This window comes from Amblyomma maculatum, chromosome 5, assembly GCF_055883805.1.
Source record: "Amblyomma maculatum isolate TAMU_Amacu chromosome 5, ASM5588380v1, whole genome shotgun sequence".
Classification (NCBI taxonomy): Eukaryota; Metazoa; Arthropoda; class Arachnida; order Ixodida; family Ixodidae; genus Amblyomma; species Amblyomma maculatum.
Genome location: NC_139348.1, coordinates 74,705,358 through 74,777,446, shown reverse-complemented (window position 1 = coordinate 74,777,446; position 72,089 = coordinate 74,705,358). Strand labels below are relative to the sequence as shown.

General features: G+C 46.6%; 1 long non-coding RNA gene across 2 annotated transcripts; it reads left to right on the top strand.

The window, feature by feature from the left end:
- Positions 1-20,092: 20,092 nt before the first annotated feature.
- Positions 20,093-21,355, top strand: LOC146188518 (uncharacterized). Of its 2 annotated transcripts, none has more exons than XR_014707220.1 (3): positions 20,093-20,188; positions 20,394-20,438; positions 21,124-21,355. It is a non-coding gene; the product is annotated as an uncharacterized LOC146188518 (long non-coding RNA). The 2 variants fall into 2 exon arrangements; XR_014707219.1 differs by having other exon boundaries at positions 20,366-20,438.
- The last annotated feature ends 50,734 nt before the right edge of the window (positions 21,356-72,089 follow it).

The window sequence follows — 72,089 nt, the reverse complement described above, 5'->3', positions numbered from 1 at the left end:
CCGCTATGAATTCTATATAAGCGGGTTTGACTGTAGCAGTTTTCTATATGATGCTAGAAACAGAACTTGAAACCGAGACTAAGGCAATAGCGGTTACGGTAGAAGCGCAGTCTGTAGACAGCAGACTACTTCTCATATCATAGGTAGACGAAAGTATACAAAAATTCATGAAATAAAAGGAATATTCGTGTGAGGCACTGCGATGTCTTGTCGGTGCGAAAATACGAGAGCCTTTCCTGTGGCTCTACATTCATTTGTCGCTTTTCTCTAAAGGGCTTTCTTATTTCTGTTTTGCTGTTTCTACTTTTTGTTATTCTGACAGTTGTCGTTTACCGTTTTACTTTGTATGATCTACAACTTCTTGCTTTTTTACTCTTGACTGACTGTTTTAGATTTTTTAACGCAATGATCAAGCCTGACATTAAACCCTTGCAATGTTTTTGACATTTTTGGCACATTCTTGATACCAGTCCTACTTTTGACGGATGCGCGATATATGATCGTCCTTAGCTACTTTGGCGACGAATTGACTTTTGCAACAAAACAAGTAATTGCTATACATGGAAAATTTCGGACTCAGACACATTTTTTCACCCTCAACCTAATAAAAAATTATTTTGTTCGTCAATTCATTTCTTTACAGTGACGTTACAGCACCTTCCATGCAGGCACAGATCCTGTCAATGTTCATTAGCCTTTACAGGCTTTCGCATTTACGCGCTTCTCAAAGATTTGGACGCACGAAAGAAAGTTGTCTAAGCAACAATAATCCAATCGTGCAACCAAATAAACGGTATGCTCGGACTCAAAGACATATGGCACGTAACCACCTTATCCACTCTGGAGTACTGCAAATGAACGCATCGGAAAAACGCAAGCCGGTTCATAAAGGCACACCCTCTCCAGGAGTGAAAACTCTTCCAGTTACGGTGACGCAAGTACCTAAGCAGGGCCACACTGCAAATTTTTACAATTTACAAAGAGTTGCGAAAGCCGGAATGAATGTGATAATCATAGCTATGATAAGTGTCACACTTTAGCAGCTGCGCACACACTGAGTACCAGGCACTGACAGGCTAACCAACAAGATATTTAGGATCTTCGACAGTGTCTACATTGACACAATCAAAAAATATTTTGAATAACTGCTGGGAAAAAAGCATAACTTCTTGCTTCCTGGACGCGTGCTAAAGTGATCTACCTCTCAAAGCAGGCAGAAGCCTGTAAGTGTCAAACCTGAGGTCCACTCCCGTCACGTTGAGCCTAGGCGAAAGCTAGGAACTTGTCTGATTTAGACCGTATACATATACACTTTCGCAAACACGAACCGTTCAGCACCATGTTGGGGATTTAGACCATATCTCTTCAAGGCAAAGATTATGTTCTTGCTGTCGGAAGACGTAGTGAACCCAGTGCTTAAAAAAGGATCTACAGAAATGTTCACCCTTTACTAAGCCAAGTCTTTTGAGAATGTTTTACACGAGACCATAATAACAGCGTTTTAAAACTGCATATGGGTGGGCGTACCCATAACATAATCTGTCTTCTTTTTCCCCTGCGACGTCGCTCTGGGGTTACAGGGCTCGACGATTGTACTGAACTCAAGGACGTGGCATCAAATCCTGACTGAGTTTGTCCGGCTTGTTTCAACCGCTTTGAACCTCGCCCAACATCGAAAAAATTTTGTAGGCGCCACGCGGTTTGTAAACGTTGTAGTAATTCGCCATTCATGTCGCAATTTTTAACAAGTCTCTTCATATGCGAGTTAACTAGCTCAAAATGTTCACGAAGCAAACGTAAACCTACCAGGTTAACTTTGAGAACATGAGTTTCTCTAGCTTGGTCTGGTTTGGTTTTAGGGTTTAACGTCCCAAAGCGACTCAGGCATTGAAAGACGCCGTAGTGGAGGATTCCGGAAATTTCCACCACCTGGGGCTCTTTACCGCGCATTGACATCACACAGCACACCGGCGTCTAGCTTTTCGCCTGCCGCGAAAAGCAGCCGCCGAGGCCGGGATTCGATCCTGCGTCCTTTGGCACAGCAGTCGAGCGCGCTAACCACTGCGCCACCCCGGTGGGGTATGAGTTTCTCTAGCAACTATATTCTGGCAATGTTTACAATATCACTGTAGCCACACGACGTATGTATAAAAGTACAAAATACACGAAAGAACAAGAACAGGTGCGATCTATTTCAACTGCCGTTAGGCGCCATCGACTGAAATTGAATAGGAATCGCAGCGCTGTAAATGTAAAAAATTGGTTATGTCCACCCGAAGGTCAGAATCGCTCTCCGTGTAAACGCCACTGTGTCGTCGATAGCTTGGAGGTCGAGAGATGGATCCGCATGATCCCTGAGGCACAACTGTTGAAGATGAAAAAAAAAAACAGGATACTCTTTACGGGGTTCTCGAATAACATCGCGCACTCTTTCCTAATAGATAACAGTGCACGCTAAAAACAAAGCGTGTAACCAAAAGTATTTTTCTAGAACGGAGAAGGCCTAACAAAGCGATTTAGTTTTAGATATCAAGCATGTATTAAATACCCAAGAATGAAAATTCGATATACCTCAGGATTAGGTTTGGCTCCAATAAACGGTTGCAAGTATATTTAGTTTATAAGAAGTATTTCTTTTATTGTCGCTTAGATCTAATTCGCTTCAAAAATCGCTTTTGGGCTTAGCGATTATAAAAAATGCATTACGAGCCCATTCAGAAAGTCCCGCACCTTTGCCCTGATGATAAAATTGTTTACTGATATCAGTCGTTAAAATTTCTCCAACTAATATTTTTCTTACTTTTTGTGTCAGTTTTGTACACTTCCTACAGTGTACTGTATTGATGAAGTTGTTGCCAACCGTAGCGAGTATGTTTACATTTTAAAAAGTTCCAAACGTCTCACATGTGTAGCAACAAAAGAAGGATGACCTGGAAGCACACTTGGAGCCAATGCCGGGAATGTTACGAAGCAAATTTGTTTTCACGCCCTTGGCATATTTTCATTATGTAGTAGGCATAATCATCTTTCGTTACGTAAATTTCTAATAGAAAAGTTAAGCGCAGCTGATAATATTTCACAATTTCTTAAGCTTACTTTTGCCACAAGGATTCCAAAGTAAACAAAAACATTCTACTAATTAGAATTCTAGCTTTCTCGTTGAAACACTCAGTTTAGCAGCTTTCAAGAAATAGCAAACCAAATATGTTTGTGGATTTATAAGCTTAGCTCCCGTAAAAGATATAATAGCATCATGCTTCATTAGAAGTAGACCTAAAATAAATAATGTAGCTGCACTATTGCACTATTAAAAGAGACTTAAGGCAATATTTATTTTTGTTAAATTTAGAAACGTGTATGAAATGCTCTATGGTTTTGTTTCTAAGGTTTGCCTTTCATGACTTTCCAATACGAAAGCGTTTGTCCCTTCATTCCGTCCCGTTAAAAGAAAAACAAAAGCTGCACAATGCGCCCTCCATACGTCGAAAAAGTGCGCTTTTCATAGAAGGTTGCTTTCTGAAAAATAATATTTAAAGCGTGCCAAGCTCGGAGTACCTGTAATGTAGATCAATATCGGGTAATCAAAACGAAAATCTCGGGCATATAACCCTACTTATTTGGGGACATAGTTTTCAGCGCAAAGGCACGCGGCCGAAGGAAAGAACCAAAAGGAAGACTACAGGGACGAACACAGCGCTGAACCTTACTTGTCTCCACAGCTCAGACCTTAAGAGTGTGCAAACGCGTTTCACGTGCCCCCACGACGGCGCAACAGCACCAAACAGGGCACCCACTCCTGCAGGGTTCACACTCTTCTTTACGAAGAATCCCAGGAATCTAGCAAAGTACGTCGTTCTTGCGATGTTGGTCTGGAGCACATTCACATCCTGAAGAGTAGAAACACTAAGGAAAGGAGAGCCCGAGACGTCGCAAGAGCGACGTACTGTGCTAGATTCCTGGGATTCTGCATAAAGAAGAGTATGACCCCTGCAGGAGCGCCCTGTTTGGTGCTGTTCCGCCGCCGTGGGGGCACGTGAAACGCGTTTTCAAACTCTTAAGGTCTGAACTGTGGAGACAAGTAAGGTTCAGCGCAGTGTTCGTCCGTATAGTCTTCCTTCTTCTTCTTTACTTTGGCCGCTTGCCTTTGCGCTGAAAACTATGTCCTTAAATCTAGAATACCAACTAGCCCAACAACTAACTCCACTGAACCCTACTTATACTTGGTTATAATGACTGAAAAAAAAACCGCTGTGGTGAACCACATGCTCGGCTACTGGACCAGAGCTCCCGGATTTGATCCCGACCGGTGGAAATAAACTTTGTTGTTTCTGCGTTAGTGAGGCAGCACCGGTACAAGCAAGAAAGTCGAATAACGTTAGTGGTTAGTGGCTTTTAGCTTATTAGTTCTCTCTAACTGAAACTAGTGTGCCATCGACGTTGCCTGCGTCCTATGTTTTGCTACAACATTACCTGATCACGGACTAAATTCTGCCCCACATTGCAGACTAAAAATACTTTTCAGTGCTCACACGAAATCGTTTCACGGTGTTTATTTGTAGTTAAGCGTAGTAGATTGTATTTGAAGGCCCTTGATAAGACGAGCACATAGGTATCATGCCAGGGTCCAGACTGCACTTCGTCTACCTCTTTGCTGCTTCTCTCAAGCTGCTTTCGGTCGTAGCCGTTACAGGTATGTCCCTACCAAAAAGGAGCCATTCTGTCGACCCATTATGGAGAACATATGGACGTGTCCTAATAAAGCTTTAGGCGGTGGACGTGTACAGTTTCTCGGTCGCGGCGGACAATTGTCCGGAGAGAGGTTGAGGAGCTCCACTATGTAATTCTCGGGAGATTGTTGTTCCAGAACTGAGTAAGGTCCGTGATAACGAAAATGAGTTTTGTTGTGCGACCGCAATTGGAGGAAGCCACCGATAGCCAAATGAGTGCGTCGAAGGGAAACGAAGGGGTTGGGTCATAAAGGTTTTCACTATGCTTTTAGTGGTTCTAGTTCTGCTTCGTGCACGAGCGCGCCAATTGGCGGGATTCTCATTACACGTGCGCGTTTCGAAAAATAGAGCAGCCCCTCAATCATCGGTGCGATAAGGAAGGACATCATTATTTGTGACATATGATTTAAGTTGGACATGGGTGGACGACTGTAAAAAGAAAGTGAAGCCACTCGTGGACTGCGTGGCCGTATTGTACCTATTGTATTTTACATGTTGTATTGTAGAGACATAGCTCGCCCTATTTGATGTGAGCGGAATCCGCGTGCTTGGCTGGCACGTCAATAATCATGCGGTTAAATCGCTCAGTCATGCCGCAGTTAGGGGGTTACAGGCTGTAGTGCCCCAGTGAACGATGTGACACTGATTAAAGAGGGCTTCCACGGTACCGGAGAGAATCACACGTCCATGATCAGAGCACAGTTTTTCGGTGTGCTGGGACGAAGAACTAAACGATGTACGATGAATGAAGCATATTGAAGAATCATCCCGTGTGATGGAAGATTAGCAGTCTGGTATTTAAACATAAGGCGTGATGTGGTCAACTGCTGCGATGTCCCAGTGCTTGTTAGCTGAAGTGTTTGGACCGAGGTATAGTGATCGATGCAACAACAATTAAATGGGTCCCTGGGGCATTGGAATGGCTGCATGCAGAGGAGTGGTTGCGTGGTGTAGTTTATTCTTGCAGCGTTGCCAGGCGGTACATGACTGGATGTAGTGACGAAAGAAGCGGTTCATGGATTGTGAATGGTATTGCAGGCGTAGTCTGGGGGGCATAAGTTTTCAAAACAACTGTGCAGCCGCATTGCCGGACCTGTGTGGAAAGCGGCGGAGATGACAGCACGTAGATGCTGGGGAATCACGAGCAGGCATGTTCGCTTCACGTAATGGCAATTCCGGCAACATAAAGTTCATCAATCATATGCACACTATACACCAAGTGATAGAAAAGTGCTCTGAATATACCCAGCCCCGATACATAGCATTCAGTGACTACAAGAAAGTATTGGATTCGGTCGAAACCTCAGCGGTCATACAGGCATTGCAAGATCAGGGGGGTAGATACTGGAAGATATCTATCATGGCTGAACAGCAACCATAAGTCTGCATAACGAAAGTGATAAAATTTCAATTAAGAAAACTGTTAGGCAAGAAGACATGATCTCTCCAGTGCTCTTTATAGCTTGCTTAGAGAATGTATTCAAATGCATGGAAAGGGAGCAGTTAGTCATCACTGTCGACGGAGAAATACGCAGTAATCAGCGATTCACTGATGACTTTGCCGCTTTAAGCAACAGAGGTGACCAGCTGCAACTATTGATAAATGATCTACGCAGGAGACGCAGAAAGGTATGCCTAAAAATTAATATGCAAAAACTAAATAATGGTGAACTGCTTGGGAAAGCAACACCACATTAAAGTAGGTAGCGAAGCATTGATACTCGTAGGCGAATATGTCTACCTAGGACAGGTAGTGACCGCAGATCGGGGCCACGAAGGGGAAATAACTAGGAAAATAAAATTGAGCTGGATCGCATTTGAAAGCTATTCAAACATTAGAACGAGAAGCTATTACTCAAATGGAACTTATATAACATTTGCATTCTACCGGTACTTACCTATAGGGCTCAAATATAGAGGTTAACGAAAAGGGTCTATGTAGGTTGAGTACAACGCAGAGGGCCACGGAACAAAAAATGTTAGGTGCAACATTAAAAGTTAGGAAGCGTGCAGAGTCGGTCACAGAAATAAATCAAGTTACCGATATTCAAGTCGAAATTAAGAATAAATATGCATGGACATGACAGGTAGTTCGAAGAGAGGATAACCGATGATCTCTAAAAGGAATCAACTGAAATACAAAGGAAAGTAGGCCTACCAGGGAGAGGCAGAAAATTAGGTACGTTGATGAGATTAAGAAATCCGCAGATGTAGAGGACTTCGCCTTTCAGTGGGTACAGTCCGGTTAATGGTGATGATGATGATGAAACTCTATAACGTGTTCATGGCCATCATAGTGTCATTCGCGCTGGCGAATAGGTACAAAACGAGATGTACCTACATGAGAACTCTGCGGAGAAGTTGTCACCACTAACCACAATTTAATTACATGCACACAACTGAACAACTAAGGCAGAAACACTTCCCACTAATTTAAAAAGAACACACCCCACTACACCCAAGCCTACTAATAGGAGAAAAGTCACTAATTGATATTTTCCACATTTTTTTCATTCCTTAAAGAAGCAATGCTTTTAAACCAACTGTAAATATCTTAACTGATTAATTTCAAACCTTGCTCTTCGCGCATCATGTCCTGAGTCGCCTATGAGCCATAAACCTCAACACAACACTCAACAACATGCTGCTGCCGAGGAAGGGTACACCTCACAAATAGTTTTCTAAACATTGCTTGACATATTGGCTATTCCAAATATAAATATGCACAAATGTTATGTTTTGTATCCTATGAGTGTTTTACTCATCTGTTTCAGTTTCATTTGAATGCCTTCATTCTTAAAATAATCCAGGGAAAGTACGAAATGAAAAGTTGCAACGTTGCATGATAGAATAATGATGCAGCGCTGGGAGTAGTCGGTAGGCAGCCAGAAATCCTAAGCCACCATTGCTTTGCTTTAGCTAAGGATTCCAGGCTGTAGACCATAAACAGACTAGGCCCAGTTTTCCTACAGCGATGACTAGGGGCTAGTTGTAAACGTGTCATGAAGTGTACTGGCATGTCACTTATTTGCCAGCCCAAGATGCAGGCGATAATGTTCCGTGTTCACTGATTGTGAAAAACTGTAGTGTGACGTGTACCTATCTATACGAGCTCTTCGTATTGTTTGGATACACTAGAAGCCCATACGTCAAGCTCATCCTGGAGTGAATTCTTATAATCTCAATAAATTAGAAGCAGACACACTAGTCTAGCGGCTCGTAAACACGCAATATATTAATCTAAAAGAGCAATGACAAAACTGCACCTTCTATCTAATTACCTATATTAGAGTCATCTGCGATAGAACACCGCTTGAAACTATAAACCGTCAGATAAAAGGGCAATGGAAGAAAGCGAGTGTATGCGCACGTTAGGACAGTAGGCTACATGCCTTGCAGACCCTAACGGCTTGTTCTCAGTGGCTCGTATATGTATAAAAATATAAGATGACACACAGTTACAAATAACTCGGCATTGAACAGCGATAAGTTTGCAAAGTCTCTATTATTATTGCTTATACTAAGAAAGCTGTTGGACAGTCTTGTCAAAACAGGAAAAATGCTTCTATGACGGTTTATGATCACCCGTACTGTTTGAGATTGATAAAAGAATAGTGGCCATGCCCACTCAGGATTTTTTTTAAATCGTGGTTGTTTTTATTAAGTACGCTTATCCCCTTTTTCAATTGAAACTGACAGTGCTATTTTTTCTTCAATGTCACCAATGCCTAAGTATACATTGAAATGTAATTTTAATGTCTTAGATTAACTGTCGCTAGAGTTTGCGTATTTGAAGAACCCTGGAAGCTTTTGGACCATTTTACAATATCACAGAGCTGCACGTGTATCGAAGACATTTGATACTTTGGCCAAATTTGTTACGTCACGTCATATGACTGTGACGTTATGTGATGTGACATGTATGTGATGTGACTGTACTCACTTCGTTCATTCCTCTCTCACAACTTTTATTATCTCTTCACCCGTTTCCCTCTGTACAGGGTAGCAAACTGTTTCTTTTTAACGGATTAACCTCCCTGCCTTTCGTCCTCCTCTTCATCCTCCTCCTTCTTGGCCAAATGCTGGAGGATCATTTGGGAGTATGTGCCTCTACAAAACTATTAAATTTAAATGTGTGGACCAGTGAGGATTTGCATTACTGACAGTCAATAACTGAATATGTAATAGCCATTCCGACCTCACCTATATGTGCCATTTAGTAACTGAAATAGCATCCTCCTTGCAATGCACACTGCCAGGATGCTGAATGTGTTGCGCATTTTTCTGAGTTATCACTTTTTGGACGCACAATGACAGCTTAGCTCCACTACCATTGAAAGGTTCCAGCTTATGCCTAGCTCGACATTCCTTTAAAAAGTGTTGAAATGGCATGGGTTTAGATCGCCTCAGCAGATTCTTTTTCCTCTGGAGCTGATGCCCTAGGGCGTTTCATTCTGTCATGCGTTAGATGCATGTAGGTTCTATGTAAGTCATAGCATTCCTGATTGTATATTTTGTTTTCTTTCTTTGCCTCTGTTTCTATCTTTCTTTTTAGGTGTATCCAGGTTCAGGCAGAAATTTCTATGAAGCTTTCTCCATGCTTTCCGGTCTGTGCTGTAGTGTATTTCTTCCTCAGGGATTGTGACTTTTGTTTTTGCCAGCTCACGTCATTTATTCTCCAAGTCTTCGGGCTGCATCGAACAACATTGGCCAGCCCTACTGCTTCTTGTGTGCAGCATTTCCTTGCTTTTCATTTCTCGCTTGTACACCTTAAAATTGAAGAGAATCCATAACATACAGTTGCATATCAGGCAGAATGTCTGCTTTAGTGTGTAGTCCCCAGTAGCAGACGGGTGGGGGCCTTTTTAATGTAGTGCAGTGGTAGATAGGCACAAGATTTAATAGTGGGGTCCCTTCTCGTGGAATAACAAGCTATTCTGTTTAATTCTTTAGCAGTGTGCATGACCAAATTGTGTAATTCTTTACTATCACAATTTAAATAAACTGTTAAGTTGGAAAAGCACCGCTCTCGCTTTTTCATTGCAATTGATTTCTTTTTCACGTATCCTGCCTTGTGCTGTAGTCTTATGTCTTCATATTTGCGCAGTGTTCCATGTGCAGACAAGCACTTTGGCATTTATTGTGAAAAGATATTCTTTCAACGCTTGTATACAGCGACAGCTTCGCTTATCGGGACCTTTTAAATACAGGCCAGTGAGTTCAAGAGGGAAAACGAAACATTGTGTTATTGGAGCATACCTACCGTGCTTTAAGGTGTTATTCTTGAAGTCATGAAGCACACGAAGCTTTCGATCAGTCTGAGATTGCTAATTGAATGCATGCCAATGCGACTCACAGCTTGTCAACGTACAATCATTCCCGTGGAGTACACGGAAGCACTGCGATGATTTTCGTTGAGGGCATGATGACGTTTTTTAGAATTCAGGCGGTTTTGTATTGGTAATTAGTAAGGCTGCATTTCTGTGGTTGAAGCTAGGGTAATTCACAAGGTGAATGAGGTTATATCCTCATTTCTTTATGCTTGACCAATTTGTGTTATTGATAATAATAATAAAAAGCTAATGTTGTCTGTCTGTAGCAGCAAGCATAATTCTATTTTGCATATCCCTATTTGTAGCAACTTGTATCTCTGCAGCCAGTATTGTGGTATTGTATGCCAGAAAATTAATTTTTAATGTCGCTATTCTGGGTCTCCTCAAACGTTTTTTCGTGCCAAGTTTTTTCTGTGCAAACTTTAGAGGACGTAGAACTACTGATGGGTGACAGAGTGGAAATTTCAACAGCCATATGACCTGATCTTAACCTGAAAAAATGGCTTGAGCATATCGCCGAAAGGGCTAACATGTGTACATCAGTGAGTCTTCAGCATTTTCTCTACTGCGATGCTCTGCACGCTGTCGCAATAGCAGATTTGGGGAGGCCCGTACTGATTCTGTTACCTGAGTTAGATAATGGTTGAGTTCACTCCTTTTTCCTTCCCGAACAGTAGAATGCAACTTTAAATAAAACAAACTACAGTTGCTAATATATACACATGGCACACTACGTACAGAATATAAAGTAATGAATGAAGTGCAAAATGAAAACAAAGGTTGGGAACATCGTCTCAGAAGGCAGAAACATGCGAAGGACAGATGTGCATGAAACTAGAAGGTTCATTTGAAAATAAATGGCCGCCTTTGAACATCAAAATGTGATACGAATGATGAAGAAAAATAATCATTGCTGAAGCCTGGATTGGATGATAGTATGAAGTTTGTGGTGGAAAATAGATGGCTCTGCATTCTATTTTCAATATGTGTATTGCCTGTCTGCAAAGCATGGAGGGGAACTTGAATCACATGCCGATATTTAAAGCACCAGTTTTCCACTCAATTCCTCCTTCGTAGAATTCCACACAATGCCCCCAAAGATAACACACATACTCTTTCACTTGCGTGTTTATGAGCATGAGAAACGGGTTTCTGCAGGGTAATTTGCCTTTTATTGAAGTGCATGAAAAAGGAGTGTTAGAACATTGGGTACTAGGGCACTGTGAACATTAGTAGGTTCATGTCGTTATTTTTTGTGAAACGCAGCCTTTATTGAGCCTATTTGATACTAACACTTATCGTCTTGTTGACAATGATCTGTTTCAAACATCATTACCATTTTACTACCCAAGCCATGAACCCCTTTTTTGCTAGTCTGAGCAGCAGAATGCAAAATTCTCATGCATTTGTTTATGAAGCTTAAGGCAGTGAAAGATAATCGGATTGGGTGACAGAATTTTACCAGAATTACCAATACGCTGTTCAGGGTTGACACTGTCGACATTTCGCGGTTTGCTCTCAAGAGAATTTGGAAATTAGTCTAGCTGTGTTACGACTATTTGAATTCGTGTTTCCCCCAGTGTGATTAAGGGCCCTACCCTGAAAAGAGTGTACATGTAACTGAATAACTGTAATATTGAAACTGTGAGAATGTTTAGCCAATTCCGCAATTCCCTTCACATGAGCGGCATTTTTTTAAATTTCGGGGAAAGAAGGTGTGTAAGAGATTTCAGTATTTTAATAAGTCGTTCCGTCTTCCTCGGCCATCCATTTATTGGTATTGTGATCTTGTGAGACAAGAATCACAACTCTTGTTTTTGAATAAGCACCAAAGACTTCTTAACTAATACCTAATTCTTGATGTGTACCCTTTTTAAAGAGAACAGAAAATTAACAGTGCCGTCAGCGCTCCATCATGATGCGAGCTAATAACTATAGCTGATAACTATTGATAAGAATCAGGTGCGGCAGAGAAAATTGTGGCCAAACACCGCCGTCGACACTGGTTACATTTTGTCTGAGCACCGGTTATATGATGGCCGCGAGTGTAATGACGAAACACAACACTGACGAAATGAAGGAATATATGTACCCACAAAAATGAGCTGAAAAAGTATGCTCACTAAAATCAAAAAAGAGTGATTAACGTCACATAAGGACTTGTACACTGCTAACAAGACGAACAACTCCGATATTTCGCTCTGTTCTGGAGGATACCGCTTTGGATAAAGTTAGAAGTGCCGTAATGTACGCCATACATGAGCAGTTCAAGCCAGCGTAGGAAATATCGGTAATTATTTCAAAATTTGTGCGCTCCCTCATGACTAAGCATGAGTGTCTCCAGACATCACAGTCATAAAATTCATTTGTTAATTGAAGCAATTGTAAGTGGCTAAAATTAAGACACGAGAGTGACAAAAACTATTTAAATATACGCAATAGATTTAAGAGTCCAAATTGTGTCACGCCGTAGAAACGAGTGACCCTGGTGGTTGTAATCAAATCTCCAATCCTCAATATAATATAAATGCCCACAACAATATTCTCATCGCAAGAAGTGCGCCCTGCGATAACGGCGATGAAACCTGCATCTAGAACGCGTCCGATTAGCACCGCGTCAACCTGAAACGTGTTCAGAGAGTTCTTCATCAAACAGCCCGTTTATGGACTCCCAAGGGCTTCAGCTTTTGACATAAGGAATGTTTTCTTGGAAACCAAAGAAAATAAATTTACCTAATGTACACTCTTCCTAATAGGAGCTATCTACCTTCTTTCGAATATGAACAATTCCTAGGCATATGTACAGACAGCAATATGTCTAAACACGAAAACGTTAAATATTTGGCGAGAGATATGTCACAGCGACGTATATGTTTTCAAAAAACGTCTAGATCGCAATCGGGTTTAAAATGCTGCTCCATTTTTCATCAGGCGTAGTAAAGGGGTTATTTCCATGCAGTTTACAAGCTCGCCACCGGTTATAGGTAGAATGTAAGTAGTCTGCAGAAACTGGGCGGAACAACTTCCTGCGAATCTATGTACGAGCCTCAAAACGGGTCACCCGCTTCTTAAACAGGGACGCAAGAAGGATGCCTTCCGCTCGGTGCAATCACCTTTTGAGAAACCTCTGGGTAAATATCATCGGTAAGTGCTGCGAGGAAAGATGCTCTTCCTACGTCGAGTTCACGGAACCTGGCAGCACAACTGCTGCAGCTGCTAATAATCAACAGGAAATAATAATAAAACATATGATATTTTCTTCCTGGTTTGTCTGACATATCACAATAAGGACCTTTATAATATAAATAAACATACAAGTTAGTCATCATAAGCCATCATCCACACTACAGCAAAATTCCTTCACTTTCCTACCCGAGTAAATACTCTGAAAATTCCGGTCTTCATCGAAGGCTGAAATAATAAGGGTCATTTTCTTTGTTTTTTTGGGGGGTTTAACGTCTCAAAGCAACTCAGGTTAGTATACTCTTAATCTCGTTCCACATAGGTTCCAGTTATAAGTGCAACTTTTAAAAAAGTTCTGCTTGATAAGTGGAACTTTTAAAAAATTCCACTTATCAAGCAGAACGTATGTGAAACCAGGTTAAGAGTGATATAGAGACACAACATAATAAGGTTCCTCTACCTATGTCAATTATGTGTTATCGACCAGCCAAATGATTTCCCATCGCTGGCAGTGGAAGCTACCCTCCTTGGCAGCAACCATCATGACATTATGGAGCTGCATCCTTTATACTGATACCTAAGAGCTGAAGCCGTCGTCATTGTGTTGTCATCATGGACTCCTACATAGGTTCACATTTCCTCTGCAACCGGTTGAAGAAAGCCATTGACGTCTCAATATTTTTTATACTCGCTTCATACATAACAATAAAATTGCCACGGACCACTTCATTCTGCTTCCGCATATTTCAACTTACTGCGGGTCATAGCAAAAAAAAGTTCCGAGGCACTCGCGGAGTTTCAAAATTGACTAATGCGAGATTATTTTCTCCACGAGGTGTGAGGAGTCTCTATTAGATATATAATGGTTACCAAAAAAAACGGCTCGGCAGTTAGCCAATACATCATTACAATTTTCTACGGTGCATCCACACACACACACACCTGACATTAAGAATTTCCCCCATACCTCGTCGCCGTGTGGAAACACTTTTTTATCGATTACTTTAAAACCTTGCCTCAGGTAATGACTTGACAATTCTATTTATGTGAAGCGAAGAGCACTCATTGCGATAACTACTTGATAAAAAATTTGGAACTCATTTTGCTTGAATTGTCAGCGCATGCCGAGATAAGCGCAAACTATATATATCATATGCACCATCAAGAGTTGAGTGTGCATTAAAGCATTCCGCTTGCCATGAGCATCAGAGTTCGACTATGAACATCTTGGGATGTTAAGTATACACTTATGCTCTAGATGAACACCAATTTCTCGCCATTGCGCAATTTTTATGTAATAACCTTTGTCCCATAATTTTAGAACATTCCACTCCGCCCGTCTAGCTTACTACTCTTACGCTGATCACCTAAAGCACTTCGATGACTTTGCCTGTCTTTGTAATTTTAGTCATTTGTAATTTCCTGAGCCTATTTTATGCTTTATCTCTATCTTCCGAAATCACTTCTCCTAGCACGGCAGTAACAAATGGCTATAAAACCCAGCTGAATTTTACATTTTCGGAAAGTAGAGCTCATATCCCTCACTTGAGGTATTGAAAAAATTATTTTGAGATCAGAATGTAGAATTTACTTTACCATTGTGTCGCACCATGCCAAGAAGTGTGAGTACTGCCTTAACCTCTTTGTACGTTTCCATAGTGTAAGGCTAACTACTCACGTTGGAAGTTCTGATTTCGGCTTGCTTAATTGTAGGGGCTTCGTGCTGGATCCGAATTACTATGACCTGAATCAGTGTAGGTGTCACCAAAAAGCGAACGAAAATATTGCGCCTCCCTGTTTGCCAAAACCAACTTTATAAATTATTTAAAAAATCGAATCCGAAACGCAATATTAAAGACACTAACAGTCCACTATAGAGTCAAAGCCGCCAGTCTGCCTCATACAACCCTTCAAAGCGTCTACACTTTTAGCAAAAAGTCCAACTACGCTTCAAAAGCTTCACTGCTATCGCTGGTTTGAAGCCATGATTAAACCCACACCATTTTTTTTTCTATTGTTGGATACAGTACTGTGTACATAACAGAAAAGCCTTGCAGCTTCTAAAAGTACTTTCTTTTTATGAATGTATCTTTTCTATCAATATATTCGGAATGAAACATGAGCAACCAGCTGGAAATAGCTGAGATTTCTCACGAGCGTTTTGCGCCAAGGTACATTGCCAAGTTGGCGATTATGGGACTGAAATATTCCCCTATTCCAGATAACGCGTTGGGTAGCAGAAGAAAAGGGAGCCAGATTTCTGCGAAAATAGTTCTAGTGCTCGAGTTCCCAGGTGGTAGGTCCAGTTGCGACTACCGTGACGCTGTTTTACTATGATTTTTCATAACTACTTTCTCGAAAAGGTTCACCAGGATCACTGCACCCTCTTTTATAAATGCACTACTTGAAGTCGATGTCGTTACCTAATGCGACGGCACACAATGCCATATAAAAAAAAAAGTGAGGTTAGAGTGCGGGTGCTTGATATTCAAAACCGATTTTTCACCAAGCAGCAGAAGTACAGAAAGAAACGTTTCTGAAATAAATGCATTTTCGCGATATTGAAAAAAATTATACATTTTTATATTTAAACTTTTATGACGTGTGTACGTGTCGTTTGTGCCGAAAGTGCTTTAAACCGTATTTATTTCTGAATGAGAAATTGTTCTAAAGCTCTTTGCCTTGGTTCTGCGAGGAATTACCATTTTCTTGCTCTTCTAAATGCGGTAAATTGACTTGAATTCACACTTTGTTAACGTCACATGTACAATTACCGCAAAAGCTCATTGTTTATTACTTTATCTATTTTGTAGTTAGAGTAAAATCAGTACGAATAAAGCAATAGGTTTAGAAGCCCAATTGTTTTTTATTTAAATAGAACAAATCCAATATTCAAGCGTATTCTCCTAAATGACGGTCGTGGAAGCATTTGAATTTTCATAAAAGCATTGGGCAATTCTGGACAAAGCATTGGCGTTTCATCCTAAATATATTAGCGTGCAATAATGCGGAAGAACAATAGGTTTGACATATTATCAATCATTTCGTACTCACCAGTATTTTTTCTCCTTTTGCTTTAAATGCCAGCGGAATCTTCCAGTCCGTGTAAGCACTCGCACTCTAGGGATACACAAGAAAGAAGTACGCATTAGATTTGGCTTGATACGGTAGCGTATACAATAGTTTCATGTGTGTAAAGTGAACGTAAGCAACTCTATCACCTCCCAAAAGACAAAGGTTTCCTTTTATTGACTTATAATATGTTGACATCCGCCAAATATTAAAGAAAAATGGTCATCAGTGTGCAGCCGGACGGACTTCAGGACGACAGGTAAAGGTGATTCCTGAAGACGCAGGGCTTTACGCTCCAGGCGACCTGTAGGGTCCTTCAGCAAAGAAAGCCAACATAAGATGTGATGGTCGGAGATGACGGAGAGCAGGTTGCCAAACAAGTATGGGCGAAACTTTGTAATACGAGGGCTAAACACTCATACGAGGGCTAAACGAGGGCTAAACACTCACGTTCTGCGATCGCATAATTCCGCTCAGCCGTAAAAAGGAGGTGACTGGCGTAAGCAATGATGCGCGTGCGCCCCGTCTGCTCATGGGCGAGAATGGCACCAATACCAGGACCACTGCTGCCGGTGCGTACCTTGGTTAGTGCTGAGGGGTTGAATTGTGCCAGGATGGGCGGGTTGGTGAGGGCTGCAGTGCGCTTGAGATTACTCTTGGCCCCAGGAAAATGGAACGTCGTTATTGAGAACAGTGATTGGACGAGACGGCTTCGCAAAGTTTTGGAAAAACCGCCGAAAATAGGAACAAAGGCCAAGAATACTAAGCACGTCAATGGTACAGCATAGTGTGAGAAATCCACTCAATGCCCGAATTTTGTCGGGATTGGGTTGAACGCCACGGGCATCAACAAAGTGTCTGAGCACCTTGTGTTCACGACAGCCGAAGCTACACTTCGAATTCAGCTGAAGGCCAGCTCTTCGAAAGACTCCAAGAATGACATCAAGGCGATGAAGATGGGCCTAGAAAGTCGAAGGAAATACAATTACGTCGTCGAGATAACATAGGCATGTCGTCCATTTGAAGCCGCGTAAAAGACAGTGCATCATGCACTCGAATGTCGTGGGCGCATTACAAAGATCAAAAGATCAAAATGCATCCCTTTGAATTGATACAGACTATGGGAAATAAAGAAGGCGGTCATCTCTTGGTCCCGTTCGTCGACTGCGATCTGCCAATATTCGAAACGAAGATCAATCGAAGAGAAATAGCTGGCACTACGCAAGCATTCTAAGGCATCATCTATCCTGGGCAGTGGGTAAAAGTCCTTCCTTGTAACCTCATCGCGGAGGTCTTGCAGCGGTGGCATAGAGGTAGAAAATCTGCCTCGCATAAAAGAGCACCGTGGTTCGAATCTCGGTAGCGCGCAATTCTCCACCGGATAAAAAAGCTCCACGCGCCCATGGAATTGCATAAACAGGTTCGGGGTGCGACCTGATGCCGGTGCACAACACCGGTGACACAGTCACCAGAAAAGAAGTTGGCCACCCTGGTGGAGTAATTTTCTGCAACAATATGTCATCATTAGCCCTACTAAACACCAGCCCTTAGTCATCAGCTGCTGCTGAACAACTGACCACGGTAGTGGTCAGACTTGCGACGCAGTGGGAGATGCTAAGAGTCTCTGACTCCACTGGACAGGCCGCCATTGGAAACTGACACTGGCAATGTTTAACAATAGAAGCCTAGCTAGTGAAGCTAGGTTAGCAGTACTGTTAGAGGAGCTAGAGTGTTTGAAACGGGATGTCGTGAGCCTTAGTGAAGTTAGGAGGCCGAATGACGCATATAGTGTATTGAAAGACGTACATGCACATTTTTATTTAGTTTTACCGGAAAGGCGACAGCTAGAGTAAGCCCCCTTGTCAATAAGTATACAGTTGGCAATATAGATTAATCTATAGCGTTATTTAGAGCGCGGCAGGCTTCCTATTAGCCTTAATAAGCGGTGGAAACTTAAAGGGCCCCTGAAACGCCATTTACGGCCGTATGCTCTGCGTGTTAGCTGTAATTTACAAATAATTTTGGAAAATTGCCGCTCGCAGCCGATTTGGGCGACACACCACCGTGCGTTTTCAGCCGCCCAGCCCATGCGACGTCATTGGGGTTAGCGTTATCATTGGCCATGGCCATATGACGTCACGTGTAATTTTTGCAATTATAGATTTTAAAATTAGCACTATTCTTCCTGAAAGAAGTATTTTATTCGTTAGTTATTATTGTACATTAAAGAAAGGTAAGAATTCTGCGCGCATCTTGATAGAAGCGGAACACTATCCGTCTGCTCGCAAAAGCACGTGTTGCCCGGTTGTCAGTCTTGAAATCTCGCGATCTCAACTGCTGCTGCTTCCTTTCTGGTCTGCAATGGACCACCATTGCTGTGTAGTTGGCTGTAAAGCCGAGGACAGGAAAGATGTTATAATGCGACATCGTGTCCCTACAAAGCAAGGTGTCACGCTGGAAAGCTGGCTCCAACGCGTCGGGCTGTCATCGTCGGACAAGCGCCAGGAGCTCAGAGTTTGTGGCCGCCACTTTTCCGTGACGCATACCAGTATAATCCCAGTTTGCCGCAGCAAACTGGCCTCAACATGAGACGTCAACGCCTCAAGTTCGACGCTTTGCCGACGCAGTTTCTCCCTGGAATGGTAAGTTTTCTGGGTTGCGAGTTATTGTGGAAACGCGTAGCATGGCTCGGAGTCTCGCGTGGAAGTGCATGAAGCCTAGCGCAAGTTTTGCAGGCGCAGATTCCTTGCGCGCTAACCGCTCTTGCGAGAGGACCACAACAAGTTAAGGCGCTGAAAATGTATGAAAGGGAGCTCTCGCCCTGCGGCGCGCGGATAAGAAAAAAAAAAGATAAGGCGACCTGCGCACATGGAACCATGAATTAACATACACTAACGTGTACGCGATCACAACAATCGCAGTATAATTTGCCTGGGTGGTGCAGTGGGTTAGGGTGGTCGACTGCTGTGCCCAAGGCACAGCGGCCGCTTTTCGACGGAAGCGCAAGCAAGGTGCCCGCGTACCGGTGCGGACAAAAGTAAACGGAGCACGCTTTTTCTTCATTTTTCACTCGGTGCATATTTGAAACTGGTAGTCGTGGTATGCGTGGACCGGTATTAGACGCAAGTGCCCTTTCACGGACAAATATTTTCTGATCTCCAGTGAGGAAGGCGTTATTTTAATTTGACTGAAAAAGCCTAGCTGCTCCGTTTACTTACGTCCGCACCTGTACATGTGCTGTGCGAAGTCACTCAGTGCTGTGCGGCGCCTCGTTTGAGTCGAATTTGGGGCGTTGAACCCCATAAACCAAGCCTGACTTGTAATAAAAAAAATACCAGCACACTAATAACAATACAGACCAACTGCATCCCCCCACCCCCCATCCACCTAAAGATATGCTTATTTTACAGTGCGTTTAGTCTGCTCTTGATCTTTGCCTTTTAACACCTGTATATGCATGTCTTTCTCATTCATGAAGCGGAAAATTGAAGGGGAAATTGGCTCGTTATGATACAATTAATGAAAGGAGCCAACAGTCGAGTCCAAGGTAAATGTAGGTTTTTTTTTAAATACTTTTGTGGTGATATTGATCAGAATTAGTCCTGTAACGATTTTAGGCAGAAAGATGATTAAATACCAAGTGGAAGGAAAAATAACATGTGGTATATAGATAAAAAAAAAAGAAGGTATCCCCTATGACCTTGCACTTGCAGAGTTTTGTCTCCTTTCATTCTCATTCATGTGCAGAATAATAAAACCGCCATTAACACAATGTTGATTACGCACAAATTTCCTTTCTTTTCCTAGCATGGCAAACCATCATCGCCAGGAAGCCCGAAAGACCTCAGCACTACACAGGTTTCCTTTGGACAGGTTAGTACTGTTATCATGGTATTAATAACAATGTATATATACTTTTATATTTATATTTATGAATATTTAGGCCACATATATAACTTTGGAATATGTTGCACGCATATACGATGGCTCTATTGCTAGAAGCTATATAAACTAGCACAACTGTTGCTATGTCATTATGCTTTCATGCAGTTAGTTACGTGTTCAACCATTGCTTCAGGCACCTACCGGAGGTGATCCAAATACCACAGCTCTTCCTGTAGAGGTGAGAATATTTTGGATAGTTCATTTTGTCCAGTAGATGATGCAAGTGTTTTGACATATGTACACACTTAATTTTCAACTGTACTGAACAGCTCTGTATTATATTGCATATGATGGCTCTATTGCCCGAGTAAGTAAGCTATGCAAATTAGTGCAAATGTTATGTCTGCTTCCATGCACAAGCTCGATCATCGCTTGAGGCACCTTCTGGAAGCAATTAAAATGTAGCTCTTCCTGTATAGATGAGATTATTTTGGAGTTCAAATAGTTAATTTTGTTTAGTGGATGATGCAAGGCTTTGGTGTGCACTGGCACACCAAAAAAAGAAACTCGGAGCACATATATTAACTGGATTAACATGGGAGACCCGACGTTCAAAAATAATGAGCTGCTGGATTGGTTCATGGAACAGTGTATTAGTCGACTGTCCTGCACTGTGTCTTTTGTTTGTGCTGCTAACATGCCTCCAAATTTTTCAGGGCTCTTGAAACTCCACAAACTACAGCTTGTCTGTGCAAATTTTTTAGTCATATCAGTTCTCCACTTTCAGAATATTTGTGTATGTGTAGCAAGTTGACAATGTTTGCATTTTGTTACGGGCAGTTCTCTATACAGCACCTGAAAATGAAAGCATGAAAGATTTCAAATCTGGAACCATCATTATAATTATGAATATCTGTCTGCAGGAAGAATCACCAGCGGGGCCTTCAACTACTCGCACGCATACTGTGGCAACACAATGTGGGAGTGCCATTCTGTTGGTAAGTCATTATTGATAAAGATGTTGTAGTGTTGTGAAAATGTATTAAAGAGCTATATGATTGATTACATTAAACGTAGATGGGGTGCTTGCGAATAATTTTAAATATATGAAATTTTTCCAGGCACACAGGTGTCTATTGGATTTAAATCTCTAGTCAGCACCAAGGTTTAAACAGAGAAGCCTGCCACCAGAGAAGTCGGTGGCAGGCTGCTATCACTGGCCAGTTACTGCTATCACTGGCCGCTCGTTGGAACTTCTTTCATCCACTTTTGTGCATTTGCTGGCTATGGCAGGCAAGAAAATTTGTCATTTAAGCACTGTTCATTAGGCAAAAAAAAAAAAAACTTGACGAAATACGTCACCTATGTGTCACATATTCACTCATTCAAACCTGCAAATATACCCTCCCTGTGACACAGTCCATTCGAATGATAGCGTTCATAACTCTCATGCATGGCTTGACATGATTAAGGATGTGGTAATACAATGGGTCAACAAATATTGCCTTGATGAGTCTATAGAGACCATGCCTCATACATACCTTGCACACCACTAATCTCGGACGTGGTGTTAGGTTATTCACAGTTGCGTCAGGTAGCAAAAGGGCAATTTTTCCTTACATAATATGGTCATGCTGTGTCTGCCTAGTGTACATTAGTGCTGTCTTTAGAGCTACTACGGAGCCATCACATGCACTTTGAAGTTTAATTTTGCACAAATATTTGAACAAGTCACTAAGATGCACAAGGATATTTGATTCTGTTGTGAAAAAAATATAAGTTGCGTAGCCCTAAAGTGTACCTAATTTGCCATGGCATTTTTCTGTTCCCTGTTGATAGAATAAAAAAAAAATGCATACCTACTATAAACTTTGACAGCAGCTTTATTTAGCACATTTTACAGCCAAGACATTCCGAGATGAACATCCACGGCTGCTACGTATTAGTTCATTATATTAACAATCACACGGCACCAATCGCTGACATCACTGCACTTCTTTTTCAGCGACCATCAGGATGAAACGGCCCAGTCAGAGATTGAGGAACCCCTCTACAAAGAGTGAAAATTCCTTGTGTTCGAGGGTTGCCTGCGGCAGCTTCTTGAGACCTGAACAATGTGCGGGCAAACAAGAACCCTTTACTTTAGCATAGCGGGAAGCCTTGTGACTGTGAAGGGGACATGCTCACTGCAGCATTCTTTCCTCTGAAAAAGCCAACCACTGGTTGAAGGAAAAGCAGCAAGAAATGTCCTCCTGGCTGCAGGCATCTTGTTCTCTGGCTGCGGTATAGCTTCAGTTCTTCGGTTCCTGCAATCCATTGGGGTGCAAGGCATCACAGAGAGGACCTACTACAACTACCAACGGGCATACTTGCTACCTGCCAGAAATGAGGTTTGACAATGAGATATCTCTCATACAACATTCAAGTCAAAGTATATGTCATTAACTCGATAACTAGATGTCGCATCCTTTCATGACAACAACTTGAAGCTACAATGCAACATATAAAACATATAAAATGCAGCATATATGCAACAGCGGAGGCATTGCAGTACAATGCACCTGCTACTGCACATCTCTGTTGCCTTTGGCTACATGTTTAATAGACCAGCTGCATGCTCTAGTACTGAAGGCATAATTTTTGCAATATCTTTTTTTAGTAAATGTGCTGTGAGAAAAGTGAAAAGTAATGCAGCATTTGAAACCTGCCCCCCTCATCCTAATATGCAGTAAGGCAATCACATGACTGCAAGTTTGTAGACTCTAAATTGAACATCTCCTTCTTTGCAGCTTTTTCAGCAAAGGCAAGCAGAACTTGCTAGTGAGCTTGTAGGGATAACAACAGACCTGTCAGGGGATGGTCGCTGTGACTCGCCAGGCTACAGCGCAAAGTACATGACTTGCAGTGTACTAGCTGTGCAGAATGGAGCCATTTTGCACACTGCACAAGTTCAAGTCGGTGAGGTAATGCGACTCATCCTTTCCGACAACTGAGGTTCCTCCTAACATCACATCCTATCTTACGGCATTTCAACCCTTCCGCTCCAACTTCAGTGCACACGGACGCAAGTGGCATAGGCCTCAGTGCTGTCCTCGTTTAGCGCTATGACGACTGTGAACATGTGATTGCTTACGCCAGTCGGACTCTAAGCAAGACTGAGCACAACTACACCATCACCGAGCAGAAATGCCTCGCGGTTGTTTTCGCCGTGCAGCGGTTTTGCTGCTACCTGTACGGAGAGCCTTTCGTAGTAGTAACCGATCACCATTCCCTATGCTGGCTACTCAATCTCTGTGATCCGTCTAGTCGCCTAGCCCGCTGGGCACTTCGCTTGCAAGAATACGACTACAGCATTTCATACAAAAGTGGCCGACGGCACGCAGATGGAGACTGCCTCTCCTGGTTGCCACCTGCCACGACGGAATGCGACGCGGACAACTTTGATCATTACGTCACTGCTTTATCTCAGAGATTTCCAAATACTCATACCTTTTGAACCGAGGAACACACCGATCAGCATCTGGAGTCGTTCTTAGCTGCTGCTCAAGACCCAACCTCGAACAGCCAGTTTTGCCTATGCCTATGTGATGGCCTGCTATACAAAAACGTTTACTCTCGTGGCTGCTTGCTCCAGGAAAGTGTCTTATTTTTTTCACCCAGCCCACGACCAACTTGTCGTCCCCACTCCCTGTACGGCCGCCGCTACCGGCCAACTCTGCGATTACGATACTTCATTAGATAAGAAGGCGGTGAGAATCCGTTTTGCTACAGACTGACGGTTAATTGAATATTCTTTTTGGCTTTGTTTAAACCTTGACCTGGCTTAGTATTTTACGCTGTGTTTTTGTGTAACTCTCGCCCTTACTTACTATCTCTGGAATACTTGCTTTGTTATTTTATAGTCTTCTTTATCGCAGCGTTTGTTCATTGTCGGTTTTTTTCTCTTGTCATTGATTGAGTCGTTTTTTATTACTATCTTGTCCTGGTGTTTTATTAATTTTTTATGCAATGTAATTTGGACTACTACCTATATATGTTCCCATTGTGTGTTAAAAAAGTGACGCATAAATTTATTCCTTGATCACACACCAACACACGCACTTCACTGGTTGACCGGCCTAACTTTTAACTGTGTTCTCAAACCTCATAGAGGGACGACGGGTAACCGTAAAGTGGATCCCGCGCCTCTGTTAATCGTTAGGGCGGGGTCTGTGACAATATAAAACAGACAAAAACTGCAGGAAAGGTATTACATATGCTAAAAAGTTACAAAAATTACAAATAGGTCAATGAGCTGCAAGGATTCATGGGATTTGCCAACTTTGAGAAAAATTTGTGGCACAACCTGCATACTCTAGTGCAATGAAAAAAACTGCTCCCCCCCCCCTCCAAAAGAAATTGCACGAGTGCACTCAATTCTGCTTAGGTGCAGTAATGTGAAACCACTGCGAATTATGTCACACTGCTTAAATTGGTCCGACACTACGCTAGCAAACCTCGGCCGCACTCGTCCAGATGGCGTAAGTGTATGCCATATTTACCCAGGTTAAATGAAGGAGTGGTGCAGATGGTCCTTCATGAAGATCACAATGTTTGCCGCACAGCTGAACAGTATGTTGTAGTTTGAACTTGATGAAGAGAAGGATGCTTACTGCACAGCATGAGAGTGTGTTGCAAAGTGCATTTCTCGTACCGTAGACTGGGAATGCCTCAGCCCACATAACCAAAGCAGAAGCCAGTGGAGGCCGCTTGGAACCGTCAAAGCCGACAGCCCACCATCACACACCCACGTAACTGGTCGGAATGCTCTGCCCCAAGGCAGATGACCTCTTCCCCTTGGATAAGTGCTCCCTTCTTCTCTCCTTGCAAATTTCATCGTGGTCTTTTTCTGCAAAGCTGTAAATTCTTCAGTTCTGCTCCTTCTATCTGGTGCTCTGTTCTATACTGCCTTTCGTTTTCCTTTGACTATCCTGCACAGATGAATAAAATGTAAACACCAACACTGGAAAAAGCGACCATGAAAAGAAGCCACAGAAGAGGAGATATGCAGATAGAAAAGCGACAGTAAAAACTAGAAACATATTCACAGATCTCAAGGAAGCAAGATAACAAGCCAAGCTGTCAACAAAGTTCAGGCCCCAGAAATTGCAAGAGAACAAGTTAAAAACATCCTTATCAACAGTGCCAAATGAATGAATTATGAAAGAAGCTCCTCGCTTTATAAAATGCCAGAGGGATAAATATTAGAACAGGCAATGACAAGGTCTCCCAGCCCAAACTAAGTGATTCCTGCGGTACAGGCTACAAAATGAGAAGCAGTGGCTACCTTAGCTGGCAGAATTTGTGTACATATATTCACTGTGAAAGGAGAGCGATGTAATGCACAGTTAGATACAGCTGATAATCAAGAAATAGGGAATTATGTCCAGGCATGACAGCTGGTGATAGCCGAGACAGCTAAAATAAGGCTTTTAGAGCATTCGCTCTACTTCTCCCGTGCACAAACCTCAAAGTGAATGCAATGTTGACTTTGAACTCTCACGCTGTGCAGCAAACAATGTCATCTTTATAGCTTAGACATGAGAGCACTATGCTATTGCCACAACCTATCAGACCTCATAATAAAACTACAACACACTCTCCTCTGTACAGTAAACATCGCCTCCATCAATTTCTAATTGCAAGACATTTTCGTGCGCTACAATGATCATCGTCTTAATGTTTCATCTACTCCTTCTCCTTCATGAAACTTACGGAAATACACCATGCCCATACGCCACCTCACTATAGACGGAGGTTGCAACCGTGCCAGACAGCCTGCCGAGACCATTGAACAAAGAGAAGCCAGACTAGCCCATTGCCAAAAAGCTGAGCAAGAGTGCAAGCGAGCCAAGATCGAAGTGGCAGCAGCAGCTGTGACTGCGGCCAATGGCTAACACTCATGAAATTTGGTTCAAGGACGGTTGAACCTGCACAACGTTTTGAGAATATGCAGTGCTGCCCCTACACTTTGGCAAACACACCTGAAAGGGACCAGCTATTACTGCAGCTTGGAGATAAGAAATGTAACACTCTGCAAGCGTATTAGACTGTAAATAAATTCAAATTAATAATTCAGATCAGCAAATGCAGGAACAAGAGTTGTGGTTTGATCTGTGCTTCACCTGTATTACTCCACTGCTGGAATGGATGTATTCTGCGATCTGTTGTCATGTATTCACGGCTAGGAGTATCAATAAACAAACCTTCAAGCACTCATTTCATTGTGTCAGTATTGAGCACTCACACACTCGCTTGGAGATAAGAAATGTAACACTCTGCAAGCGTATTAGACTGTAAATAAATTCAAATTAATAATTCAGATCAGCAAATGCAGGAACAAGAGTTGTGGTTTGATCTGTGCTTCACCTGTATTACTCCACTGCTGGAATGGATGTATTCTGCGATCTGTTGTCATGTATTCACGGCTAGGAGTATCAATAAACAAACCTTCAAGCACTCATTTCATTGTGTCAGTATTGAGCACTCACACACTCGGTATCATTCAAAACACAGAATGCTTGTGCTGCCTCGGCATAAGCATTCTGTGTTTCGATTTTAATTTTTTTTTCTATAAAATTCCATTCCAAATAAATGAATGTTTACGGTAGATGCTTAGAAGCATGTGCTCAAGCAGACTTGGCGATGCTCGGCATTGTCCTCCATTCTGGATTGTTTTTGGATGTGTATTTTTTTTTTACTAGGATTTGAATTTTCTTCCCAGGCATTATTTTTCACTAACTAACAGTTCTACACCTTTCTTGCTTAGATATCTGCAAGTTCTGGCACTTTAGAGGAATGAGATGTCTGTTCTTAAACAGTGCCACAAAACAGACACTTGACGCAGTGCATAACTTGGCGTTCATAAAATAGCATTCTCTATTTTTCCACCTTAAAATAAACGCACTTCCATGCACCACTCGAAGCAGTGCGCCTGCACACGTGATAAAGTTTAGAATACAGCATGCAGTGAAGCGACAATCACCTGAGATTAAAGGGGAGGGTGCCTGAATCCCATGTAGCTCGCCGACGGAAATTCACGCCGAACCCGGCAAACGACGCAGGCTGGCAGGACCACCCTGTTGCCTTCGCCCAGCCTGCCCCAAATCCACTTGGTAAACAAGCGGTAGGCTATGAAGCGGTGCTGCCTGAAAATACCACGCTTTACAGTAAACGGACCATACACACACAAAAAAAGAATAATGCGAATCTGTCACCTGACGCTTCCGCACTACCTACCTGTTTACATCTCCGTCTCCATCGATGTTCGCTCCCTCCTCCTCTCGTGCAATGTGCACAGCCCGAAGGACTTCGGGCGTTAGGCACACGCTTTGGAACGCTGGGTGGATCGTAATGCAGCCGCCGTCCTGCTGGCACACCACCAGCACCTCCGGCATGCTGCGGCAGCACACATCTTCTTCAGGTGTGGGCATGCTTTCGCAGCGGCCGCAGTGGCACCTGCGCATAAGTAAAATGTGAAAAGGCCGCGAAGCAAACACGAAATGGCATTTCGTGAAATAAGAAAGTTGTAATAACTTATGTGCAGTGGCGCGTGCGCCACGGAACGCACCATAGTAGGCCGTCGTCTTCGTTGTCAGCGGGTGGTTCAGAAGGGCCAGTCGATGGCGTGCTGCTGTCGTCGCTGTCTAGCGGATCACGAAACGGAGTATAATCATATGGATCAAAGTCCAGCTCGGCAGCGGCTTCACGCAGCCTCGCTTCGAGCTCGGGATCCATGCGATCCATGGCGACCGACACGCGAACCGCCGCTCCGCAAGCACGAAGGGGAAAAAATCGGAGCACTACCGGAAGTAAACAAACCGAGAGTCGGTGGCGTCACTTCGTGACGCATTATGGGCGGGGCGTCGGCCCGGACATTTTCTTTTTTTTTGGCCGGCGCATCGGCGTGTATGAGTTAAGGGCTACAGTGACGGGAGAGGAGGAGCGTCATTTTTAATATGGAATATCTGCGCTATTAAAGATGTTAGCCTAAAATTTTTTTGCGCTTTGCTGACTAGCGAAGGCACGCCGACCGCTCGTGCGCCTTTCTTAAGCACGGCTTCAAGCTTTTCATGGGCCCTTTAAGGCTGTACAGGCCTACGCACCTACATGTAGTCATGATGACCAGGCAGTTGAACGCTTCTACAAAGATCGCGAACTGGCAATGTGGAAAGGAAAGACGCAGTGTACTGTACTGATGGGCGACTTCAATGCCAAGGTAGGGACAAAGCAGCCAGGATACCAGGCAGCAGGTGACTATGGCGTTGGTTCTAGGAATAGCAGGGGGGAGTCACTAGTTTTGTTAGCAGAGCGCAACAACTGCCGAAATACGAACACCTTCTTCAGCAAACGGAAATACCGGAAGTGGGCATTTAAATGTCCTAACGGGTACACTAAAATTAAATGGACCTCATAATATTCTAAATCCGCCATTATGCAGGATGTAGAGGTAATCGGCAAAGTGCAATGCAGTGACCAAGGATTGTAAGGTTTCAAATTAGTGTAAATCTGAAGAGGTAACAGAACAGATTAGTAAGAAAAAAGTTCATCAACGAATTAGAGCTGAGGGGGAGGGCAAGAGAGTAAAGGATCTTGTTACAGGGTAGATATTCAGCTCTAACTGAGGATGACGACATTAGCCTAGAATCAGTGAACAACAATTTCAGAGATATCATTACTGAGTGTGCTATACAAGCAGTGGGTAGGATAGTTAGAAATGATACCGGTAATCTGTCTAAGGGGACAAAGTATTTGAATAACAATCACCAAAGTATGAAAACTTCCAATCTAGCCGACCAAACAGAATTGGTAGAGATATCAAAGCTAATCAATAAGCGCAAAGTGACCGATGTAAGGAAATATAACATGGAGAAAATTGAGCATGCTGTAAAGAGCCAGTGACGAAGGATGAAGTTAAGAAAGCATTAGAAACTACGAAAAGGGAAAAAGCAGCTGGAGGGGATCAGGTAAATACAGATTTGTTGAAGGGTTGGGGGATACTGTTATAGAAAAAGTGGCCACCCTGTATACGCAGTGGTTGGTGTCATCAACGGTACCGGAACCATGGAAAACGGCAAACATTATCTTATTACATAAGAAAGGGGACGCAAAGGACTTGCAAACTATTCAACCCATCTACTACCTTTTACGTATAAGTTACTTACAAGGGCAATAGCTAATAGACTCAAACAATCTTAGATAGCAACTAAGCAAAAGATAAAGCATGTTTTTGGAAAGGGTACTCTACCATCGATCATATTCACACCATCAGCCAAGTGATGGAGAAAGCTAAGAATATAACGAGCCTTCTTACGCAGCATTGACTGACTAAGGAAAAACACCGACTCAGTAGAAACGTCGGTTGTCACGCAGGGATTCCGAAATAAGGGTGTAGATGAGCCGTATGTTAAAGTTCTGGAAGATATATATACTGGCTGCAAATCAACTAGAGGTCTGCAGAAAGAAAGTAACAAAATAGTTTCAAAGACAGTTGTTAATCAAGGAGACACGATCCCCCCGTACTGTATACAACAGGCTTAGAAGAAGTATAACAGACTTTGAATGGCAGCAGTTCGCGATAAGGTATATAAATCTGCGATTTGCTGAGACATTACTTTGCTAAGTAACTCGGGGGATAAAGTGCAAAGAATTATTGATGACCTAGCCAGGCAAAGTAGAATGGTAGGCTTGAAAATCAATATGCACAAGACTAAGGTAAGGTTCAACAGCCTCGGGAAGGAATAGCACTTTACAATAGATAGCGAAGCACTGGAAGTAGTAGGCAAAGATGTCTACTTAGTATATGTAGTAATCGCAGATCTGGACTATGTAAGGGCAATAAAAAGGAGAATCAGATTAGCATGCAGCGCATTTGGCAAGCACTCGCAGATTATGACTAAGAGCTTACCGGTATCGCTGAAAGGTAAAGTAATGAACAGTTGCATCTTATTTGCACTCACCTATTAGACTGAAACGTGCAGGCTAACAAAGAAGGTCCTACTTACTTTGAGGACAACGCAGAGGGCTATGGAATGAAAAATGGTCGGGGTAACATTAAGAGATAGGAAGCGTGCAGAGTGGGTCAGAGAAATAACTCACGTTACTGGCATTGTAGTGGAAATTAAAAAGCAATGGGCATGGGCACGACATGTAGTGCAAAGTGAGGATAACCGATGGTCGCTTAAGGTAACGAACTGGATTCCAAGGGGAGTAGCAGGGGCCGGCAGAAAGCTAGGTGGGCGTATGACGTTAGCAAGTTTGCAGGTGTGAAGTAGACGCAGCTAGCGCAGGACTGGGTTAATTGGAGAAATATGGCTGAGGTCTTCGCCCTGTAGTGAGTATAGTCAGGCTGACGATGATAATGATGATTATGATGATGATGACTATAGGGATTGTGCCCTATTAAGGTGTCGGTAAACAACGCCAAACCTCCAGGTACTGTCCTTTTTAACAAGCACGACAGGTGAAGCCCAGGGGCTGCTCGAAGCCTCTATATTGTCTGTTGCCAACAGCCTATCTACTTCCTCTTGTTCGACTCGACGTTCAGAAATAAAGACTTGGTAAGGTTTCCTGTGAATTGGACTGACATCTCCTGTATCGATGCGAGAAGTAACTAGGAACATTTAACCCAAGAGCCCGGCACCAAAATAAAAATTATCAGAGTACGAAGTAAGAAGGGTCGTAAGTGCTTTAGCACGATCATTACGCAAGTCAGGAGCAACCATTCCTGATATGAAGGTTCCAGATCTGAGGATAGTGCAGGTCGTGGCGGTGCTTCAGCATTAGGGTCAGGTATGGGCAGATACATTTAATTCGGACAGTGGGGTGACCAGGCGAGAGAAATGCAATCAGGAAGCATTTGTGCAAAAACGCTGAAGCTCAAGACCGGATTACATGTGTAAGTGTTCGCTACGTGCATGATATTGTAAGAGAGAGCAGTTTTACGCTGTAACTTTACGTCGGTTATGGGGCAAAGAAGATATTCGCTATCAGGAGCGGAGGGTAAAAGCGACATGAGCACACACACAGCGCCTTCTAGTGGCTGGGGAGTAAATGTAGCGGAACGGCGTTTACAAATCCTTTCCTGGTGTTGACATTCACAGGCATCAGTGTGTGGTGTACTGCGGCGCTTGTTTCGAATGTGACAATAGCCAGACGCAATGACCCGTCCGGTATGTCATCAATGTAGCGTGCAGCAGCCTTCTGCAGAAACTCCATCCGGTTGTCGTCATCCAAGCTCAAGACCGGATTACTATGTAAGTGTTCGCTACGTGCATGATATTGTAAGAGAGAGCAGTTTTACGCTGTAACTTTACGTCGGTTATGGGCAAAGAACATATTCGCTATCAGGAGCGGAGGGTAAAAGCGACATGAGCACACACACAGCGCCTTCTAGTGGCTGGGGAGTAAATGTAGCGGAACGGCGTTTACAAATCCTTTCCTGGTGTTGACATTCACAGGCATCAGTGTGTGGTGTACTGCGGCGCTTGTTTCGAATGTGACAATAGCCAGACGCAATGACCCGTCCGGTATGTCATCAATGTAGCGTGCAGCAGCCTTCTGCAGAAACTCCATCCGGTTGTCGTCATCCAAGCTCAAGACCGGATTACAAGTGTAAGTGTTCGCTACGTGCATGATATTGTAAGAGAGAGCAGTTTTACGCTGTAACTTTACGTCGGTTATGGGGCAAAGAACATATTCGCTATCAGGAGCGGAGGGTAAAAGCGACATGAGCACACACACAGCGCCTTCTAGTGGCAGGGGAGTAAATGTAGCGGAGCGGAGATGGAGCGTTGAACTCGGAGGAGCCTGTTCGTCGCGACCGATCTGTAGGTCTAGATAAAGCAGTGCAGAAGAAGTCAATGACTTCTGCATGTACAGTTAAGATCAATGACTAATGTAACGTTTTTAGAGCACCTGGTGGGGACTGTAAATAACATAGGAATAGGACGGTCGGCTATGCTAATTCTTGGAGTACACATACCAATCACAGTAGCTGTGTTGCCGACAACAACGCGAACGGTAGAAGAAATAGCGGGTGTAATAATTTTCTTCGCGCTTCAATGGAGCATGAAACTGATAAGAGAAATGTGCGCGCCAGTATCAATAATGGCGGAAACTGGGCGTCCGTCAACATGTATATCAATTAGATTATGTCTCGGCACGCGGGTCAGTACTGAATTGGCAGTCCTAAACAATAATACAGCGTCGCTCCCGAGCGCTGCACTCGGTAGTTTCCCGACGTATGATGAGGAGGAGCTGCGACGAGGTAGCGGTGAATGAGAGCGAAGAGGACGTGGAGATGACGATTGGCTGCAGCGACAAGCGCTTGGGTTGGCTTCGGCACGAGGCTCATCTGGTATAGCAGGAAAGTGCCCAGGTCCATCATATGCGGGGCGGAACTCCTCAGGTTGGGTAGGGAAGCATCGAGGTGCATAATAACAGCGATGGTTATCGTTGTAATATGAGCTAGGGGTGGGAAAGGTATGTCTACGGCAATAACGCGTAACGCGATGTGTGGCCGGCTAGACAGCAAATGAAACAAATTGGCCTGGCGCCTGAGGTGCGCCACTCTGCAAGATTGTGACTCAGGGTGACTAAGGTGGTGACGGGGGGAGGGGGCTTGGGTGTCGGTTGCAGCAGCCACTTAAGGAACAGGATGCGATGGTGATGGGGGCGGTACGGACCTTGAGGAGAGGTCGACATTGGCAAGTTCGGGCCTGTATCATTACCACGGTGTCGGGCAGTGGAGACGCGAGTGGGGCAGAAGCTAAGGCCTCGAGTTCTCGCCTGACGATCAGTCATATTTGTCGGATGAGCAGGCTGTTGCAAAGGAGGCTAGACATCACAGGATGACGCAGCCGCCATGTTCGGAAAGCACTCAAAGCGGAGTACAAGAAGTCGTTGCTTAGCCTGCTCGAATTTTCGACAGACTTGAAGCACCGAGTCGACGGTAGAGGATATATCCTTGAGATTATGCCCTACCTTTTAACTTTACTGCATTAAGCGGCTCGACTTGCGACACAGCGCGAGCACGGATTGAATGTAGGCAAGGCAGGACTCTGGGGTGATCGAGCGTGAGACGCAAATTGGGTTTTTCTGACTGAGTCCACCCAATGGGCTTCCCGAATAAGTACTGAAGTATTTGCTCGTAAATTTCTCAGGTTACCAGCTCTTATTCGGGATTTTGCAACCGCGTGCGAGCTGTTCCCGCAAAACAGAAAATGAGGTTAGCCAGCATTGTGATCGCGTCCCAGTGGTTGTTCCTGCTGCAGCGTTCGCACTCACCCAAACAATTGTTTACGTCTGGCTTGTTTTCGTCATTATAAACGGGAGGTTGGCAAATTTTTGTGATTACGACTAACTGAGCTAATGTTGCGCCGTGGCAGGGGCTGCCTCAGAGGTCATAGTGGCTGTTGTTGACGCAATCTCAGGTGGTGACGGCCACTGCGCAAAGCCAGCTTTTGGCAGAGTAAATAGGCTTATCTGTGCGCATAGAGATTTTTAGTCATCTCCACAAAGATGATATGTGGCAAGGTTAGTCCAAGAGGCACAGCAGCTGATAACTTAGTTGAATGTACTTGAATTTCTCAGCACCAATCGCAGCTTCCACTTCGTCGTCAATCTCTGTTGTCGATTGTCATCTGCATTCTGCAATGGTATATACCCAGGCGGCACAAATTTGGCTATGAAGTGGGGACCCTGATTGGTCCGATGTAGGCAATACAGGAGAGACTCGGTGTGTTTGATGGGGGTACTGCAATGGGGGCTGACATAGGCCTAAAGTGGGCTGCCGACAAACGCCTCGATCGGTCCCCCTTGGGACCAATGCAGGCAGCCCTTGTGGAAGTGCCCACATTTTTCCCGTGTTGCTAATGAGCACATCCCGCCAAATTTTCCTTTAGTCCTACTTTGGACAGATTAGGGCAGCCGCTAAGGATGAACATTGTTTATTTCGGTCAGTCCCTCAGGTAATGACATAGGGTAAATGCAGGGTCTACAGGGCTAAGCCACACTTGCGCTTGCCGAGATTATTCTCATAAGGATACAATGCAGCTAATTGATGGGAAGCACTGGTCCAAGTTCTCTAGCTGAATATTTACTGCCAAAATTTAGCACCTATTTTTAGCACATATACGACAATAAATTTTACAGTATTTCATATCATCGTTGTATAATAAATGTCCAAGTAGCGCAAAGTGGGCTGTGATAAGGCGGCCTTATGGAGCAGCCCATAAAGCCCCCATGCCGAATTTACAACTCGTACCCAGAGGGGGCCCTCATGGACTCCCCAATTTTTCCCGATCGGTCCCAATTTGTATCCGTGTGGACAGCCCAAATAGGGGCTACCCGCATTCAGCCCAGATAGTCGAATGTGTGCAGCATGTCGAAATAACTAATGGCCCATACGTTTGTATAGGCGGGTGCTGCCCCATTGATCAAGGTTTTGATTTTCATTTCGGTTAACCCCTCCAATTCCCGAATTGTACCTGCCCGGGCTTTACGGAGGCCAGCCCGATTTGGGCGGACCCACGTGTTGCCCTCATGGGTTGAATCTGCCATTTTCGGGGCCGACCAAATTCCACTATTCAGCAAGTGTAAAGCATTGAACACTATTTCTTTACCTTGTATACTGCACTCAGTAACAGAAGAAACATTTATTTGCAACACTATAACAATGTGGGCTGGCCCACATCGCCCCCAATATGTAGGTATCAATATTTATTTCAGTGCTGCGTGTCGAATAATATTGCCGCAGTGAAGCTTTTGAGGTAGTTCAGTACATACTCGAAAAGCGGAACAGTTACTACTGCAATTTTCTGCCAATATTGCATATTTGCCCTAGTTGCCAGAGTAAAACAAGATAGTCTTTATTCATGGCATGAATATCCTTAGGACAGTTAGATCAAACCTCCAGAAGAGGTATTAGCGTTCGGGTATAATACCAATTACACAAAAATGACCCCTTAAATATAGGATGGAGACACTTCGAAGCGGTAAGCCCGCCTTCGGCTAATTTGGGGCCCACTGCGGCCTTCCATGGGTAGCCGCATTTGGGCTTATCTTATTCTTAACGCATAGAACACGAATATATATTGCATTTGCCCGCAAATACTCCTAAAGAAACCAGTGTGAGAAGCGTGGGAGCATGCCCGCTTTTCAGCCTGGCAGCCCCATTTGGGCTAGCCCATCTTCTATTTGATTTAGGCCCACATTTGCATCGCATTTGCTCTAAACTGCCCTACAAGAGACCGATGTGTGCAGAAGCGGGTGTGAGCACTTTTGAGCCCCGCTACTGTAATAGGTGGAGTAGATTTGTATAAGGAAGTAATTGCTCATTGGCATATCCACAGAAGCGTAGCCATTCGGGTACAAAGAAAAGCTATAGAGCTTTCTGAGAAGCTTCGCAGTTAAATATATGATTACTGGTCCGGGGATCAAACCTGGGACACCCACCTTTCCGGGGCAGATGCTCTAGCACTAAGTTGACTAGGAAGATCTACACAACAGATCTAGGGCGAGAACGAATTGATCTTTAGCTAGATGTGGGAATGATGTTGATTGGAGTAGAATTGTTATGAGGAAGTAAATCCTTTATGACATCCAGCCAAGCGCAACCATAAGTCTATAAAAGAAAGCTTTCTGAGAAGCTGCGTAGTTTAAGGAAAATTCGTGCTTGTCCGGGTGAAACCACCGCCTTTTCGGAGCAGTAACTGTACAAATTAAGCTAACCAGGACGGCCAGCACAACATATGCTAGGGTGAGAAAGAATTGATCTATAACTCGATGTGGGAATGATGTTGGTTGAATATTAAGGGGAAAACTCCAGGGTGGAGTAGATTTGTTCTGAGGCAGTAATTACTTCTTGGCATCCACCCAAGCGCAACCATACGGCTACAAAGGAAGGCTGTATAGCTTCTTCAGAAGCTTCGTAGTTAATTAAAAATTCATCCTGGTCCGGGGACGGAACAAGGAACCACCGCCTTTCCGGGACAGTCGCCCTACCAAGCAAGCCTACCAGGACAGTCAGCACAACAAATGCTAGTGCAAAAACGAATTGATATATAACTCGATGTGGAAATGATGTTGAATATTTAGAGGAAAACTGAAAGGTGGAGTAAATTTGTTATGAGGGAAAAATTAATTCTTGGCATCCACCCAAGCAAAACCATACGGCTACAAAGGAAAGCTATATAGCGTTCTGAGAAGCTTCGTAATTAAAGGAAAATTCGTCATGGTGCGGTGTTCAAACCCGAGACCACCGTCTTCCCGGGATAGTAACTGTACCAACTGAGCTGACCAGGACGGTTAGGAGAACAGATGGTATATGGCTAGTGCGAATTGACCTATAATTAGAAATGGGAATAATCAAAGTTGATCGAAAATTTTGGGGAGAAACCCAACATGTAGTTTTGTAATAAAGGAGAAGCTGCTCTGGCATCCACAGAAGTGCGGCTATGAGACTACAAAGAAAAGGTATACAGCTTTTTTAAAAGCAAAAATATAATTTATGGTCCAGGCATCTAGCTCAGGACCACCGTCTTTCCGGGGTAGTCGCTCTAAACTGAGCTGACTAGAATGGTCAGCAGAACAGGTACTAGGGCAAGAGCACATTGATCTATATCTTGAAGGGGGAATGATGCTAATGAAACATTTAGGGGAGACCTCAAGGTGGAGTGGATTTTTAATAAAGAGTAATTGGTCATTGGTGTCCACCCAAGCGCTGTCAAACGGCTACAGATGAAAGATATACAGCTTTTTCAGAAGCTTCAGAGTTAAAGAAAAATTAGTCCTGGTCCTGGGGTTGAACTTGGGACCACCGCATTTAGGGGGCTACAACTCTACCAAATGAGCTAACCATGCCGGTCAGCAGAACCGATAGTAGAACGAGAACCGGATTGATCAGAAACTCGAAGTGAGAATGATGTTGATCGAATATTTAGGGGAAAACCACAAGGTGCAGTAGAATTGTTATAACCCAGGTAGCACAGAATGTGGAGCCCCAGTAAGTTCAATGTAGGCAAGTAGGTCTGGGGCAAGTGTCATAATACCTACATTGGTCTCCGATGGGGCAAAAGTGGCCAAGCCCCATTTAGGCTAACCGTGTTCCTGTTACATGTGTGCCATAGCGACGTCGTTAGGGCTAATGCAGAGCACATTCCAGCATCCACAAAACAAGGGCCCTTGTCGGATATTTGAGGGAAAATCCAACCTAATTGTGGGCTCTGTATGGGAAAGCCCTTCATAGATTCAAAATGACGCCACCCACATTAAACCTGTGTGGGACCTAGATCAGCAGTAGTCGGGCAAAACATCTGGCATACCAACATGCTGCCCGACTTGGCCTCTTGTAGATTAATTGAGGGCAGGGGGAATATGAATGAGAGCTCAATGTGGGTAAGCCCTCACGAAGCCCACATGACGAAGCCTTAGCTAAACCTTTTAGGTCCCACATCGGCCGTAATGGGGCTAGAAGGCGAGCATACCCACATGATACGCGGCAATATATTACCAGCTTTGATATCCCGGCCAATTATATCTGGTCTGTTTGATTGGAAGCTTTCATACTCTGGCGTTTCTTAATCAAATGCTTCGTCTCCTTAGACAGCTTAGCGGTATCCTCTCTAACTATCCTACCGCCTACTTCTACAGCGCACTCAATAAGCGCAAGGTGGGCGATATAAGGAAGTATAAAATGGACAAAATTGAGCATGCTGGTAAAAACGGGGTAAGCCTTAAAACGGTAAAGACGAAATTGGTCATAGACAAAAACCATATGTACGCGATAAGAGACAAGGCAGGCAACGTCATCACGAATATGGACAAGACAGTCAAAGTAGCTGAGGAGTTCTATACAGATCTCTACTGTAGCCAAAGTTGTTAGGACCATAATGAGATTCGCGGTAGAGAGAAACAGTCAGACGTTCCACCAGTGACGAAGGAAGAGGTCAAGAAATCTATATAAACTATGAAAAGGAAGAAATCAGCTGGACGAGATCAGATAACTACAGATTTGTTAAAGGACTGGGGGGATATCGTGCTAGAAAAACTGACCACCCTGTAAACGCAGTGCCTGGTGTCATCGACGGTACCGGAACCATGGAAGAATGCAAACATTATCCTCATTGATAAGAAAAGGGACTCAAAAGACGTTAAAAATTACAGACCAATCAGCCTACTATCTGTTACGTATGAGGTATTTACTAAGGTAATCGCTAATAGAATCAGGACAGTAGACGGCAATCAAGCAAATGATCAAGCAGGTTTTCGGAAATGGTACTCTACTATCGATCATATCTATACCATCAAACAGGTGCTAGAAAAATGCTCGGAATATAATCAGCCCTTATACATAGCATTCATTGATTACGAAAGACCATTTGACTCAGTTGAAACCTCGGTGGTGAGGCAGACATTGCGAAATCAGGGGGTAGATGAGCCGTACGTGAAAGGGCTGGAAAATATATATAGTGGCTGCACAGCAACCTGCACAGCTGTTTCCCATCCAAGTGGATTCAGTGCATGCGCCATAAGGCGACAAGAAAAGGGAAGCATCGGACTTCATTAGCGGAATGCTCGGCCTATTCTCGTAGCTGCTTGAAGCAAATGCTACAGAGAAATTATAGGAAGCGAGCCAGTTTGTTAGCGCCTACTCCTATGTATTGAGATACTCAGCTGCAGCGGAATTGGCCCGGGCTGAGGATTGAAGGATGCGCCGAACAGAAATCTGTCTATTTCCTTCATGACGTCGGTGGCTATCCGATGTCAATGGCACCATCGCACTGAGCTCTGCTCGCGCATGTGATTTCTTTAGCTTTAGTAGGATCTGCAGTAATCTGCAGGCGTAGACAGCGGCCGTTCACAACAAAGCAGGATTTTACAGAACTTTTTCGAGAAGAGTTTTCTCTGCCGCATGAAATACGCAGGAAAGACGACCTTTGCGCCACGACGCAAGGTGAAAACGTGTGCTCGCTCGTGTGTTTGCGCAGTTGTCAAGAGCTGCATGATCTGGCAGAAACTAGATGTATGGAACCTGAGAAGGCGGCTCATGCCATGCTGCAGTACCATACATGGTACCAGCCGCACCTCTGGCGCCGCCAGTTCATGAACTTCGAAGACATGGCCAGACAAGCGTCCCGCATCGAGGCGTCTTTCCTGGCGTTGATCCACTACTAGCCACCTTCACCACCAGAGACCTGCCTCGAGCCATTCTGTGCGTCGCTCTGATTATCGACAGCACAGAGTCTGGTGACCCCGCTGCCGTATGGGGGCAGGCGACTTCCACGAGCAGGAGGAGGGCGAAAAACATTTATTATATAAACTTCCTTTTATATAGGTTGCACCAGGGCCAGGAAGGCGGCCCTGGTGCACCTCCTCCTGTGACGAGCCAACTGCCGGGGTGACAGGCCAGGCCGGGCCTCCCCCGGTGATATGCTTACTGCGTCGGGTGGCTGGCTAGACCGGGCCTCCTCCGGGGACGTGCCAACGGTGCTGTGTAGCATGTCACACCGGGCCTGATCCAGTGACGAGCCAACTGCATGGGGTGGCCGGCCAGACCAGGCCTGCTCCGGTGACGAACCGATGGCACTGGGTGGCTGGCCAGACCGTGCTTCCTCCGGTGACTAACCCAGTGCAGGGGGTGGCAGAGCAGACCGGGCCTTCTCCGGCCGCCGCCCGCTACAACGGGGGCGAAGGAGCAATGTGCCCAGCACGGGGTCTGGTGTTTTGGTCATCGTATTATCCTGCTGCCACGGTAGAAGCCTGCTGTGGACGTCAGCATAAGTGGCGCAGGTCATGGGCAAAGAAGTCATGCCCATACAGCCTCGGCATTGGGAGTGTCGGCCGGCCCCCTGGAGCGTCTAACACGGCACCAAAACAAAGAGGAGCAGAGAATAAGCTATTGCTGTCTGTTTTCCGTTTCCAGAATGCTGCACTGATAATGCACGTTTGGTGGCTGTCAATATAATAGGCATGGCAGTGCCTGCTACTTTGGACACAGGTGCCACCGTTTGGTTTTGACGATGAGGTCAACCAAGAATGCGAGGCAAGACATTTCCAATTACGAGAGGTTACCACGAAACTTCGTATGGCATTGCTACAGATAGCGTCGGTAACCTCTGCAGCACGTCTAAGAGTTACTGTGAATGGTCGAAAGATAAGGGAACGTTTTCTCCATCTTCGCGGACTCCCCTGACCGATAATTTTGGTTCGTAACTTCATCTCGAAAGCAGCAACTATTGTCAATCTAGATTCAGGAAGCTAGCGATACGAGATTAATGCAGAACCGCTCAAGTTCATTACAAACATAAAAAAATCATAACTCAAATCATCTAGTCGCAGAGCCCCCTCAGTCGGCGTGGCAGAATGTGGTGTTCTGACTATCCTGCAGTTTTTCACAAGATCACCAGCGGAAAAATCTAGAATCAGAGCGGCAGTTGAGCCCTGGCTACATTGTTTACTGAGGCTCCTGGAAATGGTAAGGTGCTAAGAGAATCGACACCAGCATCATCTCCCGCCTAATCAGTTTCAACCAGAGGCTGTTGAGCGTCCAGAAGCGAGAATTTCTTGATTCCGCTCTGGATGAAATGGTGGCTGCTGGCGCAGTAAAATTGTCAGAAAGCCCGAGCGCTTTTCCCGTTGCTCTTACACCTAAGAAAGACGGCACAGCACGCTCGTTTGTCGACTATCGGCGGCAGAACGCCGTAACAATCAGAGGCTCGTACCCTTTTCGTCAGTCGACTCTGTCATCTGTACACTTGGGTCAACAAAGTTCTTCACTACACTGGGCTGTAGCAGGGGTTTTCTGCAAATGCCGACTGACCGCAGTGACATCGAAAAAACCATTCACTTGCCATCGGGGATTATTCGCGTTCGCCCGACTGCTATCGGTTTATGCAATTCACCAGCTACCTTTCAGCGCGTAATGGATATCCTGCTCGGAGTCACCAAATTCAACTATGCAACGGCTTACGCACACGACGTCGTTGTATTTTTGAGAAAGCCTAGATGAGCATCTCATCCTCGTAACCACTGTTCTGCAACAAATGCAGAACGCAGGCATCATCATTAACTCCGCAAAGTACAGTTGGTTTTACGCAGAATCAACCTGCTTGGTTACATTGTTGAACAGGGGGCAGTCCGGTCTGACGAGAAGAATCTTCCGGCCATATTGCAGCTGTCACCGCCAAAAGACGTTAACACCCTGCAGAGAGCCTTGGGCATGGTGGATTTCCACCGCACTTCATTCCCAACTGTGCGGACCTGAGAAGACCCAAGTTACGCTCCAGTTACGCTAAGCGAAACAAAGCGAGGTTCGTTTGTTTTCTTATACTTCTTCACCTCCCGATTTGATCGGACCACTTACGCAACTTGCTATGTACAAACAACGTGTATTTTACATTATTTACAAGCTAAGAAAGGCTCGACGTCTTCAGGGTGTGGCCTCTCTGCGCGGCACCCGACTCGAATCTCTCCGGTCGCCTTGTTCTTTCCAAGTCGCTTGTGTCTTCTTCTTCCTCCTCTCCTGGTCCTCCTCGCAGCTGCCTGCGACCACTGTATCTGCTCTCCAGGCCCCGCTCGCCTCTCAGAAGACGCGCGGCCGTCCCGAAGACCCTCCGCCGCTCCGAGGCGTGGACCACGGCCAGCGATGCCACCCCCCCCCCCCTCGCACGGGGCCGCGTGCTCAGCGGGGCGCGCGTTCGCTTCCCACTTCGCCGTCCTCGAGGCGCTCGCCTGCAGCCTCCCTCTGCGCTGGGTTGGTGTTCGCCCGTCGCCATAAACTGGGCGCTCCGCTCGCGCACGACCCTCAAATACGAGTCGTCCCCGGCATTTGTGCACGAAGCCCGGTTCGAGCAATTCGTCCATGACATCTCCCTTTCAAGTGTGCTGCATGTCATCTTGTCATGCAGCACACAACACAAATACACAGACACACACACCGACGCACGCACACAGCTGCACAAGCCACCGCACCGCGGGCCCACAGCCGAAGCAGCACCACCTGCTGCTGCCTCGGTACACGTGCTGTCAAAGCCTGAGGGTACCCATATGCAGGCAAACACTGCTACAGCCCTCCGAAAAATACGACCCCCGTCCCCCCGAAGCCTCTAGTTGGCAGCTACTAGTCGCGACATGGCGTTGGCATTGGAATTTTGGACCCCCTTTTTGTGCTTTACCCTAATATCGAATCTCTGCAGAGCGACTGCTTAGCGAATGAGCTTGGCGCTGTGCGGACTGCTGAGGGTCAGATATTTGAGCGGATTGTGGTCCGTTATGAGCCGAACTTTTCCGCTGCACAGACAGAATTCAAGTCGCCCTAGGGCCTAACTGATGGCATACTCTTCCTTTTCACTCGTCGCCCAGCGAGTCTGAGCGGGACTCAGTTTTTTGCTCAAGAAAGCGATGGGTTGTTCGCGCCCTTCGCCATCACACTGGGCAAGATAGGCTCCCACCACGTATTCCAAAACATCGGTCGCGAATAGGAATTCCCGACTAGGATCACGTGCATACACCAAGGAAACGCTTTTTAGGCAAATTTTGACTGCCTCGAACGCCGCCTGCGCCTCGTCATCCCGTAGAAGCTGCTGTGGTGTGCATCTCTTGGTTAGGTCTGTTAACGGCAGCACTACTCGAGAATATTCAGGGACGTACTGTCGGTAATAGTTGGCTAAGCCAAGAAAGCTTCTAAACTGCTTCTTTGTCTGGGCCCTCGGCATCTTATCTATTGCCCGGACCTTTTTCCGGGTTCCCGCTATGCTTCCCAGATCCGACAATATGCCCTAAAAACTCAACTTCTCATCTTGCAAAACGGCATTTGTCTGCTTTCACGGTGAATCCGGCAGCTTAAATCGAAGCAAGCACTGCCTGAACGTGAATCAAGTGCTCCTCCCAAGTCTCTGAATATATTGCCAAGTCATCTATGTTGGCGCATGTGTAATCGCGGTGCGGTGCCAGTAACTGGTTAATGACCCTCTGAAACGTAGAGCTGGCATTGCGGAGACCGAAGGGCATGACCCTCCATTCGTACTGCCCCACTGGTGTGAGACACGCCGTGAGTGCCTGTGCCTGCTCGTCCAGAAGTATCTGCCAGTAGCCTCGGAGTATGTCTATTAGGCTGATGTATGCGGATGATACCCCTTTAATGGCAGAGAGTGAAGTGGAACTCAAGAGACTTCTGATGCGCGTACAAGAAGAGAGTGAGAAGTTTGGGCTTAAACTGAACATTAAAAAGACGAAGATCATGGCGTCTTGCCCTATCAAGTCCTGGAACATCAAGGGAAAAGAAGTGGAAGCTGTGACAGATTTTCTCTTCTTGGGCTCCAAGATTACCTCGGAAGGAGACTGCCGCCATGATTTTAGGAGACGCCTGCTTCTGGGAAAGAGAGCACTGGTTAGCCTTGACCGCCTAGAAAAGAGCAGAGACATTAGTCTGCCAACCAAGATCCGTATAACTTGTGCTATGGTCTTTCCAGTTGTGATGTATGGATGTGAGAGTTGGACTGTAAAAAAGGCTGACCGCCGAAGAATTGACGCGTTTGAATTGTGGTGCTGGCGAAGACTCTTGAGAGTTCCTTGGACTGCCAGAAGATCAAATCAGTCGATATTGTGGATCATAAACCCTGACTGCTCTTGGAGGGTCAAATTCTAAAGTTAAAGCTCAGCTACTTTGGTCATCTGATGAGAAGAGAGGAGTCGCTGGTTGGTTGGTTGGTTGGTTCACAGGAAGGGAAAGGCGCAGTATCTGTCACACTCGCTCTGTGGACACCTGAACCGCGCCGTAAGGGAAGGGAGGAAGGTGGGAATGAAAGTGGAAAGAGAGAAAGGGGAGCAGTAGTGGAGGGCTACGGAGAATTTCAGCCTCCATCGAAACGAAACGAAGTGGCGTCCGTGTGCTGTGCGATGTCGATTTGATGTTAGGAAAGATTGAGGGTCGCCGGAGAAGGGGTAGGCAGCAAACACGATGGTTAGATGGCATCCTCGAGGGACAGCAGATGAAGATATGTGATGTTAGGAAGATAGTGAGAGACCGGAAAGCGTGGCGTGACATGGTCCATAGGGTCACGAAGAGTCGGACACGACTGAAAGACTGAACTGAACTGAATTAGCCCTTGCCACACTGAACAGCAGCTCAGAAGGCATGCTCAACGGAAACGCGTGCTGTTCTGTTATCGCGTTCAGTTTCCGATAATCGCAGCACAGGCGCAGCCCTCCATCCTTTTTCTCGACGCAAACAACTGGGTGCGCATGTGAGCTCTCTACGGGACATATCAATCCCCATGTAAGGCCGCAGTGAAAAGCGACTCGCACGTGGAGTCGAGCTGGCGGTCGAGCCCCCCACGCGCCGAGGCCAAGGAGCGAGCGCTGTTGTTTTTTTCTCCTTTTCTCCCCTCTTCTAGGGCTCGGGCGCGCGCGAGGCTTGGTTTGTTTCGTCCCTTCGCCCCGAGGCGTCGCCAAGAAGCGAACGGCAGACGCATCCTTATCGGCGGCTCCGCAAGGGACAAAACCTCAGAAGAGACGAAGAAAGCGGGCTGTTCCGACTAGCATCTACCGCCCCCAGGAGCTGAGCAGCCTAGCGATTAGCGGCGCATGCTTTTTCAATCGGCGTCATGTTAGACACGGCACTAGCTTGAGAAAATCTATAATACTATTACTACTACTACTACTACTACTACTACTAAATAATAATAATAATAATACACAAAGTGAAAGGGGGTTTTTACTGTGTTTTAACAGGGATAATAGCCCTCTCGAAGTTGCAAGGCGAACCACACAAGAACACAGCCAGTCTAGGTCTTCACAAGCGAGCTCGAGCAGCGCAATGGCACTTCGTCGTCCTTATCCTCGTCTTCCTGGTATTCTCGCCTACTTCATTCTTGTCTTCGTATATCCTCGTGTAGTTCACTATAATTTCCACCGGGGCGAGGAGGAGCCATCCTGGCGACCTATGGTGAGGGCAAAAGGAGCGGATCGTAGTACGTTTTGAGGCGGCTCACGTGCACAGTTTCGCGGCCGCGATGACGCATGTCCGAAGAGGTAGTGAGTGGCTCCACGATGTAATTCACAGGGGAGGTTTGACGGATAATGCGGTAGGGGCCGTGATACTCGGTTCGAAATTTTGATGAGAGTCCCGGTGGAGTGCCGGGAACCCAAAGCTAAACAAGGGATCCTGCAGGAAAAACGTGTGGCGTCTCATCTTTGTCGTGGTGATGCTTTTGGCGGCCTTGAGATTCCGATGTAAAACAGCGGGCCAACTGGCGACATTCCTCCGCATGTTTGGCAACGTCTGAAAGGAGAGTACACTCGGAGGAGTCAGGACGATATGGTAAAATAGTGTCCATCATGGACGACGCCTCACGCCCATAAAGGAGGAAAAAAGGGCTAAATCCAGTAGTTGACTGCGTGGCGGTGTTGTAAGCGTATGTCCCGAAAGGAAGAACAGCGTCCCAGTTAGTCTGATCGGCGGCAACGTACATCGTCAGCATATTTCCGAGAGTACGATTGAAGCGCTCAGTCAGCCCGTTAGTTTGAGGGTGGAAGGCCGTTGTGGTCCGATGTATGATGCGACATTCGGCCAGTAGAGCTTCAACGACGTTGGATAGGAAGACGCGTCCTCGGTCACTTAGCAGCTCTCGCGGTGCGCCGTGGCGAAGAACAAAATGATGGAGTAAGAACAGGGCAACTTCACGGGCAGTAGCGGCGGGTAAAGCGGCGGTCTCGGCATACCGGGTGAGGTGGTCGATGCCGACGATAATCCACCGTTTCCCAGAAACCGTGCAGGGAAGTGGCCCGTAAAGGTCAACGCCAATGCGGTCAAAAGGGCGGGCCGGGCATGGAAGTGGTTGTAAGGGGACAGAAGCACGAGGTGTGGATGACTTCCGGCGCTGACAGGCGATGCAGGAGCGGACGTATATGCGAATATAACCGTACATGCCGCGCCAATAGTAGCGTTGAGAGATTCTTTGAAACGTCTTGACTACACCAGGATGGGCACACTGAGGGTCGGCATGGAAAGAGGCGCAAATTTCATGTCGTAAATGGCGGGGAATGACGAGAAGCCACCGTTGACCATCAGTCATATAATTGCGGCGGTAGAGAAGACCGTCTCGTAGGGCAAAGTCTTGACGGCGTAAAGCCCGAGAAGGCGCAACAGCGTTAGGAGAAGTGGACACGATCTCGATAAGAGATGCGAGCCACGGGTCTTTGCGCTGCTCCGCAGGCATGTCAGCGATGGTTAGAGAGGAGAGGACGGGATCAGCCGCCGTAGAGCAAGCAGGTTCGTTGGAGAGGGGAGAACGAGACAGTGCGTCGGCGTCCATGTGTTTACGGCCAGAGCGATATTTAACGCGGATGTCAAATTCCTGTAGGCGGAGAGCCCATCGTGCGAGGCGGCCGGACGGGTCTTTAAGATAGGGCAGCCAACATAACGCGTGGTGGTCCGTGACGACGTCAAACTGGCGACCGTAAAGGTAGGGTTGGAATTTCGTCAATGCCCACACAATTGCCAAACACTCCTTTTCCGTAACTGAGTAGTTGCATTCGGCTTTAGAGAGGACACGACTCGACGACGTATTCGTGAAAACCGTTTTTCCGTTGTGCAAAGACAGCTCCGAGGCCAACGCCACTCGCATCGGTATGGACCTCGGTGGGTGCTGTCGGGTCGTAGTGGCGAAGGATTGGTGGCGAAGTCAAAAGACGGCGCAATGCGTTGAACGCTTCGTCGCACTCGACCGACCACGCAGTTAAGTCATTGTTTCCTCCGAGTAGTTTCGTCAGGGGTGCAATTATTGAAGCAAAATTCTGCACGAAGCGCCGAAAATAGGAGCATAGACCTATGAAGCTTCGAAGTTGCTTGAGCGAAACCGGCTTAGGAAACTCCGCCACTGCGCGCAGCTTGGCCGGATCAGGGCGAACACTTTCCTTAGAGACGATGTGCTCCAAAATAGTCAACTCCCTGGCACCGAAGTGACACTTCTTGAGATTCAGTTGCAGGCCGGCGTCAGTAAGGCAAACCAAAACTTGCCGCAAGCGCTCTAGGTGCGTAGTGAAGTCGGTGGAAAAGACAACAATGTCGTCCAATTAGCAGAGGCAGATGTGCCACTTGAACTTCCGCAAGATGTTATCTATCATCCTTTCGAATGTGGCGGGCGCATTGCACAGACCGAAGGGCATCACATTAAATTCATAGAGGCCATCCGGCGTCACAAATGCGGTCTTCTCTCTGTCACAGGCGGCCATTGGTACTTGCCAGTAACCTGAACGTAAATCAAGAGATGAAAAGTACTCGGCACCTTGGAGGCAATCAAGAGCGTCGTCTATACGCGGAAGGGGGTAATTGTCCTTGTGGGTAATTTTGTTGAGGCGCCGGTAGTCGATACAAAAGCGAAACGAGCCATCGTTCTTCTTCACTAGCACCACTGGTGAAGACCAGGGGCTTTGTGATGGACGGATCACACCACGTTGTAGCATGTCCTCAACGTGCTCATTGATCACGCGACGCTCTGCCGCTGACACACGATAGGGGCGCTGTCGGAAAGGCGAGTTAGAGCCGGTCTGAATGTGATGCGCGACTGTGGAAGTACGGACGAGAGGTCTCTGGGCGGCGTCGAAGGCGAAGCGAAATGTCTGTAAAAGGGCCACAAGCTGAGTCCAGTAGGTGAAAGGAAGAGCGTCATCGATGGCGGTTCGGAAGAAGTCGTCTGGCAAAGAATCAGGCATCGGATCGGACTGCAGAGCATCAATGTAGTTGCTGCGGTAGGTCTCGGAGGCGTCCAGGTCAGAGAGAAGGTGGACTGGTTGAATAGAACCCGGAGATTCCCCACGTAGCAGAGTAATCGTGTGCGGAGACGGATTGTAGATGAGTAGCTTTGTGAAGCCACCGTGAACATCGAGAACAGCAGATGGCAGCGGCAGGTGCTTGCGGTGGATGAAGGATGCAGACGGTGTAAATAAAACACTAACGTCTGACACAGTAGGACACAAAAGAGGCACAAGGGCACTAGCCTATGGTGCTACTTCGACATCTTCAGCGATGGTGAGCTTTTGAGGACACACTGAACGGTTGTCGTCGGGCAGTGCGTCGCCCAGTGCAGAAAATTCTACTTCAGCCCGGGCGCAATCGATCCCGGCGTTATGTTTAGACAAGAAGTCCCATCCGAGGATCACGTCGTGGGAACAAGATGATAAAACTACGAACCCGACACTGTACAAAACACCTTCAATGACGACACGCGCTGTACATGCTGCTAAAGGTGCAATCCTCTCTTCACTGGCAGTGCGGAGTGACAAACCGTTAAATGACGTCGTAACTTTTCGTAATCGTCGGCAGAGTTGCTCATGAATCACTGACACTGCAGCACCCGTATCGGCCAGCGCATATACGGACAGACCATCAATAGAAATCATTATAACGTTCGTGGGAGAAATATGAGGCCTTGAGCTTTTCGCAGAGTACGCAGTTCTTGCCTCAGGAACCGCGGAGCTTAGTTTCCCTCGTCAGCAGGTGGTGGTCGCCGGCGCATTGGTGACAGTGACCGGCGACGCGGAGAAGGAGAACGACGGGTTGTATACGAACGCTGTTCTGTGGCATACTCAGGCGGAGAGTGGGCAGCACGAAGCAGCGGTGGCGAGTAATCAGAAGACGCAGGCTCGGCCATGCGACGACGACATCTACGGGCCACATGTCCAGCGAAACCACAGTAGTAGCAAATAGGACGATTGTCCGAAGTACGCCAAGGGTTGTAATAGCGCGGAATGGGAGGATGAAGCGGGGCCATTTGAGGAAGCGGTGCAGGGCGTAGGACAGGCTGCATGGGTGGTGACTGCTCAGGCGGTGGCCGCGCAGCCACAGGCGCGTAGGTCAAAGGGGCTGGAACAGCAGGTTGACTATACTGGACTGGTGCTTCGACGTATGTCAAAGGAGCAAAAGGAGCTTCAGGAAGCGTGGGGAGTGCTTCCGCAACTTCTTGGCGGATGACTTGCTGCAACTTTTGCACTAAAGGAGTGGGAGCGTCAGGACGTTGGCGAACGAGGGATAGTTGACGGGCAACTTCTTCTCGAACGAACTGCTTTATTTGTGGCAGAAAGGTGGACTGGTCTGCTTCAGGTATTAAAGCTGCAAGCGGCGCCGGGTTTGAGAGCGAAGAGCGAGTGATGTTACGGCGCTTGCATAATTCATCAAAGTTGTGGCATGCGTTGATAACGACGACGACGGTGGCTGGATTTTTAGCCAGAAGCATATGGAACGCGTCATCATCCATTCCTTGCATAATGTGATCAATCTTGGTGCTCTCTTACATTGAAGCGTCCACGCATTGCACAGGTCTACGACATCTTCAATATAGCTGGTAAAATTCTCACCAGGAAGCTGTGCACGGCCGCGCAGGCGTTGCTCAGCGCGCAATTTGCGCACTGCAGGCCGGCCGAAAATATCGGCAAAACTAGCCTTGAAAGTAGACCACGATGTGATATCGGCCTCGTGGTTGCGGAACCATAGGTTTGCAACGTCCGTTAGGTAGAAAATGACATTATTGAGTTTTTGGGTGTCGTCCCAGTGATTGGGAATACTGACCCGCTCACATGAGGCCAGCCAATCTTCCACGTCATTGTCGCCGGTTCCGCTGAAGATAGGAGGATCACGCTGGCGCAAAGCTCCAGTGCAGAACATGGCGGATGAGGGGCTGGTTGCACTAGGGGTGGTAGCGTCGGTCATTGCTTGTGTCGGGAGTGTGCGGCTGCGGAGCTCCAGGGCGGCAGGAAATGCTCACCTCCACCAAGTGAAAGGGGGTTTTTACTGTGTTTTAACAGGGATAATAGCCTTCTCGAAGTTGCAAGGCGAACCACACAAGAACTCAGCCAGTCTAGGTCTTCACAAGCGAGCTCGAGCAGCGCAGCGGCACTTCGTCGTCCTTATCCTCGTCTTCGTGGTATTCTCGCCTACTTCATCCTTGTCTTCGTATATCCTCGTGTAGTTCACTACAAAAGTAACATTTCTCTGCTAATGATTATTATTAATAATATTATTAGTAGTAGTAATAGTAGTATCTAGGAAGACTCGTTTCACGAAGTTGGCACTGAATTGTCTGTGGGTAACGGCGGAATTAACTGGCTAAATATTATCTTCACAGTTTTATATATTAATAATAATATAATAATAATAATAATAATTGGTTCACAGCAAGGGAAAGGCTCAGTATCTGTCACACTTGTGTCTGTGGACACCTGAACTACTCCCTAGCCCTCCACTACGGCTTCTCTTTCTCTCTTTCAACGTTAACTCCCACCTTCATCCCTTCTCTTACGGCGCGGTTCAGGTGTCCACAGTCACAAGTGTGACAGATATTGCGCCTTTACCTTCCTGTGAATCAATTACTATTATAATTAATAATTAAAACTGTAAAGATAATATATAGCCAGTTAATTCGCCCGTTACATACAGACAATTCAGTGCCAACTTCGTGAAACGAGTCTTCCTCTATACTACTACTACTACTACTACTACTACTACTACTACTACTACTACTACTGCTCCTACTACTACGATTACTAATAATAATAATATAAAATAATAATATAATAAGAATAATAATAATAGTAGTAGTAGCAATAGTAGTAGTAGTATAGGCTTTCTCAAGCTAGTGCCGCGTCCAACATGACGCCCATTGAAAAAGCATGCGCCGCTAATCGCTAGGCTGCTCGGCTCCTGGGGGCGGTAGATGCTAGTCGGAACAGCCCGCTTTCTTCGTATCTTCTGTCGTTTTGTCCCTTGCGGAGTCACCGTACCGAGCAAACGCGGCTCGTCCAGCGATGTCCCGCCGTGGCGCCAAGCATGGGTGCAGGGAGACGCCGTTAATGAAGCTTTTTGCACTGCCACAAGCGCTCACTAAATGTCCTGCAGAAGGCGACAATAGGCGCGACCCTTGGCCCTCCCAAATAGGGAATCAGCCCAGCGGCCTCCCGCAGTGTCGCCAGACATCGGACGTGAGCAACGGCGACTGTACACTGCTCTGTGGCAGCTCCGCCCCCCCCCCCCTTTTTCCTCGAACGGGACGGCTGGGAGGCCTAGTCTCCGGATCCCCCGCGGCGTTTCTTTCACAAAGGCGTCAGCTGCAAGGTCGCGTCGCAAACACGCTGATCAGGGGAGGAAAGGACAGGCGCCGTGTGAGAGGGTTTGAGGACCGGCGAGTGGAGAGAGTGTGTGTTTTGAATGTTGTATTTTTATTTCGCGTAATTAAGGACCTGGGTCCAAGATTATTCCCAACCCACGGGGGTTGTAGGATGTTTTTCAATAATTTGATTGGCTGCTTTATTTTCGGGGCAGATCACCTAAGGTGACCGCCCTCGGGTCTGTGTTGATGTTTGTCACCAAAAAGCAGTCCTCGGACCATGTTTGGCAGTCAAGATTGAGGCTCCGTGCTTAGCACGTATTTACAGTCCCTAGGCTTTAAACGAAATGCTCGGTAGAAAAGTAAGGGCTTTTAGAGTGACTTCTCTGTGTGAGAGTATTTTGTTTTAGGTTACAGTTGTCTGTGTGACTCTTGTTACTGCAATTGATAGTTTGCCAATGTATACTATTTTTCTTCTGTAAATATAATTCTCCTTCTGGCCATCATCTGATCATCGTCTACTGCTTCTTCACTGCCGATTGACCACGTTTGGAGAGGCTTCAGCCGCTCCGAAGATTGACAGCGAATACAGCTATTCATTACTGGCGGAGTACGACAGGATTCGGCACCCTACCACAAAGAAGCAAGCAACAAGGCCTCGGACAGCAGCAGCGGCAGCCAAAGGACGACTGTACAAGCTACTTGCCGAGGACGACCAGCAAGGCGTGACTCCCGGGCTTGGTGCTACTACCCGCAGCGACGCTGGTGACGGGTGAGTGGGATTTCTCGCGTCTGGTCGAGGTTGGCTTGGCTTGTGCTAGGGAAAGGGAGGTACTAGGCAGTAAGGACGCCAGATATGATTGAAAGCAAGGCTTACGCATATCCCCTGACGGAGGAAGAGCGTCTGGTAATTGGCAACTTGAATTGGATTTTGAGCGAAAAAAATGGGAAATTCTGAGAGTAAGATAGATTGATGAGAGCGCTGATGCGTGAGCATGCCGGTGGCGGAAAGGCTAAAACTGCGTCCGAAGCAACGCAGCAGCGACAGTTAGACCTTGGCCCCGTGGCAGAAAGTACTAGTGCAGTTGAGGGCTGCCCCTCCCGGTATTCGACGAATGCAGATAGCCTGGACGAGCGAAGCGTTGCTTGCTCAAGGCAGGGAGCGGCGGAAACTTCTAGTGCAGCCCCAAAGGCGCAGCTAGGAGAGCTTGCGTTAGGGGGCGAGACGAACTGCACACGCAGTGTCGTGGCGCGATTGGAAATTCACGAAAACACGGACGAGCCACTCGCAGCGACAGTTAGACGTTGGCCCGGTGGCAGAAAGTACTAGTTCAGTTGAGAGCTGCCCGTCCCGGCATTCGACGAATGCGGATAGCCAGGACGAGCAAAGAGTTGCTAGTACAGAGCAGGGAGCGGATTAAACTGATAGTGCGACCCCGCAGGCGCAGCTAGAGGAGCTACCATTAGGGGGCGAAACGAACTGCCCGAGCGGTGTCGTGGCGCGGATAGAAGCTCGCGAAGAAGCTGATGACCCCTTGGCAGTATCAGCTACGGCTAAGTTTAGTGAGTCCGTTCAAAAAGACCTCGACACGGAGCTAATTCAAATGAACTGGGACCAGCAGAAGTTACTATCTGAAGAAGACTTAGCATGTCGGTCGGTGCAGGATAGCGAAAATGAGCCGTCGGTGCCCGACAGCAGCGGCGCGGCTACCGCGCACAGAAATTTCGCTTCCGAAGTGCAAACTGATCAGCCAACGGAAACGGAGTGCGCTCCTGGTGTGGATCTACGCGCAACAGGTGTTGAGGCTGAGCCAACGGTGAGGGCGCCCGCCCCACTTGAAACGGAGGGCGCAGTAACGGATTCTGGCCAGTTCGATATCTCTGGTCAAGAGAGCGAACGCGCTCAACTACAGCACAGGAGTGGCGAGGAGTACGCAAGTGGGCCTCTCAAAGTTCACGCAGGCAGGACAGCAATGGGCAGCCTCCGAATGTTGAGGCCGCCAGAGGTAAGGTGCGACGACTTGCCAGTTATAACCAACAATTTGCCAGCGAGAGACAGTGAGAGGGTATCAAGCGCTAGGGCCGCGAAAGGTGACAACGGTGCACCGCAGGCGCCGAAAGCTCCTACTGCACGACAACGCGAGCGCCGAGGCGCGCACGAGATCGTTCCGGCTTCGAATGATAGCAGCGGGCGCCTGCCCAACTCACTTCGTCAGCGCAGGAAACTGCATGGGCTAGCCTCGTCATTAGAGTCCCCGTACAAATCTTGCTCAAAGTACAGAGACGAAGAAAGCCTCACTGTCCAATTTTGTATCTGGTTGTTTGGCATAGCCATGCTGGCCTCACCAGGCGTGAGGGTTCCTGCTTACCCAACGGGTGGCGTGCACGGAACTGTTTGGCGGCACCAAAAAGTGGTGTAAAGACAGTTGCATGGCGGAGCGGGAACTATGCAGTGGCGTGAGTGTTCCCGTCACCCGCCGTGTTATGTGATGTGTGACGCGTGCTACAACCACTACAACCGTGCGCCACGGAGGAGCGATTTTGTGCTGACACTCGGGCTGCTCGGGCTATGGCGAACTCTGTGTAGCCTACACGCGCTCATGTAGTGCAATTTTTTTGTACATCTTTACATGTGCCTCATGTATAGCAAATTATAGGGCACACTGCTGTGCGCAATGCAAGATTTGACATGCTGTCATGAAGAAATTTTGTGTTTTCAGTGCCGTTGTTTTGTATTGGTTTTATTTCCCGACTTCGAGTGTACAGTTTTCCTTAGTGGGGACGGATTTAGGTGCGCTGTAGCCTGGCGAAATGGTCGCGAATGTGGCGGCCTGTGTTTTTTTGAGTAAATGACCGGATTCCAAGCTCATTTACCCTCTTAGGAGGGACGTGTAAGGCCGCAGTGAAAAGCGGCTCGCACGTGGAGTCGAGCTGCCGGTCGAACCCCCCACGCGTCGAGGCCAAGGAGCGAGCGCTGTTGTTGTTTTTTTCTCCTTTTCTCCCCTCTTCTTGGGCGCGGGCGCGCGCGAGGTTTGGTTTGTTTCGTCCCTTCGCCCCGAGGCGTCGCCAAGAAGCGAAAAGCAGACGCATCCTTATCGGCCGGGAACAACAGCGGCACGCTTCTGCGAACCACTTTACGGCCAGCTCGTCCAGCGATGTCCCGCCATGGCGCCAAGCATGGGTGAAGGGAGACGCCGTTAATGAAGCTTTTTGCACTGCCACAAGCGCTCACTAAATGACCTGCAGAAGGCTACAATAGGCGCGACCCTTGGCCCTCCCAAGTAGGGAATCAGCCCAGCGGCATCCCGCTGTGTCGCCAGACATCGGATGCGAGCAACGACGACTGTACACTGCTCTGGGACAGTGCCGCCCCCCCCCCTTTTTCCTCGAACGGGACGGCTGGGAGGCCTAGTCTCCGGATCCCCCGCGGCGTTTCTTTCACAAAGGCGTCAGCTGCAAGGTCGCGTCGCAAACACGCTGAGCAGGGGAGGAAAGGACAGGCGCCGTGGGATAGGGTTTTGGGACCGACGAATGGAGAGAGTGTGTGTTTTGAATGTTGTATTTTTATTTCGCGTAATTAAGGACCTGGGTCCAAGATTATTCCCAACCCACGGGGGTTGTGGCATGTTTTTCAATAATTTGATTGGCTGCTTTATTTTCTTGGCGGATCACCTGAGGTGACCACCCTTTGGTCTTTGTTGATGTTTGTCATCAAAAAGCGGTCCTCGGACCATGTTTGGCAGTCAAGATTGAGGCTCCGTGCTTAGCACGTATTTACAGTCCCTAGGCTTTAAACGAAATGCTCGGTAGAAAAGTAAGGGCTTGTAGAGTGACTTCTCTGTGTGAGAGTCTATTTTGTTTTAAGTTACAGTTGTCTGTGTGACTGTTGTTAATAATCATCCTCATTGAACATCATTGGATCATCATCTCCTACTTTCTCAAATTACGGAACCTGTCGAGTTCTCCTCTACCTGCCGAAGACAGCTATTCGTTACTTCCCACTCCAGGAGCTCATCCACCTGTCGCTCGACTTCATTTGGATACGCCATCTGTACCTTATACGCATGACCTGCTCGTGGCTCAGCGCCTTCCTTCAGTGTGATTTTATGCGCTCCTAGGGTGCATTTGCCGTCTCGCCACTGAAACCTTGTTTGTTTCTCTCAATAAGAGCCTCTAGTTCCCGGCGTTGCATTTTATTCAGATGTTCGAGAGCACCAGGAGAGAGCGCGTCTCCCGGTGCTGTGCCGCTGGGTAACATTGGCACGTCGCCAATCTCTGCGTCACCCTCAAAAATTCCTCCCACTACACTCACAATGAGCTTGTTTGCATGCACAATCCAATGCGCACCGTCATTGAGCTCAATCAGGTAACTGTACGGGTGTGTCATCCGCACTATCGTCACGGGCCCCGTCCATTTAGACATCAGCTTTCCCTCGCTATCCTTTTCTAGCCACAGTACCTGCTGTCCGTCAGTGAACTGTTTGTCACTGGTACGCACGTTATAATGCCCGACGTACCTGCGCTGCACTGCCGAGGTGGTATCCCCTGCCTTCGCGTTTACTTCAACTAGCTTTTCGCGCAAAGCCGACAGGTACTCTACGGCAGGTGCTGCTAAGGAATCTGGCACCACCCAATCTCCGGTCCACGTATTTTGAAGAATGGATAGGGGTCCAGTCGGTATTCTGCCATATATTAGCTCAAAAGGTGGCCGCCCTGTCGTCTCATTAGCGACTTCTCTGTATGCCCATAGCAAAAATGGTACAAGCTTGTCCCAATCCCGTCCGTGCTACTGAACGATGTGGAAGAGCATGGACTTGGAAAGTCGCATTTCATCGCTCAACCAGCCGATTGCTATGAGGATGGTCGGGCGTGGCAAAAATTTTGGTCCAGCGCCTAAGTTTTTGAGGAGCTCCTGCGTAGCGCTTGCAGTATAGTTCGTGCCCTGGTCACAACACACTGTTTCGGGAACTCCTAGGTACGAAAATATTTGCAAAAGAGCGTCTCATGTGACCTTGGCATTAGTGCTTTGAAACACACCACCTCGGGCCAACTCCTCTATAGTCTGCACACGATCTTCGAGAAGCTGCTCGTAGTCGTCAGGCATGATTAGTGCGTTCATCCCAGGTAATAGCTCGTCAGTGACTGCGCACAATATGCCCCGCTCTGAAGGGTAGAACGACACGAGCGGTGCACCCTGAGCTGCGACAAATGGAACGTACGCTAGCTCCGCGGCTACCTTTTTCCGAAAAGCGCCCTTGAGCTTTATTGTTGACCCATTCGTATCGCGGCAGGAGTGACTTACGGATAACTGATATGTCGGCCCCTGAATCAATGCGTGCACTGATGGGACTGCCGCTACTCAGCAATGACACCTGTCCTGAGCTCGCTTTCTCGCTGGTGGGCTGTACTTCAGCTGAGCTCTGCAGTACATACTTTTCTTGGAAGGGGACAGATACTCGGTCGACTACCGATTTCTCATCTGTACGCCCACCCCTCACCTCTGGCTTTCCCGCGGACTGCATTTTTGGGCAAAATTTAGCCAGATGTCTGCGGCCATGACAGTTAAAACACTGTCTTCTCACACGATGTTCCGCGTTATCCTGCCTAGCCTGAGCTGCGCTTTCTTGTTTTAGCTCAATTGGCTCCTTCTCCTTCGTCAACGCGCTCGCTGCTGGCTTGAACCTTCGGCTCTCGTCAAAGTTTTCCGCCAGCTTCACGACCTCGCTAGGTTTCAAGGTGCCTGGCTTCCCATTGAGGGCGATATGAGCTCTCGCATTTGCACTCACGGCTTCTTTCAATTGGTCCGAGATGGTTAGTTGTTTGAACACCCCGAGAGAAGTTACCTGGCAGCTGTCAAGATAGTTTTCTAGACGCACCGCAAGCTACTCCCATGTCTCCTTTGCGCCTTTGCACGCGGATGAGAGGAGACGCTTGTATTCGGCAGCTGTTAGCCTCAGGCCGTCTAAAATATTTTCAGGAGCGCGTACTCGCTCTGCTCCTCGGCAGACAAACGCGTGAGCAGCTCGCGCACCCTGTCGCTAAATCGGTGCAAAACTATAGCAAAGCCGACCACTGGGTCGGAAATTCGTACGAAGCCAGTTTGGCCTCTACGTCTTCGAACCACCCTGGCACTAGGGCTTCCTGAAGCGACATCGGCGCGAGGACCCCGTTCAAAAGGTTTGCGAATTTTAACCTTCTGTCTTCATTCGTTCTCCCGTTTGCTTCCTCGCTAGCCTCAAGCCCGTTCGCTGTTGCACTCTGCATGGAGCGTAGTGTTGCGTCCTCCAGTGCCAATTGTTCTTTTTTAACCTGCAATTCCGCAATTCATAATTGCATCTGCAGCTCTGTCATTTGCTACTCCGACGCCATAACTCTAGGAGGAACAGTCGGACTTTCCTTTGTCTGACTCGCGGCTGCCAGCTCTCCGCTTTCGCCCTGTTCTCCATCTCTCCCTGTTTATTCCTATCACTCCTCAAAACCCAAGGCTTTGACATAAGCACGGGCCGGACAGAAACAGAAAGGTACTCGCCTGGCTACCATCGCTCCGCTTTACGAGGCTATCGGCGCCCTAGCATGGATGAAATAGTAGGAAAGTTTGTCGCTGCGCCGCCTGGTCCCAGTCAGGAACTCGCCCTCTTCACCAACGTTGCCTGTGCCGAATCCCGCTTCTTCCTTACTGAGAGATGGCTTGGCCTGCTGGTCAGCGTCCGAGATGCGTGCGTCTTCACAGACTTCTTTCTTGTCTCCGTAGCATGGCCGGTCTGCTTCAATCGGGACTCTTGTCGATTGCGCCAGTTACGCTCCAGTTACGCTGAACGAAACGAAGCGAGGTTCTTTTGTTTCCTTATACTTCACCTCCTGATTTGACCGGACCACGTACACAACTTGCTATGTACAAACAACGTTTATTTTACATTATTTACAAGCTAAGAAAGGCTCGACATCTTCAGGGTGCGGCCTCTCTGCGTGGCACCCGACTCGCATCTCCCGGTCGCCTTGTTCTTTCCAAGTTGCTTGCGTCTTTTTCTTCCTCCTCTCCGGGTCATCCTCGCAGCCGCCTGCGACCATTGTATCTGCACTCCATGCCCCGCTTGCTTCTCGGGAGATGCGCGGCCGTCCCGAAGACCCTCCGCCGCTCCGAGGCGTGCACCACGGCCAGCGATGCAACCCCCCCCCCCCCACGGGGCCGCGCGAACACTAACCCTCTGCGCTGGGTTGGAGGTCGCCCGTGGCCTTAAAACTGGGCGCTCCGCTCGCGCACGACGCTCAAACACGAGTCGTCCCCGGCATTCGTATGCAAAGCCCGGTTCGAGGAATCCGTCCACGACAACCCCCTCACCAGCTTCTCCGGAAAGGTGTCCATCGGTCCTGGACATACGCAAAGCAGGCAACATTTCGGGTGCTGTCAAGGGCTTCGCCGATACTGGTCATCAGTGGCTCCTAGACCTAGCCTGACTCTTTACAGTGCAGACTAATGCAAGCAAGTATGACATCGGTGCTGTTTTACTTCAGGAGTATGAAGGGAAGCATTTCCTTTTGGCATTTACAATGCGATACTTCTCACATCAGAGCAAAACTACACGATAACTGAGAAAGCGTGTTTTGCAATTGTATTTGCAATTAAAAAGCTTCATGTCTATTTGGATGAGGCTATTCTGACCGACCATCAGGCGCTGAAATGATTGTCAAAGCTGCAAACCCCAGTCGGCTGTCTAGCGTGCTGGGCGCTTGCTCTTCAGAAGTATAATTACAGCTGGAATACAAGAAAGGCACCATCAAAGTGGCAGCCGACGCCCTGTACCGAGCTCCGTTACGTGCTTATGGCTAGCAAGCACCACAAGTCATGGCTGTGTCAGATGCCGCAGATGTCTGGGGCACACTGGTATCCCGTCCACAGCTGCTTGACGCTCAGCTAGGCGATCACCGGTGTACCCAGATAAGGGATAGCCTGCGCATGCCACTTGGAGGCAGAGGATGGACTTCCGTAGCTGTATATAGCCGCTGCCAGCAAGGATGGTGGTAAATCCCAATTTCGTGTTGTACCGAAGAGCCTTCGCAAGCTTTTCGCAAGCACAGCACATGCCTCGCAACTTACAGCAATGTCATGAAAAGATATGAAAAGTTGTGTTGCTTCGCGATATGGCGCCACATCAGCACCAGCAGCAGCAGCAGCAGCAGCAGCAGACGGAGGACTTCCACCGGTCGTCTCGCTCATGGCTCAGAAAGAACTGGCAGATAATTTCGCAGTGGCGAACGGCAGCGGCAATTTCGGCTCGGGCGGTGCACATATACAGATCCGCCGCCACCGATCTGGCTCTATGATTGCCACCGCACAGGGGTTTCATTGGAGGAGGAGCGAAGAAAGGAATTAAGTTCGAGCCGGCGCTTTGACAACCGGAGACTCGCAGGAAGAGGGGGGAGGGGGGCGGCGTGTACACCCAGCGGCAAACGATGGGGGCAGAAGCGCGCGCAGCAAGCGGACAACGCGATAAAGGGAGGAGGGAAGAGATAGCAGCGACTGACTGATGCTGCTGACGCCGATAGTGAGTCAATCCTAGCTGAGGAGTTGGTTTCAGGGCCAACGCCGCCGATGCCGACGCAAACAATATGATACCCTCGCTTCCGCAGCGCCAAGAACCAGATCTAGCCGTGGGAAGGTGGTCACGTATTCGTCGACGTGCCGGGGCCTACGTGAAATAACCGGCGCGGCGGCAACTGAAGAGCATCCTATCCGCCACACAGGAACAGGGGGGGGGGGACCCTCCCCTCCTCTTTCTGCATGGCGGCGACGGTGTTCTATGCAGTCACGTTATCTTGACTCTCTAGCGGCGTCAGCGGCATCCAGCGGTATCAGTCGGTCGCTGCTAGCGCTGGGGGGATGAAAGGGGGGCGGAGCTGGTTACGAGGCTGACGACGACGCCGACGCGAAACCCAGGAACGGACGCCAAAGAGCTGCGCTCTAAAACAAATAAACCTTGTCTCTACCGGGAATCAAATCTTTTTCCCTTGGAAACCCAGCCCGGAGTTTCAACAACTGCGCCACGCTCCGGAAAGCGAAACGCTCTTCATAATCCTCCTTGTCTACCATGAGGATAATAACGGGATCTGCGAGTAACAGATACTGCGCATTTCCATTCCTGTAAATGAATTAGTAACGGGGATGAACTTTGATGCGTTCAATGAAATGCTGGTGGTGTTCTACAAGAGGCGCGCGATATACCGTAAGGACAGATCATGACGTGACCCGGCGATTCACAGCAACAAGCCATCCGCCTGGCGGAAGAAGTGGCGAAGAACCAATACCTCTTTGCCTGTTTTTGATCGCGGAGGTCCCGGCTCCTGTTCCTTACCCCTGCGTGCCGGGGGCGAGGACTGGGAGGCCACCTTATCTTGTGGAATAATAACGTTATCACATGCAATACGAAGGTGACCCCACTGGGCGTCCATTACAGGCGTCAGTGCGGCGCCTTTTATTTGCCCCTTCCTCGAATGCCGCACCATACAGAAAACTGAAGCAGACCCAGTTGTCTAAAAGGCGTTAGAACAGCAGGCATCAGCGGCGTTTGAAATTGATTTACAGGATAGAAAAGGCGCAATATCTGTCAGTTCTTCACGGACACATGTACCACACCGTAAAGGAAGGCAGGAAGGTAGCAGTGAAAGACGAGAGGGAGATATAGGTGCCGTAGTAGAGGGCATCGATCCACCGCGCTATAATAGGTTTCGCCTCATCGCACTTTATTTGTCGAAAGTGGCCTCTAGAATTTTTATTACTCTACCCCTTCCCCTTCTTTCTTTTCTTTTTCTTGAGGTCTCGGGCGGAGACCCACCATGAGAGGGGGGAGTGTGGGGCCCTGCGGCCCATTTTATTGTTTGTAAGCCCGCGTGCTTTTTCTATTTGTATTGGCGCTTGTCCGTGCAGCGGGAAAGCGCATGAGCGAGCTGGCAATCGATGGGGAGGAATGTTATAGGTGCGGAAACGAAGGTAGATAAGCGCGTCGAAAGCAGGGCACGTAAGGAATGGCTTAGACGCTAGGCGGGAGGCCAGCGAGAGGCCGCCAGCGAGTGTCCAGGGCCAGCGGAATGTACATGGATCACGATACGAAGACCTGCGAGGAGAATACGGAAGCAATGCCAACAGGAATGGCTTAGACGTAATGGCGTAAGTTGCTTCCACTCCAGGAGCAATCTTTCTTGTGCCGCCGTCAGCACTTTGGCTCATCGCTCACCCTATTCAAGTTCCAGTGTGATTTGTAGCGAAAGCTACATTAACCACGAACTTGCGATTTCGCTGTGGCGGGGCTCCAAGGAGGCACTGAAAGACCTTGAGCCGTTGTCTAGCACTCGGCGTAGCTGGCGTACTCCGCGCGTGCGCCGCGAAAACACCGCCGTCGTTAGGTATGACGTCACACCGTTTGCCTCATGGAGGAAGGAAAGCTTAGAAGAGGCCCTGACGTCATTTTTTTTGAAGCCGGCGCGGCCGCGACCGGACGCTGCAACGTCCTTTGTCCTCCTTTACCCTTTCTCCGCGACGTTCACATACCTAGGGCCCTTAGCAACGCTGTTGCTAGTGGCCCGAGTTTTCATAGCAACGCGTCGCCGTTGCTAATGGCCCGACTTGGCTAACCCTAAATTTTGACGTCACTTCCGCAACACTTTCTCCAATGCATTAGGAATGGCAAGGGCCTCTCCTAAGTTGTTTCCTTCCTCCATGGTTTGCCTCATCGTTGCACTCAACTTCGCTCGCTTCGCCAGCTGTGTCCTATGCCTGATATCATGTCGGAGGATCGAAAAGGACAGCTCGCGTGCGCCGCAAGCACAGTTGAGGTGGCATTATGGACGGCAGGAAGTCTGCTAAGCAGAAGGAGGCCTGCAATCGACATCGGAACAAGACGAAGAGGAAGCGAATCGCCCAGGATACAGAAGAACAGCGCGCCGAAGGACTGGCTAAACGCCGTGGATATGCCTCTGCGAGACAGGCACGGCTGTCTAAAACGACAAATCTCGTCTTTAATGCAATAGCAACATAGGCCAATCACACTAACATGGAGTTGCAACCAACAAACCCCAACGCTAACCAGCTATGCAGTTCATTCCCTTACATATATTCTGGCATACTCGAGCTAAGCCACCGCCAATTTGGTCTCGCTGCGGTAAACCGCTGACCTTCATTCCGCTTTATTCTTGGTGTTCTTTTGTCGCACGCCTTGACTACGTGTTTCCAGCGCAGTAGCATAATCTAGCGTTTTCTTACATACAGGACAAACCAAAATATCGCGGTTTTTGCATGCATTCCACGGTGCACATAAACACATCTTTAAATATAAGGCATGAAGGTTCGGTTGTTCCCCAACTGTAGTTTTTCAAATGCAGTATAGGCCAAAATAGTACCAACACGAATTTTGTCGATATTTCAATTTTTTTTAGTTCTCACTAATTTCTTGACAAAGTTAAAGCGGCCTTTCATTATTGAGTGAGAGAGTAGAACCTTACTTATCTTTCAGAAATCTTGAGGAATGGTTTCCTCCTCGTCGAGGAGTAAGCCAAACTGTACGTGTCAGCAGTATGTTATGCTTTACCAGGAATGTTATATTCCTACGGATATCCGCAGTGAAATTCCAGAAAAATTTATTTAAAAAAAAAAACAATTATTAAAACGTCTAAAAAGCTCCTTCATTTGTAAATTATAAAGTATTATTCGATTCCATAAACTTTCATACTCATTCTTAGAACTCTTGAACGATTTGTTCCTGAGAAATATTAAGAAAATTGTTTAAGGTATTGAAAGGTGAAGTGAAGAAGAAAGTAATGAGTTGTCATCGAGGGCTCATAGGGTTGTGCGACACAACTTGCACTCTTTGGCGACCTAGAAACATTTCATGGCTTAGCATATCACCTCGTTTGTAGTGGTTTGGAATGGAGAATTGGAGCTGTCTGTTAACGAATTTGCTACAACTCACCTCGTTGCGAACTCCTGCCAGGCAACATTCTATTATCTGAAAGGTGAGAAAAATAAGCATCGCTTTTAGATAATATTTTATAACATACCAACCTCATTTTTGCTTAAAATAAATTCACCTGTCCAGAAGGTGATACTTTCGAGAACTGTAAGGATGGCCTAAAAAATGTAAACAAAGAAATGAAACAGAAATAATATTCCTGGCCAGTAATAGATTCTTTGCGAGCAAACAAAAACAATAACGAGCATAGAAGCGTTTCTATAATCAGTTTTACTTTGTTTTCGACAAATAGAACTTAGATAAGAAGCCGACAAGGAATGAAACGTCTTTTTTTGCCAATTTCAAACCCAATCATGATCATAATTATCAGTCGTATTATACCAACAGTAAGACGAAGGTCCCTCCTATATTGCTGCATATCTGCATCCACATGATCCCTGCAGTCGTCTTACTGTCACCCGCCCGCCTAAACTTCTACAGCCGCCTGCTACGTTTTCCGTTTCATGGAATCCAATTACCGTCCAATATTAAGCTCGGTGACCATCGGTTACTGTCTCTGAGCTTACATGTTCTGGGTATGCCCGTTTCTTTGTTTTGAGGTCCACTATAATGACCCTTACTCCAGTTTGTTATTTGGCTCCCTTGGCACGCTTCCGGTTCTTAACATTAGATCTACTATTTTCCTTTCCATAGCACCCCGCGTAATCCTTAAGCTAAGTAGACTCATTTTTCGACCTTTACATTTTAACCCAATAGCTGAGCACCAGTGAGACTCAACCGTTAAATACTTCCCTCTTTAGCGATACCTGTATGCTGATAGTCGTACCCTGCAGTCAGAATCTGTGGTGCAATGGTGGTCAATGCTAACTTATATGCGGACTATGTAAAAACGGTGTTGCAAATTTATAGGAATAATGAAAAAAGCGTTTTCGAACTAAAAAGCACTGGGGTGTTGTATCATAAGATTTAAAGATGGCTTACCTGTTTATACCCTTTATTTGGGATGGCTTCTCTGCAGTTATTGTAGTATGCACAGGACAGAACCACAAGCTGCAAACAGTCACCATACCATGCTCTGAAATAATGTCACACCTACGTCACAGTGGTAACAATATTGGTGCATATGAAGCACGGCAAAAGGCGGCAGGCATATTCAAACGGCCTTTCGTTAGCTGCTCAGGCGGGCACGGTTGAAGATGTTCTCTGTGCCACAAAATGCGGCTCGTGAAGTCAGATTATTACCTCTTATTGTATTATTTAAAGCAGTTTTTATAAACCTCAGGAGCAGGGAAGGATGTCAACGTCTTCTCGAACTGAAACATTGCTTTATGGGAATAAGGCCGAAAGATAAATTTTGCTCCTCACATTTGCAACCTGAAATAAGTGAAGGGGCTACTAAACGTTGTCGATTATAATCGTACTGTCTAATCAGAGGGACGTCATGCAGAGAAAATTTATTATTGAATTATTGAAGATGTGCACCGTCTCGGTTTAGCATGAATTCGGATCGAAAAACGGAGTGTTTATCCTTTACAAAATATAGGTGTTATATTTCTGGGCAATAAATTGTGTCTTATTGAGAATGTAGATTTTTACAAGTGCGACTAGATCTATTGCAACGACCCTCTGAATTGCGTTGAATCAGAGCCACCATTTTCTAATATTGTCACACAATGATAACAATGAAATAAACCTGTACACGTCGAGGTATTTGCTATAACCGATATGCGTGCGAATAAATAAGGCAATCATCTGCAATATTCTACTAATCGCATGTATCTGAAGTCTGTCAGTGCAAACTATATAATTGAATTTTCGCTAACTAACCTCTATGCAGAAACGCATTCACATTATCTTGCAATGGTTAGCATCATTGTCATACACAGATTAGAAAGCAAGGTGGTAACCGAAATTTGTTTCTCCGAAATTCTTCTCTAGCATTATACAAGAAAAAAACAATTTAGGCTCTTAAATTTGAGTTTTGAGTACCTTCAAGTAAGAAAAATGTCAATTTTTTTGGTAGTGAGGTAAGACGACATTACTGTCTCACCGGGCTCATGACATCAATTTGACTACTCACAAATCAAGAAATACGAAACAGCTCTTGCAAACACGTTACCATGCCTTAAAACGTTTCTATCGTTCAACGATCATTTTCTTGAGCTTTTATTGGGCCGTTTTGTTTTGTGTTAACGGTGTGTTTGGTCACGTATTGTTGGGCAGCCGAAGCGCTCATAATACCGTGAGACCGAGGAAAGCATTTGTGGACATGCCATTTTATTTATCTCCTAAACTCAATAACCGTAGTTTAAGTGAGCATTTGGACAAGTTACAAGTGGGAGCATGCGCATGCAGTTTCAGAAATAAACACGATGTGCCTCATTGCCTTCGACATGAAACACCCGAAGAGCAATACACCTTCATATATTTTGGAATGCTTTTTCTCGAAATGATAAGGCTTAAAATGCTAAAGAGGTGGTAAGAGTGTAGCGAGGTAAGAGCATGCTAATGTTGTTTCCATCTGCTTCACTTCTGCATGCCGCTCTTCCTCAAGAGTGCTAAATGACACCGCTGGTAATTACGCATGTTGGCGCAAATAGATTTTTTTAATGCGACTCAGACGCAATCCCTACACGAAAAAGACAGAACAAGCGCGTTTTGATTTCTTTAATTTTGTGAGGTTACCTTCTGGCGTTAAAAACGACCATCTGCAAGATACAAAGGGGGCTGAATCACGATCGCTGCTTGCGTAGTATCTATAGGCCGTGTTAATTGCTGAATTTCTTAGATTGACATTTAAAGTAATTGTTAAGTAATAGTTTTAGACAGTTTAATTGGATCGACACTTTTTTTTGTGGCACATTTGCTTCAGTACAATAATTCTGGAGAGTAATAAAGTTCTCAGTAGTGAGTCTTCCCTTATTTCTTTTCTTTTATCGAGGTCGACGAAATTTGTTGGGAAGAAATGGAAATGGGCAATAATGCCGCGAAACCTTCACAACAGTATTTGTTGTTTTTTTTAACAGCCGCCGGCATACAAGCTTATCACTCTGATTCTGGACCGCGTATCAGTTCCGTAATCTTTGTTTGTTAATGCTCGATGTCGCGAGTCACACCTTTATCAGTTTTGTTGTAGCGCAAGATGCACCGAGATCTGTCTCGAAGGTTCCGGCCACTTGGGCGTCTTTCCACAATGTTCCAGCCCGTGCTGGTAGCTGTTTGCGACGTTATCTAGATTGTTCTGTGCAGCCTTTAAATTGAGCGTTGCCGAGTGTGACGGGCATTCTTTGTTCGACGATCGACGAGCACGTTTGTGTCTATTGCCGCCGCCGAGTTGCTTAGTTCTTTTGCGGGCGCAAGTCAGCCCAAATAAAGAGTTTCTTTAGTGCAATCATCGACCTCTTCATTTGCGTCGTCGACCTCGTCACCACTACGTGACAATATAACTACTTGCCTTATTCAACTTTTCTGGAGGAATTACCTTAGCCGCTTCAAGTATTTCGTTGGAGCATTCTCGCATTGCGTGCCCGAACATTGCTTTTGCACGGAAGAGCCGCGGTCCAAAGGCTGAAAACGAAACAAGACATAAAACGGTTTAACATTTATACTATAATTACTTAAAAATCGTATTTTGAGAAAGTGAATTCGCATCCAAGTGATGGCTTAACGCTTGGACAACGGCAAAACTCGCTGAATAAATGAGGCCACAGAAGAAACGAACACGAAAACCGAAAGGTAGGAAAGCACATTGCAGGCGGTCGAAAAATGGCAGACGTGTGGCTGATTGGGAATGACAAACCAGGTTTTGATCTTATATTTCCACATTCTGCATGATAATGTGCTGTTTAGCCGAGCTAATATACACATGGATGCTGTTTACGTGTTTTCTGTACAAAGAACCCGAGACCTTGACTGTCATATCGATACTGTAAGACAGCAGGGAAAGATGCCATCGAAATTTTCACATCGTACGGCAGCAAGATAATCACTAAAGGACCCAAAGCTGAAATACATGATTTCAATGCAGAGAGAAGGAATAAATAGGAATAGAGTAATGTAGACATTACAGCTAAATAATAATACTCCATGGTTGTCTTAAGTTTTAGTGTATATCATGCCGCAGTATCCACGAACACTGTATCTCCTAGTCTAAACATTTTGTTGTGCCTGGGTACACAAAGTGTAAACGTTGGGGTCGTGTAGGGCGCACCATGCAAACGGTTTTATGGCTTTGAACTATTTTGTTGCTCTAGTTAGAGTTAGGCTCAAGAGAGCAGAGACTATATTGCGGCAGACCGTTAGGTAAATTTCTGTGTACGCTCTAAAGGAAGCGGCTCTCATCATATTTATTGCCATATTGTCATTGAGAGCTTTTAAACCTGTTTTATCTCAAGGAAGATTGAATTGCTGGGTTCTATGTGTAAGTGCGACTGCATCTCGCCGACAGCACGCTGTGAAAGAAATAATCAAAAAGTGCATCAAATTGCAAGCGGAGCTTTGTGGTTTTAATGTACTGATGTGGGGTATTGGTAAAAAAGAAAAGCAATAATGACGCGGAAAGCAGTTCGTCCGGGACTTGGGAACTGGAACTTGCCCCATACGGCAGTATGTCACAGTTTTGGTTGGCGCTTGTAGGATCCCAAAATAAATGCATATTTTAACAACGCAAGCTTAACAGGTCGGTTGGTTTTATGAAAAAGCATGGCACCTTCAGTGCGGACGGCACTAACTCTTGGGGTATTTTAACGATGTCTGCGATGAAAAAGTAGCTTGTAAAGTGAAATAGAAAAAAAAACGCAAAAATAAGGTCACGAGTTTAATTATCGCCGTCTGTAACAGATTTTAAATGGTGCTACGTTAACGTCAAAAGTATTTCCATGCAATGCCGAATCTCGACAAGTATAAAAACTGTAACTTAATCTTTAGGAATTGCAACGCTGAAGCGCTTTAGCAAGATCTGTCTTTGAAAGTTGATAGAGACTCATATTTAAGTATAAGCTGAACTGATAATGTTGCTTAACTAAATAACGCAGTTGATAGTATTGCTCTGTTTAATCAGTCACCTAAGTTTACTATTCAGGTGTTTTACCAAAATTTGTTCACTCCTTCGTCCTGAGACCTTAGGGCCCACAACTTCTTAAAATATACTTTAATAACTTGTAAATTTGTCAAATATATGGTGGCAAAGAGTTTGGTATAAAATTTATATGGGAATCACTACGCATTGCCAGCGTTCTCAGTTAAGCAGGTGACAAAAATCTCGTTCATATCATTCAAAAGCCTCAATCCACCTGTGACAGGCGTGACAGCTTTCAAGCAAACTAATTGGAGTACACTTTTTTCAGAAAGGTTGTCGGCGTTCAACAATTCTTGAACCAAATTTTACGAGCGTCAGCATTTGCTGCAGCCACAACCGCTACAGCCATTTTCGTATTTTTTTGTTCGTTTCCACACTTGGCAAGCTTCTCGGCAACGGGCGAGTCTTGCTTCTCGTTGTTCGGTTATCTCGACAGCCTGTCTTGCAAAGCTGCGTTACCGCGTTTTGTTTTTAGAGAGATTTCGTGCATGTGTGGTGAATTTGTCTGCTGAAAACGAAGGCGCAGCGAAGAAGTAAATTTATGATAAGGGCAAAATTCACTGAATGGCGCCAGAGATTGGACACTTTAAGAACACTGCGATGTTTGTTAAACAGAGCGAGAGTGGAATGCTGTTTTACACGAGGCTTGAATGGCTGCGGCGCTAGCATAGCGTTCTCGTTCCTTGCGAAGGCGGTGAAGACTACGATTCTTGCTGAACAACGCGAGCGTTCATGTTCAAATGTTTAGAGCCAGCAAACCTAAAGATTTGGCAAGCAAGTCGTAGACCTTACGCTCTAATTCACTGCTATAGTAGCAAGTAATGCTTTTCATAAGGGTAAGTCTGGGATAACCTAGAATAAGTTGTACACACGCCTTCATTTCACGCCCACTAAGTGGTCAGTAAAACTGAGTACATATGTATCATTATTGCATGGAGCAATCATCAGTTGCAAAAAAATGTATTTGTTCATTTTGCCTTCCTGTCGAGGGAGAAACAAAATATGAGGTAGCACAAATCAAGACGCATCTATATATATATATATATATATATATATATATATATATATATATATATATATATATATATAGTCACGATATTGGCGACTAGGGCTAGGTTATCAGAGCCGGTGCAGGTGGAATTACAAGGTCCAAGCTTTAGGTACATCCTTCTAGTCCGGAGCCGATTCACTTCGTCCTTTTTTTCTCCGAACGTCACTTCGTCTTTCGCTCCGAGCGCCCCCTGACATTCCTCCCTCCTTAAGCGTGACGCACACGGCGCACGTGCACACGGGTGGACAAAAGCAAACGAAAAAGAAAACAAAACAAAGTTTGCAGATGCCGTCTTTAAGTTATCGCGTAAAATACGGCTTCATGCGTAGGACATGAACTGTCTTTGGACGAGGTAGCCGACGGCCTCTCTGCTCTGGGCCATCTGGAAGGACCTCATAGTTAACGTCGCTGAGGCGCCGCAAGACTTTATATGGTCCAAAGTAACGGCAAATCAGCTTTTCTGATAGGCCACGGCGTCGTACAGGAGTCCACACCCACACCTGGTCCCCGGTGTTGTAGGAAGCTTGTTTGTGGCGGAGGTTGTACCGGCGTGAATCCTTGTCCTGTTGCTGGGCGATGTGGACGCGTGCTAGTTGGCGTGCTTGCTCAGCATCTTGGGCAAAGTGTTCGGCGTCGGTAGAAAGCTCGGTACCTGTTTCGCAAGGGAGCATTGCGTCCAGCATCGTCCGAACCTCCCTGCCGTAAACTAGGCGAAACGGCGTGAAGCGTGTCGTCTCTTGGACTGCCGTATTATACGCGAATGTCACATATGGTAGGATAACATCCCATGTCTTGTGCTGGGCGTCGACATACATCGCCAGCATGTCCGCAATGGTCTTAAGCCTTTCCGTCAGCCCGTTGGTCTGCGGATGGTAAGCAGTAGCTTTTCGATGCGCCGCACCGCTGAGATGAAAAATTTCGGCCATCATTTGTGAAGTAAAGGCAGTCCTTCTGTCAGTAATACTACAGGTCGAAGCACCGTGCCGAAGCATGATCTGGTGTACAAAGAAATGGGCAACCTCCGATGCTGTACCACTAGGTAACGCTTTGGTCTCGGCATATCGAGTCAGGTAGTCTGTGGCGATGATTATCCAGCGGTTGCCCCCGGAGGATCGAGGGAAAGGACCGAGAAGGTCCATGCCGACTTGATCAAACGGTGCGCGTGGTGGTATTATGGGCACGAGAAGGCCTGCAGGCTTTGATTGCGGAACCTTCCGACGCTCACATTGCCGACATCTCTTAACATAGCGCTTAACGACAGTGGCAAGGTTGGGCCAGTAGAATGTCTTTCGTATTCTAGCAAATGTGCGAGTATAGCCCAAGTGGCCAGAAGTTGGTTCATCGTGGCACGCGGAAAGGATTTCCTCTCGCAGAGCTGCGGGTACCACTAGGAGGTAAGTTCTCGAATCGGATCTAGAGTTGTGCTATAGTACACCACTTCCCAGGCAGAAAGTTGAGAGGCTCCGAGAAAAGCACTTAGGTATTGTGGCTGGCTGACCTTCTAAATATTCGATCAGGGCTCGTAACTCTGGATCAGCACGCTGCTGATCAGACATATCTGAAGCATCAACAGCTCCGAGAAAACTGCCAGAGTCACCCGTGTGTGGTGAAGCGAGCTCGACGGGCGCACGAGAGAGCGCGTCAGCATCTTCATGCTTGTGTCCGGACTTATAGACTATAGTGAAGTCAAACTCCTGTAGGCGAAGGCTCCATCGCGCCAGTCGGCCGCATGGGTCACGCAGGTTGGCCAGCCAGCACAAGGAATGGTGGTCAGTGACCACTTTAAATGGGCGACCATAAAGATAGGGGCGAAATTTTGCGGCAGCCCAAATAATGGCGAGGCATTCCTTCTCAGTAGCTGAATAGTTCATCTCGGCGCAGGGTAAAGCCCGGCTGGCATAGGCGACGACTCGTTCCACACCCTCTTGACGTTGCACGAGAACCGCCCCAAGGCCAATGTTACTGGCGTCAGTATGGATTTCTGTCTCACCGTGCTCATCGAATAGGGCTAGAATAGGCGGCAATTGGAGACGAAGACGCAACTCGGTAAAAGCAGCTTCTTGCTCGTGACTCCAAACAAAAGGGGCGTCTCCCCGGAAAGGGTGACTCCTCCCTTCCTGGCAACGAGAGTGCGCACGCGCTCGCCCGAGCAGCAACCTTCCGGGCGCTGTCGACGGAAGCGGAGGGGAAAGTAGACACAGAGGACGCCAGCACAGTTCCACAGTCTTACACCCACATTACGCTATATTACCGCACACAAAGAAGAACTCTGCCACCGCCGCACCCAACACTCACCAATGCCGAAGCTGTGGCATGGCGACAACTGCAGACTCACACGTATACAAATTTGTACCACAAACATTTGTTCTTCCCCACCCGCTACCCAGATAAATGCCCCACCTGCCAACAACACCGACCTACACTATACCATTCTGTTTGGGCCTGCCCAAAGCCACCGGGCGGCATTCCACCTGTACCTCACCCCACCCTCTCATCTTGGGAAGATGCCTTGTCCCGCACGGAGCTGGCCGAACAACGCCGACTAATCGAGCGGGCCGAGAGGATTGCCGTGGCCCATGGGCTTATGGACTGACGTGTATTTATTTCTTTCTGAGACCGCTTCATCAGCACCAACCCGCAAGACCAGCGACAGCTGTTCTGG